Source organism: Aegilops tauschii, chromosome 2 (genome assembly GCF_002575655.3).
Source record: "Aegilops tauschii subsp. strangulata cultivar AL8/78 chromosome 2, Aet v6.0, whole genome shotgun sequence".
NCBI lineage: Eukaryota > Viridiplantae > Streptophyta > Magnoliopsida > Poales > Poaceae > Aegilops > Aegilops tauschii.
The window spans coordinates 157,293,386-157,365,474 of NC_053036.3; the positions used below are offsets into that span (position 1 = coordinate 157,293,386).

Consider the following 72,089-nt stretch of genomic DNA (forward strand, 5'->3'; position numbering starts at 1 on the left):
ACCGCCATCATCACCAACTCTTCCCCCCTCTATGCTGCGGTGTAACCTCTCTCTTACCCGCTATAATCTCTACTTAAACATGGTGCTCAACGCTATATATTATTTCCCAATGATGTATGGCTATCCTATGATGTTTGAGTAGATCCGTTTTGTCCTATGGGTTATTTGATGATCAAGAATTGGTTTGAGTTGCATGTTTTATTATTGGTGCTGTCCTATGGTGCTCCACGTGTCGCGCAAGCATGAGGGATTCCCGTTGTAGGGTGTTGCAATACGTTCATGATTCGCTTATAGTGGGTTGCTTGAGTGACAGAAGCATAAACCCGAGTAAGGGGGTTGTTGCGTATGGGATAAAGAGGACTTGATGCTTTAATGCTATGGTTGGGTTTTACCATAATGATCTTTGGTAGTTGCAGATGCTTGCTAGAGTTCCAATCATAAGTGCATATGATCCAAGTAGACAAAGTATGTTAGCTTATGCCTCTCCCTCAAATAAAATTGCAATAGTGATTACCGGTCTAGTTATCGATTGCCTAGGGACAAATAACTTTCTCGTGACAAAAAGCTCTTTAATAAAACTAATTTAGTTGTGTCTTTATCTAAACAGCCCCTACCTTTTATTTACGTGCTCTTCACTATCTTGCAAACCTATCCACAAACACCTACAAAGTACTTCTAGTTTCATACTTGTTCTAGGTAAAGCGAACGTCAAGCATGCGTAGAGTTGTATCGGTGGTCGATAGAACTTGAGGGAATATTTGCTCTACCTTTAGCTCCTCGTTGGGTTCGACACTCTTAGTTATGGAAAGAGGCTACAATTGATCCCCTATACTTGTGGGTTATCAAGACCTTTTTCTGGCGCCGTTGCCGGGGAGCAATAGCGTGGGGTGAATATTCTCGTGTGTGCTTGTTTGCTTTATCACTAAGTAATTTTTATTTGCTGTTCTTAGTTGTTCTCTATCTTTAGTTATGGATATGGAACACGAAATACCAAAACAATTAGGTGTACTTGCTGCTCATGGAGATGGGGAACCTCCTAAAACCCTCGATGCTCATTATGTGAAAGATATTATGTACTACTTCGATAATCCTGAGAAAACCCCATTCAATTATGTAATGGGAGACACATTGGATCAACGTGAATACTTTAGGGATTATTGCTTGACTCAAAAAGGGAAACTATTATGGGATCAAATTCATATGTTGAAGTGGTATGCTAGGCAACTATGCTTGAGATATGATTATACTTGTTGCTCTAGGATGAAGTCTCCACACCTTCCCTTTTCATGCGAATTTCATGATAATGAAACCTTGGCTTCTTACGCTAGAGGTATATATGATTACTATGATGTGGAACAAATAGAAGAATTTGTTGCTTTTATGGGTGCTTATGAAATTGAATCTATGTTCAAAGAATTTGAAAATCTTTATGATGTTGTTTATAGACCTGAAAATTTAGCTATCCTTAAATATTGCTATGCCAATTACAAATTCAATTCCGATATTGATGCATTTATTGAGAAAGTCTCCGCTGTCCAAGAAGAGACTAATATTTTGCAGGAGTCTATGGAAGAAGAAATTGATGAAATTGTGAGCTCATTGGATGAAAAAGATGATGATGAGAGCGAAGAACAAAAGGAGGAAGAGCGGATTAGCTACCCGTGCCCACCTTCTAATGAGAGTAACTCTTCAACTCATACATTGTTTAATTTCCCTTCGTGCTTACCGAAGGATGATTGCTATGATGACTATTATGATCCCGTTGATTCTCTTGAAATATCCCTTTTTGATGATGCTTTCTATGCTTATGGCCAAGATGCCAATATGAATTATGCTTATGGAGATGAACTTGCTATAGTTCCTTATGTTAAACATGAAATTGTTGCTATTGCACCCACGAATGATAGTCCTATTATCTTTTTGAATTCTCCCAACTACACTATATCGGAGAAGTTTGCCCTTAGTAAGGATTATATTGATGGGTTGCCTTATACCGTTGCACATGATGATTTCGATGAATATAATATGCATGTGCTTGCTGCTCCTACTTGCAAGAGAGGAACTATATCTCCACCTCTCTATGTTTCCAACACGATAAAATTGCAAGAAACTGTTTATACTATGCATTGGCCTTTACTATGTGTGCATGAATTGTTCTTTTATGACTTGCCGATGCATAGGAAGAGAGTTAGACTTCGTCATTGCTTGATATATGTTGCCGTGTTCTCACTACTAAATGCCAAATCATTGCTAATTAATTTGGCTTTGATATACCTTGGGATCCGGGTGGATCCATTACTTGAGCATTATATGCCTAGCTTAATGGCTTTAAAGAAAGCGCTGCCAGGGAGACAACCCGGAAGTTTTAGAGAGTCATTTATTTCTGTTGAGTGCTTTTATATAGTTTAAAAACAAAAAATAAACAAAGAGGGGAACCCGAAACTTTTCAAAAAGAAAAGCGAAAGTGAGAAAGACGAGCATTGTTGAAGTGGGAGCTAGCCTTGAACTTTGTTCATGCTCACAGAAACATTGTGAATCTTGATTACAGAAACTTTTCAAGAAAAATAATTATCCCCTTGTACAATTCCATTGTATTATAAAAATAATGTGCTAAGGTTTGCCTTTAGGATGTTTACAATGCTTGTTGGTTTGTACGGTGCATGACAGAAACTTTGGCTGTAGTGCTTGATTTTAAATTTTTTACTGGAATGTCAAATGGTTCTGATTATTTTTGCAGTGTCTTTCTATACAAATGTTTTATTTTTCCTAATTTTGGTAAAATATTTGGAGTACCAGAGGTATGGTGAATGTTCAGATTATTACAGACTGTTCTGTTTTAGACAGATTCTGTTTTTGATGCATAGTTTGCTTGTTTTGATGAAACTATCGATTTATATCAGTGGATTAGGCCATGAAAAAGTTGTAATACAGTAGACACAATGAAAAAAAAAAATATTAATTGGTTTGCAACAGTACTTAGAGTAGTGATTTGCTTTATTATACTAACGGATCTTACCGAGTTTTCTGTTGAAGTTTTGTGTGGATGAAGTGTTCGATGATCGAGAAGGGCTCGATGTGAGAAGAAGGAAGAGAGGCAAGAGCTCAAGCTTGGGGATGCCAAAGTCACCCCAAGTAAATATTCAAGGAGACTCAAGCGTCTAAGATTGGGGATGCCCCGGAAGGCATCCCCTCTTTCTTCAACAAGTATCGGTATGTTTTCGGATTCGTTTCGTTCATGCGATATGTGCAATCTTGGAGCGTCTTTTGCATTTAGTTTTCACTTTTCTTTTTTGCACCATGCTGGTATGAGATAGTCCTTGGTTTATTTATAGAATGCTCTTTGCACTTCACTTATATCTTTTGAGTATGGTTTATAGAATGCTTCATGTGCTTCACTTATATCATTTGAAGTTTGGATTGCCTGTTTCTCTTCACATAGAAAACCGCCATTTGTAGAATGCTCTTATGCTTCACTTATATTTGTTAGAGCGTGGGCATATCTTTTGTAGAAAGAATGAAACTCTCTTGCTTCACTTATATCTATTTAGAGAGATGACAGGAACTAGTCATTCACATGGTTAGTCATAAAATCCTACATAAAAACTTGTAGATCACTGAATATGATATGTTTGATTCCTTGCAATAGTTTTGCGATATAAAGATGGTGATATTAGATTCATGCTAGTTGGTAGTTGTGGATTAGTAGAAATGCTTGTGTTGAGGTTTGTGATTCCCCTAGCATGCACGTATGGTGAACCGTTATATGATGAAGTCGGAGCATGACTTATTTATTGATTGTCTTCCTTATGAGTGGCGGTCGGGGACGAGCGATGGTCTTTTCCTACCAATCTATCCCCCTAGGAGCATGCGCGTAGTACTTTGTTTCGATGACTAATAGATTTTTGCAATAAGTATGTGAGTTCTTTATGACTAATGTTGAGTCCATGGATTATATGCACTCTCACCCTTCCACCATTGCTAGCCTCTCTAGTACCGCGCAACTTTCGCCGGTACCATAAACCCACCATATACTTTCCTCGAAACAGCCACCATAGCTACCTATCATGGCATTTCCATAGCCATTCCGAGATATATTGCCATGCAACTTCCATCATCATCATATACATGACTCGAGCATTCATTATCATATTGCTTTGCATGATCGTAAGATAGCTAGCATGATATTTTCATGGCTTGTCCGTTTTTTGATGTCATTGCTACGCTAGATCATTGCACATCCCGGTACACCGCCAGAGGCATCCATATAGAGTCATACCTTTGTTCTAGTATCGAGTTGTAATATTGAGTTGTAAGTAAATAAAAAGTGTGATGATCATCATTATTAGAGCATTGCCCCAGTGAGGAAAGGATGATGGAGACTATGATTCCCCCACAAGTCGGGATGAGACTCCGGATTTTAAAAATAAATAAAAGAGGCCAAAGAAGCCCACCAAAAAAATAAAAAATAAAGAAAATAAAAAAAGATAGAAAAAGAGAGAAGGGGCAATGTTACTATCCTTTTACCACACTTGTGCTTCAGAGTAGCACCATGTTCTTCATATAGAGAGTCTCTTGAGTTATCACTTTCATATACTAGTGGGAATTTTCATTATAGAACTTTGCTTGTATATTCCGATGATGGGCTTCCTCAAACGCCCGAGGTCTTCATGAGCAAGCAAGTTAGATGCACACCCACTTAGTTTTAAGTCTGAGCTTTTATACATTTATAGCTCTTAGTGCATCCGTTGCATGGCAATCCCTACTCACTCACATTGATATCTATTGATGGGCATCTCCATAGCCCGTTGATACACCTAGTTGATGTGAGACTATCTTCTCCTTTTTGTCTTCTCCACAACCACCATTCTATTCCACCTATAGTGCTATGTCCATGGCTCACGCTCATGTATTGCGTGAAAGTTGAAAAGGTTTGAGAACGTCAAAAGTATGAAACAATTGCTTGGCTTGTCATCGGCGTTGTGCATGATTTGAATATTTTGTGTGGTGAAGATGGAGCATAGCCAGACCATATGATTTTGTAGGATAACTTTCTTTGGCCATGTTATTTTGAAAAGACATGATTGCTTTATTAGTAGGCTTGAAGTATTATTGTTTTTATGTCAAATGATAGACTATTGCTTTGAATCACTCGTATCTTAATATTCATGCCATGATTAGATACATGAACAAGATTATGCTAGGTAGCATTCCACATCAAAAATTATCCTTTTTATCATTTACCTACTCGAGGACGAGCAGGAATTAAGCTTGGGGATGCTGATACGTCTCCGTCGTATCTATAATTTTTTATTGTTCCATTCCAATATTCTACAACTTTCATATATTTTGACAACTTTTTATACTATTTTTGGGGACTAACATATTGATCCAGTGCCAGTGCCAGTTCCTGTTTGTTGCATGTTTTTGCTTCGCAGAATATCCATATCAAACGGAGTCCAAACGGGATAAAAACAGACGGAGATTATTTTTGGAATATTCGGAGAATATAGGAAGGAAAATCCACGTGAGACGGTGCCCGAGGGAGGCACGAGGCAGGGGGCACGCCCCTGACCCTCGTGGGCCCCCCGTAAGGCGGTTGATGCCCTTCTTCGGCCGCAAGAAAGCTAATTTTTAGGAAAAAATCACGGCGAAGATTTTAGTCCAATCGGAGTTACGGATCTCCATATATATATGAAACGGTGAAAGGGTAGCAGAACAGAACGCAGAAACAGAGAGAAACAGAGAGACGGATCCAATCTCGGAGGGGATCTCGCCCCTCCCATGCCATGGAGACCAAGGACCAGAGGGGAAACCCTTCTCCCATCTAGGGAGGAGGTCAAGGAAGAAGAAGAAGAAGAAGAAGGGGGCCCCTCTCCCCTTCTCTTCCAGTGGCGCCGGAACGCTACCGTGGCCATCATCATCACCGCAATCTTCACCAACAACTTCACTGCCATCATCACCAACTCTTCCCCCCTCTATGCAGCGGTGTAACCTCTCTCTTACCCGCTGTAATCTCTACTTAAACGTGGTGCTCAATGCTATATATTATTTCCCAATGATGTATGGCTATCCTATGATGTTTGAGTAGATCCGTTTTGTCCTATGGGTTATTTGATGATCAAGAATTGGTTTGAGTTGCATGTTTTATTATTGGTGTTGTCCTATGGTGCTCCCCGTGTCGCGCAAGCGTGAGGGATTCCTGCTGTAGGGTGCTGCAATACGTTCATGATTCGCTTATAGTGGGTTGCTTGAGTGACAGAAGCATAAACCCGAGTAAGGGGGTTGTTGCATATGGCATAAAGAGGACTTGATGCTTTAATGCTATGGTTGGGTTTTACCTTAATGATCTTTAGTAGTTGCGGATGCTTGCTAGAGTTCCAATCATAAGTGCATATGATCCAAGTAGAGAAAGTATGTTAGCTTATGCCTCTCCCTCAAATAAAACTGCAATAGTGATAACCGGTCTAGTTATCGATTGCCTAGGGACAAATAACTTTCTCGTGACAAAAAGCTCTTTACTAAAACTAATTTAGTTGTGTCTTTATCTAAACAGCCCCTACCTTTTATTTACGTGCTCTTTACTATCTTGCAAACCTATCCACAAACACCTACAAAGTACTTCTAGTTTCATACTTGTTCTAGGTAAAGCGAACGTCAAGCGTGCGTAGAGCTGTATCGGTGGTCGATAGAACTTGAGGGAATATTTGTTCTACCTTTAGCTCCTCATTGGGTTCGACACTCTTACTTATCTAAAGAGGCTACAATTGATCCCCTATACTTGTGGGTTATCAGATGCAGGGCACACGGTTAACCCGTTCGAACTGTTTGCGATGAAGTAGAACAACAGAGACGGGCAGCCATATCAATGTGTGTGCGATATACGGCATACAGTTCGCTCCGATGAACCATTTCCTATTAGGGAGTGCAACATAAACTGTTAGCCAGATCAAGGTGTGTGAGATATAGGGCATACGGTTCACTCAGACGAACTGTTTTCGATTAGCGACCGCAACAGAAATGGTTCAACTTAACGAGATGTGTGTGATATGTGGCAAACAACCAACTCGGATGAACTGTTTGCGATGAGAATTTACAACACAGACGGTTAATACAATTAGTTCGTGTGCGATTCTGTGTGTACAAAAAACTTTGAAAAATGCAAACTAGTTGCTTGCGGTGGCTAGGAGTATCGCACACGATGCGTCTGCGAATACTTGTGTGCGATGATTAGTAAGTTACACATTCATTTCCTTATGTTAACACTTGTGTGATAAATAACACGTGGCACCGGATACGGTATTCGGGTTGTGTGTGTGCTCCACTTAGTCTTCCCGCGCTCCACATGGGTGAATTGTAAAAGCCACGCCTATTCCCTCACCGGTTTCCCGCCACCGGCCAGCTAACGGCTTGCTGCATATAACCCAGGCGGCAACGCACCGCCGCGACACTGTGCGAAGATCTAGTCCTCACCCATCTACCATTAGTTATTCCAAGCATGCCAGGCAACGACCAAAGCTTCGACGTTGACACCTACCTGCGTTACATCTTCGGCGAAGAGAACAGGCCGGAGCAGGTCGGGGAGCAAGAGCTTCCTCGGCCGGTGCAGGCACGATGGCCCATCGGCAGCGATATCGGTGCCACAGTCCTTGGGAGCACAATCGACATATTGCAGAGGAGGTGTGATGAGCAGTTTGCCATCCACCGTGCAAAAGATCCAGAGCTGCTCGGCGGCATGATCGATGACCCACCCGAAGAACCGCCGTCACCAGTGCTCATCGAGAGCCTGATGCCCCACAAGGAATGGGCAAAGGACCTCTGCGATTCAGTCAAGATAAAGGCAGCCCGCGGCTTCATCATTGCCCGTGGCGGCCGTGTCAACCTCGACCCCGATGATGTGGTGGCCAGGCTCGAGCGCATTCTTGGCGGAGTTGATGTCCCCGACGAAGTACAACATTGGCAACGTGATATCTTGAGGATGCAGGTGATCGACGGAATTTGCTACCAGGCCAGAGACATGGAAATGGAGCGGTTCCGCGGAGTTGTCATGCGCAGGATTGCATGATGTCAAGCTCTTCTGGAAGAGGCCCAGCAGCCCCAAGAGCCTCCCAGCGCCAGCAGCTCCGTAGGCAGAGGCGGGTTGGGACACTCGGAGTGAACGGCCACAAGGGTGCTATGCTGATCTTGGAGTCCGAGAAGATCATCGTCGGAAGGCCGCGAGCTCACCCTTTTAGCTTATATTTTATTATAATTGTATGCATATGTAGGTCGTGAGTGTTCTAGGCCTTGCCACATTTGGCATTTTAAATTATCCTGAATATGTAAGAAAATTATTAAGAATTATTAACCGTTGCCATTGTAATTTTGCCTCAACGGCGAGCAGAGCGCGCGCAGGGACGCCAGAGTGGAGCGCCCCGCGGCCGCCTCAACGGCGAGCAACCACGTGGTCTACCTTCTACCATCAATAAATTTTGACCTTGTTTCTCGTCACATTGCTGATTACAATGCAATAAGTAATTGCAAATCTGTTCACACCTATCAAACTAATATGTGTTCACACTTAGCACCGGGCTATAAAAACTACCCACTCGAAAATTACTTCACAGTTCCTCTCCTCATCACCCACAAAACTGGTTTATTTTGTCAAAGCGTTCCGCCATGACCGGTAGGAGGAGTTTAGGGTGGACATATAACCAGGCAGCAAAGACCAAGGCCGCGGAAGCACTAGAGAGGTCCCGCCGCGAAGCCGCAGCCGCAGTAGAGATGTCCCGGGGCGCCGCGGAGCCCTCGAACGAGCTCTCACAGGCACGCGAGGGCTCTCACAAGCGCATTTGCGGCGTCGGCCATCGCGACGAGCCGGCGTTCTTGAAGTCCTTCGCCGGCGACGACGACATTCTCGCTAGCGTCACTACGCAGCAGGAGCTGGTCGACGACTAGATGAAGCTGCTCAAGATCAGCGATGCCTCGGTTGACAAGGCGACCGGCCTCGTCGAGCAACTCATGGGTGACAATGCGAAGCTCCTCAAGTTGGTCGCCGAGAAGGAGGAGGAGGCCGCCGGCTGGAAGATGCTGCATGAGCAGAGTAGTGCCTCGGAGATGACGCTGAAAGCGGTCGTCGAAGAGCTGATGGGTGGCTTGCGGAAGCTCTGGATCGAGCGCAAGCAGGAGATGGAGGAATCCGTGGCTGCTTTCAAGCAAAGTCGTGAGGAATTGAAGAAGGAGCTGGAGGATTTCGCCGCCCGGCGATCCATCGACAAGTAGATACAGTAGCGACCTAGATCGTTGTCTGCAATTTCCTTCTTCTCTTGCCCCCGTGTCTTCCGGGCTTTGCCACATGTGGCATTTTAAATTATCTGGAATATGTAAGACAATTATTATCTGCGCCATTGTAAATTTGTTGTCGTATTATCCGTTGCCATTTTATTTGTGGTCGTATTATCTGTTGCCTTATGTGGCAATTTAAATTAGGGCGGAATACGAGTTGAAAACACGAACAAAGCAAATGCTGCCATGGGATCATAAGCAAACACCCTCCGTCTAGGTGCTTTAATTAACCCATTAATGGAGAAGTTGTGACCGAGGCGGGCGCCGGCTGGTGCATGGAGGTCAAAGAGCTCGCTTCCCGGTGAGCATGGGCCTTGCTACTCGCATGTGTCCCGTCGATCCTGAGAGGTGGACAGGATGCACGCGTCCCGTCGAGCCTGCACGGCGGACTGCTCGCATGCGTCCCGTCGAGCCTGCATGGCGGACTTCTCGCGCTCGTCCTGTCTAATCAAACAGCTGCACGCACGCCACCGAGTATGGTTAAATTTTGACACGGTAAATATAATACAACCGTTTGCAATATTAACGTGTCAGCTTTTTGTTTCAAAAAGGACTTCGTTGGCTACTAATGTGTGCGCCTCTTCTCAAACTGGACGATTTCTTTTACCACGGCATATATGTGCCATGTCATGAAACCATGCCAAGTTTCATGTTTTTTGGGTGACTTTTTTATTTACTGGGATTTAAAAACCGAGATTCTCATTGTTTCGGGACGACGACAAGTTTGTAATTCATTCTCATTCCTTAAACGAGACCTAAACATGCACCCAATGACACATGTACAATTTCCCACCCATTTTGCTTCACTTGAGCATGTGGTTGTAGTTCAAATTTGAATTATGGACTACATTAAATGCATAGAAAACTTAGTAATTAGTAATATATATACAATGGCCAAACGAACCCTGAATAGTTTCAAATTTCAGCCCGACACTCTTGTTGTTCTATGTTGCTTGTAGAAAACAAAGTTCAAGGCAAGAAGAGGCAACGATTATCGTTTCGCCCACAAGAGGGGCATGTTTCCCTACCGGAACCACGAGGTTTGCGACAGGCTCCGGTTTGTGAAAGGCTTGTAATATAGCTTCGCCCAAATTGGACAATTATATGTACCATGTAGTGACACCATGCCAAGTTTCATGATTTCCTGGTGAGTTTTGGATTTACAGACATTTAAAAACCGAGATTCGCAATGTTTGTGGCCAAGCCAGGACGGCGAGACGGTTGAATTCATTCCCATTCGTTCCATGGGACCTAAACATGCACCCCAAGGAAACATGTACGTTTTTTCTAGCCATTTTGGTGCACTGGAGCATGTATTTGTAGTTCGGATTTGAATGATGGACATTAAATGCCTAGAAAACTCAATTAATGAATAAAGAAGGTCAAACGAACCCTGAATAATTTCAAATTCAGCGGGAATCTCCAGTTGTTCTGTGTCGCGTGTAGAAGAAAATACGAGGCTAGAAGAGGGAGTGATTATCGTTTGGTCCACAAGGGGACACGTTTCCCTATTGAAACCACGAGGGTTCTAGCGACAGGCTCCGGTTTGTAAGAGGTTTGTAATAAAGCTTGGCCCAAATTAGCAATGTTTTTACCACGAAATATATGTGCCATGACATGACACCATGCCACCTTTGATGACTTTCTGGTGAGTTTAGGATTTATGGGGACTTAAAAACTGAGTTTCGAAATGTTTGAGGACGAGCCAGGGCACCGGTACAGTTGTATTCGTTCCCATTCCACGCATGACACCTAAACATGCACCCAAGGACACATGTATAATTTTTATAGCCATTTTGCTGAACTGGAGCATGTATTTGTATTTCAGATTTGAATTATGGACATTAAATGCCTAGGAAACTCAATTAGTGTATAAAAAGGCCAAACGAACCATGAAAAAGTTTAAATTTCAGCATGAATATCCTGTCGTTCTTTCGGTGGGAACGACACCTATGGGATCACTGGGATCCCTTCTACGGTTGGCGGGCGCGGGGTTGTGCAAAGAGCGGGTCTGGCGGTAAGCACAAGGATCGTTTACCCAGGTTCAGGCTGCAAAGATGCGTAATACCCTAGTCCTGCTTTGTTTTATGTATTTGAGTGTTCTTGAGTTCTTGAGCTAGCTACGGTGTGTGTGTAGCCCAAAAGATCCGAATCCTTCTCATGGACGCCTCGGGCCTCCTTTTATAGACAAAAGGGGTCGCCACAGTGGCACACAGGAGGTGGAAAGGTGTACTGTGCGCAAGCTTATCACCTGTCATTACGGGACAAGACGCATTAAATGCGCCCCCTTAGGTGTCCCGTTGCTTTATTGGGGATGGCAACGAGGCCCGTCCCGTCCGTCGCCGCCCCGCCTTGCTCCAACACGCGTCCAGGCCAACGATGCTTGCAGCGCCATGTAGGCTGGCGGGTTGCTGAGATGGCGTGGTGGTAGGGTCTTCACGAAGATCTGCATGCCGCCACGCAGGTGATTGCTGAGTTGGCCTGGAAGCCGGACGTCGCCACGCAGGTGCCTGCCCAGCTGGTTGGGCTGGCAGTTGGATGGGAACGATGGTGGATTCTTGACAGATGTGGGCCTGGCTGCGGCCCCGTAGGTGTCCTCGGCAAGGGTCTTGCCAGGGCCCCGGCAAGTGGTCTTGCCGTGGCGCCGCGGTCGTCCCCGGCCAGGGTCTTCCGGGGTTCTCATGGATTTCCTCGGCAAGGATCTTGCCAAGGATCGTCATCTTCTGGTCAACATCTGATCTTGAGTGCTTATGATCTTGACAAAGATCTGCATGCCATCACGGAGGTGCCTCCCGAGCCTTGGTTCCAATGTGGTTGTTGGTGGTGTTGGAACACTTGGGCTCAAGGGTGGCACGCCCCGCTGGCGTCGGGCAAGTTGCCTCGGCGGGGCTCTTGCCGGGGCTGCGGAGGCCGCCCCGGCAAGGGTCTTGCCGGGGGAGTCCACCTCGTCCTCTTGCTCTTTGTGTTTCTTGGTCTTAGCGTTGCTTTGCCCGTCTCGTGCCTTTGGCCGGAGCACTTTCTGGTGTTCTTGCGCTTCTGCTCCTTCCCCTTGCCCTGCTAAGTGTGGCCGCAGGCATGGCTCTAACTGCCCGTGCACAAGTAGAGGGGTAAAAAAGGAGAGCCCCTACTTTTGTACACCGACAGGAGCCCCTGGGCCTGGGCCACACATAAGCACAATGCGTTGTTGGGCCAGGCCCAGAACGGTGCGCGGGCAGGTGGGGAGGGCCGTGCGTGACGTGGGGGTCGTGCGTGGGGCGGTTGCTGTGCTGTGCTTCCCCACGACCCACGTTGAATGCGCGACGTGGAGGGCCGTGCGTGACGTGGGGGTCGTGCATGGGGCAGTTGCTACCCTCATGCGTCACATCATGGTGAATGCTAACGAAGTGGCCCGCGCCTTCCCCATAAAAAAGGAGAAACCACAGGCGCGACGCCCATTTACCCTCCGTGCCTTCTTCAATCTCGGAACCGCCGTTCTTCCGCTCTTCCTTCTCAAGCCCTCGCTTTTGCTCGCCACCGCCGCTGCGCCCTTGCTATCCCTCATCCCTCGTCTCCCTCAGCCGCCATGGCACCCAAAACCAGCAAAGGCAAGGGAATGGCCAAGGACGTCGGGGGGGAGGCGCCAGAGAGCGAGTTGGCAGCGCGGCGGACGCAGCTCGCCTACTTCCCTTCGACGGTCGATACGGTCCACCTCCGAGACTACTTCAAGCCTCTGTGGGGGTGCAAGACGAAGGGCCACCTCGCCACGCGCATCATCCCCACCGGTTTCGCCGAGGCTGGCCCCCCCTTTCTTTGTTGACTACTTTTCCTGCGGGCTTTGCCCCCCTTTCTCTGATTTCTTCAATGACGTCATGCACACCTACGGCTTCCACCTTCTGGATTTCACTCCGAATGACGTGGCGTGCATGGCCCTTTTTCGCCCATCTCTATGAGGGCTTCGCCGTAGTGTATCCTAGCACGACGCTTTTCCGCCACTACTTCTATCCTCGTGTCCAAAAGGGAGGCGCGATTTCCGGTTGTGTCGCCTGGATCCCAAGGAGCCAGGGAAAGGGGACATATCCGGAGAGCGCTCAGAAGGAGAGGTGGGAGGAGTGGCGGGGCCGATGGTGCTGGATTGTGGAGGAGGACCCGTAGGAATTTTTCCGGGTTTGCCAGGCGCCGCTGGTTTGCAGACATGATTGGAGCAACGTCGATGCTAATGATGAGAAGCTCATGGTCGCCACCACCAGGATTCACCACCTCACCGTGGCCGGGCTCACCCTCGAGATGATTGGGGCGGATTTCATCCGCCGCCGAATCGCTCTACTACATAACAAGGGGAGGCCGGCCTGGCTTTTCAGGAACGTGGCTGACATCATGAGGCTTCGCCCTGGCTTGGACCACAACTTCACGGTGATGGGGCACGCTCACTTGTGCCAGAGGCTTTTTCAGCTCGACTTGTACCGCGACGGCAGGGCCGAGAGGTCCGGCAAGGCTGCGAAGGCCGGCAAGGTCGTCAAGGGGCCCCTGTTTGGCTTGCCGGCGGGGGTGGTCCCGCTGAGCAACAATTCTCGCCAAACCGACATCATTGCCATGATGCCGGACTTCAACGCGCACGGCCTTAACCCAAATTGGCCCGAGCTGGGGGCGGATCAGGTGCAGGAGTTCTTCGACAAGCTGTCGGAGAAGTACGTCCATGCCGAGCCGCTGCTCATCCGGGACTCCACCCAAGCGGAGCTAGACTACATCGCCGCCAGGGCAGCGGAGGCGGAGCTCGCCAAGGAGGCTAGCAGCGGCGGCCACGTGGAGGACGAGGCCAAGGCTTCCGTGGAGGAGAAGGAGTTTGCCGGGTGGGCGTAGTCCGCTGGGGAGGCCAGTAGCACCGACACCGGGGCCCCTCTCATTGAAGACGTGGTCGACGAATCGACTGAGGAGGAGGCCGAAGCCGACGACCCTCCGGCCTTGGTGAGAAAATGCGTCTTGCGGCGGGCTAGCTCTAGCGAGCCGGTCCAGCCCTACAGGACCGAGCAGTGGCAAGAGACCCAGCGGAGTCCGTGCGCCTAATGAGGGCCGCGGCAGCAAACAAAGCGGTGAAGGCCGCGATGGCGAATAGGAAAGTGTCCGCATCTTCTTCATCCAAGCGCCCTCGGACCCCACCCTCTTCCCCTCCTCCCGCGGATGTCGACACAGAGGTCGCCTTCGACCTTGGGTGTCTGAGCCCGAGGAGGAAGAGGAAGGCAGCGGAAGAGGAGGCGGAGGATGAGTAAGCATTCTGTCTTCTGTCATCTCCGTCCCCTCAGGTCGCGTCGCTTTTCTTAACTTGTTTTTATTTTTGCAGGGATGTCAAGACGCTGGCCCAGAGGGTGGCAAAGAGGGCCAGGGCCTCGATGGGCGGCCAGCTCCCGGCGGGTACCTCGGGCACGCCGCTGGTGGTGGAGAGCAACCACGATAGCAGCCCCTGGCACAACCCCCAGCGTGTGTTCATCATTCGCTCCCTATCAACGTGCGTTGGGGTATGATCTCTTGGCACTGACCTTGCCGTGGTTGCAGGAGGAGGACGACAGCAGGAGGAGACACTGAGGGCCACCCCCAACACGCCGCCCCCATCAACCACGGCACCCCGAGGGGCGTCCCCGGCAAGGGCGCCAAGCACCGAGCCCATGCATACGGAGGAGGAGGAGGCAAACCCGGGCGCCGGCAGCTCCGTCCCGGCACCGAATCTTGGTGGGGAGGGGGCCGCTTCTTTCGATCCTAGCATGGGTGAGTTATTTGCCTTCTGTCCCTGTTCGTTCTTTTTCTTTTTGAAATTTGATTCGGCTCTGCCTCATCCCCCTTCTTGGCATCTAGGCGCTCCCTCGGCGGACCAGGAGAACATCGATACTGTCATCGAGGAGGTTGCCAGAGATGCTGAGGCCGAGGCTAACAAGATTGCCGCCGAGGAGGCCACCAAGGATGCTGCTGAGGATGCCGCCAAGGAGCCGGCCGGGGAGACCGGCAAGGCCGCTGCCGAGGAGACCGGCAAGGGGCCTGCCGGGGAGGCCGGCAAGGCCGCTGCCGAGGAGGGGACGGTTGATGACCATCCTTCCTCCTTCGCTGCCTCTGGCTTGGGCCGGTACCTGAAGGTGAGCGACGACCTATTCGTCCACCTCCCAGGGACGGTGAGCACCGAGGCGCCCACCGAGGGGGAGGTGTTTGATGACAAGGTGCTCGCCGCCGCCGGGCTCGAGGTTGTCAACCAACCGAGCGCCAGTGGCGGCGGTTCCCAGGAAGAGTTGCTCCTCCATGCCATTAGCGCCAACTTCCAGAAGCTCCAGGCGCTTCACCGTGTCCGCCTGGACAAGGCCAAGTCCAGGATGGCGGGGGTGGACAAGGCGGAGGCGGACCTCAAGGAGCGCGTCGCCGAGGGGCGAGCTTGGTTCCGCCAGGCCCACAAGGACCTGAAGGCTGCCCAGGATGTGCTGGCTGAGCGCAAGCTGGAGCTTGTCATGAAGAAGGCCGACATCGAAAAGGCCCAGGAGGTGGCGAAGGAGCAGACTACCAAGGATGAGGCTGCTCGGCACCAGCACCAGGCCGCGCTAAACTCCCAGGAGGAGGACCTTGCCGCTCGTGAGGAGAAGCTCGCCGCAACACTCCGCGGAAATGATGAGGAGGTGGAGAAGCTCGTCGTGCAGCGGACCCAGGAGCTGGAGCAGAGGCACGAGGAGGCACTCAATGCCCAAGCTCTGGTCCATGCCGGCAAGGTGAAAGAGCTAGAGGTGGAGCGGGACGGGCTGAAGGATTGAGCCCTGAAGTTGGCAAAGGAGAAAGACACGCTCAACAGTGCTCTGGTGGAGGCGCAGGGCACGGTCCTCGGCAAGGCTGAGCAGCTCTCCAAGGCCAACGACTCATCAAAGACCTAAAGCTGAAGCTGGAGGGTCTTGAGGGGACGCTGTCGGAGGTCAGGGCCCGGAAGGAGACCTTGACCAAGAATCTGGAGAAGGAGAGGCAGCTGGGGAAGAACAAAGCCGCCAACCACGAGGATTTTCTGAAGGGCGAGAACCTCTGAATTAGCCGCCTCGCCGGTGTCGCCGGCAGGATCAGCACGCAGCTGGCCACCATGGGGATGCCAAACGTGAGGTACGTCCCGGAGCCGAGCGTGAGTCCCAATGCCAAGCTGACCCTGTTCTTCGAGGGTGTTCTCGGGGCCCTGGAGCAGTTCCGCTCCAACAGGGCGGCCTCTCTTGCCGATGAGGAACGGAGGCTTTGCCGGGGTGCCATGACCAAGGTCCTCACCAAGGTGGCATACTGGAACCCCGACCTCGACTTCGACGCGCCGCTGGAGAGCTTGCCGGAGGACGTGGACCTCGCGACGCTCGAGGAGCGTATCAAGCCCGTCATCAGCCGCATCGATGGAGTTCGGAGGATAGAAGGCCAGCGCCGGGACTAGGCACCACGTTTCTTATCGCCGCTGCAGGTTCACGACCAAGACAATTTTTATCTTTAGTTAGAACCGCAACAACAATTGATGTAATATAACTCTGCAGTAATTCGAACCGATGCATGTTATTTTCCCGTTTGATCCCCCTTTGTATGTTCACCCTACGTTAATCGGGTAGGCTTGCCGACGCGTAAACCCAGGCCGCGGCGCCTTGAGGACGGATCCCCAATAGCCTGCCGGGTGTGCTTGCTGCTAGGTAAACCACCTCGTTGCTCTTAACGCGGCCGCTCGAACCGTCGAGCGGACTCGAGACAGAACAAGAGCGTTGCCAATTGCAGAAGGTCACGCTGCCGTTCTCGACGCGGCCACTCGAAATGCTGAGCGGACTCGAAACACAGCAAGGGCGTTGCCAATAGTGGTAGGGCCCCATTGCGTGCAGGTTTTCCATACACAGGGCAAGATCTTCGAGGATGATAACCATATATATAAAAAGGCATTGCTCAAAGTCTTGCATGACTTAGCTTTTCTGTCGTTGCACGGGTGTCCACCACATCCGCAGACGACGCCGCCCATTTGGTCGTCTTCTTCCTTGGAGTGACGACCATGATGAAATCGCTGCTTCAACCAGATCGGATTTTCACAACTGCGCCCCCTACCTGGCGTGCCAAAGATGTCGGTGGGAACGACACCTATGGGATCACTGGGATCCCTTCCACGGTTGGCAGGCACGGGGTTGTGCAAAGAGCGGGTCTGGCGGTCAGCACAAGGATCGTTTACCCAGGTTCGGGCCGCTAAGATGCGTAATACCCTAGTCCTGCTTTGGTGTATGTATTTGAGTGTTCTTGAGTTCTTGAGCTAGCTACGGTGCGTGTGTAGCCCAAAAGATCCGAATCCTTGTCCTGGACGCCTCAGGCCTCCTTTTATAGACAAAAGGGGTCGCCACAGTGGCACATAGGAGGTGGAAAGGTGTATAGTGCGCAAGCTTATCGCCTGTCATTACGGGACAAGACGCATTAAATGCGCCCCCTTAGGTGTCCCGTTGCTTTATTGGGGATGGCAACGAGGCCCGTCCCGTCCGTCGCCGCCCCGCCTTGCTCCAACACGCGTCCAGGCCACCGATGCATGCAGCGCCATGTAGGCTGGCGGGCTGCTGAGATGGCGTGGTGGTAGGGTCTTCACGAAGATCTTCATGCCGCGACGCAGGTGCTTGCTGAGTTGGCCTGGAAGCCGCACGTCGCCACGCAGGTGCCTGCCCAGCTGGTTGGGCTGGCAGCTGGATGGGAACGTCGGTGGAGTCTTGGCAGATGTGGGCCTGGCTATGTCCCTGCAGGTGTCCTTGGCAAGGGTCTTGCCAGGGCCCTGCCATGTGGTCTTGCCGTGGCGCCGCGGTCGTCCCCGGCAAGGGTCTTGCCGGGGGTCTCATGGATTTCCGCGGCAAGGATCTTGCTGAGGATCATCGTCTTCTGGTCCTCATCTGATCTTGAGTGCTTATGATCTTGTCAAAGATCTGCATGCCATCACGGAGGTGCCTCCCGAGCCTTGGTTCCAATGTGGTTGTTGGTGGTGTTGGAACCCTTGGGCTCAAGGGTGGCACGCCCCGCTGGCGTCGGGCAAGTTTCCCCGGCAGGGCTCTTGCCGGGGCTACGGAGGCCGGCTCGGCAAGGGTCTTGCCGGGGGAGTCCACCTCGTCCTCTTTCTCTTTGTGTTTCTTGGTCTTGGCGTTGCTTTGCCTGTCTCGTGCCTTTGGGCGGAGCGCTTTCCGGTGTTCTTGCGCTTCTGCTCCCTCCCCTTGCCCTGCTAAGTTGGCCGCAGGCGTGGCTCTGACTGCCCGTGCACAAGTAGAGGGGTAAAAAAGGGGAGCCCCTACTTTTGTACACCGACATGTTCCATGTTGCTCGTGCAAGAAAATACAAGGCGAAAAGAGACTGTCATTACGTTTCGCCCACAAGGGGAGCACGTTTCCCTATCAGAACCACGAGGCTTCTTTGAGAGAAGCTCCAGTTTTTGTAAGAGGTTTGTAATAAAGCTTGGCCCAAATTGGACAATGTTTTTACCACGACGTATATGTGCCATGACGTGACATCATGCCACCTTTGATGACTTTCTGGTGAGTTTAGGATTTATCGAGACTTCAAAACCGAGATTTGAAATGTTTGAGGATGAGCCATGACACCGGTACGGTTGTAATTCGTTCCCATTCCTGGCATGGGACCTAAACATGCACCCAAGGACACATGTATAATTTTTCTAGCCATTTTGGTGAACTAGAGCATGTATTTGTAGTTTAGATTTGAATTATGGACATTAAATACCTAGGAAACTCAATTAGTGTATAAAAAGGCCAAACGAACCCTGAATAAGTTTAAATTTCAGCACGGATATCCTGTCGTTCCATGTTGCCCGTAGAAGAAAATATAAGGCGAAAAGAGGCAGCGATTACGTTTCGCCCACAAGGGGGACACGTTTCCCTATCGGAACCACGAGGCTTCTTTGAGAGAAGCTCCGGTTTGTAAGAGGCTTGTAATAAAACTTGCGCCACAATGGACGAAAAAAATTCCTTGACATATAAGTGCGATGTCGTGACACCATGGCAGGTTTCACGATTTTCAGCTTAGTTTTGGATTTGGATTTACGGGGATTTAAAAACCGAGATTCTTCTCACGAAATGTTTTCAAATAGCACAAGGTTCACTCAGGAAAGCCAATATTCAATGAAAACTTCGTGGAAACCATATTCTAAAGTTTCATAAAAATATGAAAAAATGTGGGAGGTTAAGAAGGTGATGTTTTTGCGACACAAAATTTCAAGTTGAAAAACATTACGAGATGTGAGATATGAAAAAGACAAATTCCGCCCTGAATAGTGACATTACTATTCGGCACTATTCAACACTGATTTTGTCTTTTTCATAGCTAACATCTCGTAATGTGTTTCAACTTGAAATTTTGTGTGGCAATAAAACACCATCCTCTTAACATCCCGCATTTTTTTGAAACTTCAAAACATCTTTTTCTCGTGGTTTTCACCGGTTTCCACTGAATGTTGGTTTCCGTATGATATCCCCCCCCCCCCCCGCTGCACGCGCGATCCGAGCCATGCTTTCTGACTGGCCAGAACCCAAACCCCACGGATCGTACGTGTGCACTGTTGGATGCTCCTAGATCGAATGGCAACCTTGATCCCTTTCGACAGCACATGCAGTACATGGGTAAGCATTGTGCGCATGCATCGTGTAGCTCATGCTTCCTTCTCTACTAGGTTTTCATTCAAAACAGGGTACCGTTTCTCGCCACTCCTCTCATCGGTTTCCCGCCTCTTCTCCCAGATATGCATGATGTAGATTTTCGTTTAATTCTTATAGTTAATCTCATCCAAAATCAATTAGTTTTATAAAAAAACTATTTTAAGATTCATGGAATTGTGCATTGTGAAGGTAAAAACAAAAAGTGACAATTCATTTAGAAAAAAAGGTTTGGGCAATTAAGATATGGAAGATTCTAGAGAACAAATGAGAAGTGCTTGTGTTTTGAGGTTTGTGCATTATGCTTAAGTTCAACCATGGAGTCTTCTAGATTGTACATGTGGCAGAATCTGGTGGAATGTAGATGATATCCAACGACCAGTAGTGCTCGGATTTGCCATCTCTGTACCGTCGGATTGGCTTCATCCAACGAGCAAGTTTCAAAGTTATTCGCACACTATATAGGTGTATAGATGTATAGATATATATAGATGTGTCCCATGCTAGACAAAATAAAGCTTGAGCGCATGCATGGGACGACCTCCCCCCCCCCCCCCCCGCTGCCTCTGACATCATAGGTATTGAACCAGGCTTGGAGTCGGGTACGGTGTTCGGTTTGTAATGTAGTTGGTGCGGCCCATCGAAGTTGTGCATTTGGGATTTAAACACATCATACACCATCGTGTTAGGGCCGATAATGAGGGGTATGTGTTGGCCATGAATGGATTCCTCCTAGTTCGTGTTAGGTCCGGTCACCGTCAAATGTCGTTCAACCAAAGCTCGAGCTCATGCATTGTCAGGATTCCCTCACTGATGCTCGGGTTGTTGGGTTCGACCTACATCAAACCCTGCGTTTGTATCTCGTCCTTAACTACCTTGCCTTCATGGTTGTTGTCTGTATCGAGAGGTAGGCACCACATCAAAATTGTACATTATTCTATATTGAAAACACACATCACCCCTTCCCAACGTACATCATTTTTGGCCGCATGCAAGAGGTGCTGGTTTTGTGGTCCCTCTCGTGCGATTTTTATGATGGTTCAATCTATTGGCCCAAGCGGTTTATCGACAACAACAACTGCCATTTGACCAAACAAAAGATTCATTGGTCCGTCTTATGGTAGGTCATGGCGACATGCATGTATGACCAAAGTATCGATCATTACGTGCATCCGCCCCACTGACACGAAGTGGGAGGTGGTGGGCCAAGCATCCTAGCTAGGTACGACATTATGTCATTATATATATCCTAGCTAGGTGGTTGTTAGGGTGCTTTCGGGTTTGCGAGGCAGGTGCCACCAAAGTTATGCATTGTGTATTTAAAGTTTTAAACATCCCCAATATTCGTACATATATTTGGCCACCTCCAGGTGGTTCTTGACTTCTGGCCCCTCTCATCGATCTTCAACGACGCACCCATGCATGGGCCCGTGGGGTCAAAGTTGTGCATTGGAATTTTGAACATCATAGACCACCCTTTTCACTCATATATATTTGGGCCACATGCTGGTGTGGCTGTCTTTTGTCCCTCTCTAACATTATTTTTTGCTGCAAAGACTCTGATCACCCTCAACGAACATGGGTATAATATCTTAACCGTGTGTGATACAAGTGCGATGTGAATCACCACGACCGCGCAAGAGCGAGCAAATTAAGGTGGAGGTACTGGCTCAACCGTGTGCGATGCAAGTGTGTTGAAATCACCACGACCGCGCAAGCGCGAGCAAATTAAGGTGGAGGTACTGGCTCAACCGTGTGCGATGCAAGTGCGCTGAAATCACCATGACCGCGCAAGCGCGAGAAAATTAAGGTGGAGGTACTGGCTCAACCGTGTGCGAGGCAAGTGCGCTGAAATCACCACGACCGCGCAAGTGCGAGCAAAGGGTGGAGGTACTGGCTCAACCATGTGTGATGTAAGTGAGCTGAAATCACCATGACCGCGCAAGTGTGAGTAAATTAAGGTGGAGGTAATGGCTCAACCGTGTGCGATGCAAGTGCGCTGAAATCACCACGACCACGCAAGCGCGAGCAAAGGGTGGAGGTACTGGCTTAACCCTGTGCGATGCAAGTGCGCTGTAAAACCACCACCTGTGCAAGCTAAAGGCAGGTAATTTTATTTGGAAATTAGGATGAACCGTGTGCGATAGACCAGCTAGCTAGAAATATAAAAAACAAAGTACCTGCCTTGAGCGTTGCAAAAATCAGCGGATCCGCGCCACTTTTCCTTATTATCATACACGCATATTGTTATTGGACTGTGTGCAATCTTGGACACTCCCGCCCCGCATCAATTACTTTAACCAAATTTTAGTAGCCGCCGTACTTCAACCGTCGCCCACACTCCTCTAGCACCGACCTTATAGTAAAATTGCAGTACCCGAGGCATTTGAACCGTCGCCCTCCCTCGTCCACCACCATCTCCACCCACCATTACTAAAATTTTCAGTAGCCGCAGCGTATCCTCAAACACCACCCCCCTCCATAGTCCCCCACCCGCCTCCCTCCCCCCTCGAACCCTAGCTCGCGGCCGCCGCCAACCCTGCCGGTCTGCCCGTTCCTCCTAGCTTAGATAATAAAGTTCAGGTTACCCAGCGATTGCCATACCGTCGCCCCACTCCCCTGAGTTTTTGATGAGGCCTGCGGTGTCCCTCCCTGCCAGATCCACATCCCCTGCTCCAGAATGTCGCAGCCTAAGCTCGACCACGTATCCCGGGTAGCCCGATGAGCGTTCGGCCAAGAAGAGGTTTATCATGGCCTCTCCGGCGGACGTTGGCGAGGTGGCCGCCGTTCACCCCGACCTATCGATCCCGGAGCAACACGTCGCCGCGGAAGCCGGTGAAGACGTTGACTACGTTGCCATGCCGAAGGCTTCATGTCAGCGGGCTAGCGTATTACTGTATCTCGGGAAAGCTGGCTACGACATCAAGCTCGTCCACACCGACGGCTTCATGCGGGCCATGTCACAGGTTAAGTGGTCCATCCCAACCCCTCTGGTTAAACCGCCGTCGATCTATTCGATGACCCTGCCGCTGATCTCCTCCGCCAAGCGGTCAAGGATTTGCGAGCTTTATACGGCATCGAGCCCATTTTGTCACTTCTGAAGGACACGTTCTACGGCGGCGGATGGGATCCTCAATTGCCAAGTCATATCTCATCGACCACGACCATGACCACGAGGAGGGCACCCACGAAGGTTCTTCCAAGGTGAAACAGCCCATTTGTGACATCAGACAGCGCACCATGGGTCTGTGCTCTTCCAACTGGAAGGATCCCGTCCATGAAATGTGAGGCAACATTCTATCAGCAAATCTTACATTTTCTAACTTGCCAACCCATACCCTTTGTTGTAATAGCATTTGTCGTGCGGTGATTTAACTGTGTCATGTTTAATTGTTTCAGTTATGCAAAAATGTATTGTTCAATAGGTCTATGTGATGTTTAAGTATGAATTGTCCACTTTAGTTTCACGAATGGCTATATTTGGTTGTTTATAGTGAGTAGATGCCTTGTTTATCTGTATTTGGTTGTTAGGTTGGTTGGAGTGAGCATTTTTTCAGTTATCGAGCAGATGCCTTGTTTATCTGTATTTGGTTCTTAGTTTGGTTGCAGTGAGTATTTGTCCAGTTATCAAGTAGATGCCTTGTTTATCTGTATTTGGTTGTTAGGTTGCTTTTTTTAGCATGTGTCCAGTTATCAAGCAGATGCCTTGTTTATCTGTATTGTGTTGTTAGGTTGCTTTTCTTTTAGCATTTGTCCAGTTATCAAGCAGATGCCTTGTTTATCTTTATCTGCTTGTTAGGTTGGTTGCAGTGAGCATTTGTCTAGTTTTCCAGCATATGCCCTATTTATATTTATTTGCTTGTTAGGTTGGTTGCAGTGAGACTCTGTCCAGTTTTCAATGGCTATATTTGGTTGTTATACTGTTCATTTATGCCTTGTTTATTTCAGTCATTCACAATGTGTTGTTCATTATGTGCAAGTCAGAACTGTGCCGCTCGACTACATCAATACCAGTTTGAACGGCTCTATTTGGTTCCAATTATTCCTGGGTTAGTTAACACATGCCCTTTATTTCAATATTACACATTTATCCAGTGTGATTTTTAAGCATTACCTACGTTCTATTCATTTTCGACAATACCAGTTTGAATTGCAATATTTGATGGCTGTTAAGTCTGTTGTCGATAACATTGCCTTCCATTTTATATCTGCTTTAACAGCATGTTGAAACCAACACATTCAAGCTATCATTTGGAGATGATGTTTTTTACCTTTGCTATATTTGTTTGATGTTAAGATTGCTCTACTTATCATGCCTTTCCACTACTTATGCAGGACAACAATGGGAGTGTCCACCATTTTCCGCCGAGGTCAGCTTCATCCCTCGGCTTGTACTCCCCCCGTCGTTCCATAATGTGGTGCATATAGATCCAGGCCTGGACACTAGTTAGCTTCTAATATTGACTTGTTGCTTGTAGGTACATAGCCCTTGGCAAGGATCCATGCATCGACCCTTTTTGCATATGGGGCAATGAGATATTGATGAAGAAGCATCAAGTGAGGAAACTGATAAGGATTATTAGCAAAAAGATACGGATGGTGGCAAGCAAATTATTTGTTTATGCTCTATCCAACACATCAGTGAGCTGTAGGATGGTAACTACAAACTCTGCAGCCTTCTCTTTTTACTGCCCATAATGAGTTGTTAGACAACAATGTCTGAATCTTTTTCGTTCCCAGTGGTTCCCGAAGCAGTTCACTCAAGATTACCTCGCAAAGTACATGATTGGTGGACACGCAATGAAGGTTAAAGTATTTCATCCAGACTACAATGAGCATTGAGAAGTCCTAATGAAGACAGTGCAGGATGGACGGGCAGCCATCACAAGGGGTTGGCCTAGAGTCGTGCACGCATTACGCATGGAGGAGGGCACAATATGGGCATTCCGATTCACCTTCTCCAGCAACTAGAAGTCTTTCGCCTCTATCTTTACAGTCTTTAGTACAACTGTGGTTCATCATTCTTTACTTGGTGCTTCTGTAGTTCTTCCGTATATGTACCGGTGCATCAAATTATGGATTCGTGGTTGAACCTATATTTGTAATAAACATGGTTGGATATGAAATAAGTGATTGCCTACTTTCAAATTCAAAACATGTGATTTTTAAATTAGGGATTAATTGGATTAATTAGGGATTAATTGGGGATTAATTAGGGATTACACTGCACATGGTTTGCGAAAGCGAAACGTCTGCGATATATGTGGAGATCAGAAATGTTTCTAGGATCCACTATGTGTGCGATCAATCTCCACTGCACACACGACTTTCTCTTGAAAACTGTCCGCATTAGGCTACCTTGCGCAAACGTTTACCACATAAAAAGTGTGTGTGATGGACAGCCTTTGCCACACAGTTTCTTCTACCCACCGTGTGTGATTCCTTCAATAACGCAAACGATAAAATTATTAATATCATGTGCAATGGTAACGCTATCACAAACGATTTAACTGGAAAAATTATGTGTGATGTACCTATGAACGGAAACATTTTCCTTGGAGCGACTGTGTGGGATGTACATACGAACGGAAACGTTTAGCGGGGACTAACTGTGTGGGATGTATATGCGACCGGAAACAATTTTGCCGTATAATTGTATTTTTTTAGCTCTACTGTACGTATTTCCGTATTTGTGCGCTCGCCAGTCGCACACGACCTCATTTTGCCGAGCATGTGTGCCAGGAGGGCATATCCCCGATGGTTTATGGGTCGTGTGGGAAGGACCCCCCTATCGCCCACACTCACTTGGCGACGGTTCCAAATGCCGTTGCGGAAAGGGGTTAAAAACCATTTGTTTAGGACCGACGCATACCAGTGTTAACTGCTTGGTTCAATTCTGCAATGCGATGTCCAATTGTCGTGGGTAGAATTTTGTATTGTTGTGCATGTGAGGAATAAATTGAATTTGGCTGCACTTAATACACGCGAAACATATACAAGTGCTATATTTCCTAATTCTTAATCATGCTTGGTTTGGATAAATGGGTTTTCCATGTGGCTTGAATTAATCTGATGAATCTGCAATGTGCTTATCTTTCATCAACATATTTTACTGATAGCAAGCGAACCCTTACTTAACCTGATGACTAACTACCTTATATGTGTTGCAGGGAAACAATGGGAAGCACTGAGGTTTACAATCGAGGTTAGCGTGTGCAGGGTCCGTTGTCTAATAGCACATTATTGTGCAATTGCAGGAACCATTCTAATATTTAGGTTTTTAACAATTTGGTCTTGCACATGTAGGTCCTGCTGTCAGAGATTTTGACCCACTGTTCGACCCTTTTTGCATATGGGGAAATGAGTTGTCCATGAATATCAGTCAAGTCAAGAAACTTAGAAAGATTGTTAGGATAAAGAAATTAGCGACAAAAAACAACAAGATCTTTGTCTGCACAATGAATAAGACATCAGTTCACTACAAGATGGTACTAACTATTATACCTTGCCTTTTTTATTCCTTTCCCCCATTTCCAATATAGAGAAGATATTTATGCACATCCTTGTTTTCAGGCCATTCCAAAGCAGTTCACTGATGATTACCTCTCAAACCACCACTATGGTCAGGAGGCGAGGAAGGTTTTCATACAACACCAACAGTTCAATATTGATGTTTTCCTGAAGAGGACGAAGGACGGACGATCAATCATCCACATGCACTGGCCTAAAGTTGCAAAGACCTTCAACATGAATTAAGGCTCAATATTCGCCTTTCGCTTCAACATGATGCTAATTTCGAAAGGTTCTACATGTTGCATGTGAAACTTGGTGCTGGTGCAGTTGTGTAATGGGGTAGCTGAGTGCTGAAGCTATATCGTGTTGTACTCTGATGTATTTCAATTATGAAATCCTGCTTCCTTAATATGGAAATGAAAAATATTATGTGCTTAATATGAATGTCAATTAGATTAATAAATGGATATTAATAATAGGGCAATTAGCCTGCTAATGGCAAATTAGCCTGCTAATTGGGTTTTGCTATTTCAAACGGTTATTCAGAAAATACCGTGGGCGATGACCTCAGGCAACGCACACAGTTTCTAGGAATAAACCGTGCTGGATCAATGAACAATCACACACGACCTTCTCTTGAAAACTGTTTGCGTTAGGCCACCTTGCGCAAACGTTTACCACATAAAAACTGTGTGTGATGGACAACCTTTGCCACACAGTTTCTTCTATGCACCGTGTGTGATGCATTCAATAACGCAAACGATAAAATTGTTAATATCGTGTGCAATGGCAACGCTATGACAAACGATTTAACGGCGAAAATTATGTGTGATGTACCTGCGAACGGAAACGTTTTCCTGGGAGCGACTGTGTGGGATGTACATACGAATGGAAACATTTAGCGGGGACTGACTGTGTGGGATGTAATTGCGACCGGAAACAATTTCACCTGTATAATTGTATTTTCTAGCTCTGCTGTACGTATTTCCGTATTTGAGCGCTCGCCGGTCGCACACGACCTCATTTTGTCGAGCGTGTGTGCAAGGAGGGCATATCCCCGATGGTTTCTGGGTCATGTGGGAAGGACCCCCAATCACTGTCACTCACTAGGCGACGGTTCCAAATGCCATCGCGAAAAGGGGTTAAAAACCGTTTGTATAGCACCGACGCGTACCAGGTTGGAATGTTGGGCTTGCGCGTGAACTATACCATGTCCAATGCTTCGTCTGTTATTGTTTTGGAAAGTAGTTACTGTTATACATGACCCAAAAAAATTTATTTTGTGCCACATCAGTAGATGCATGGACATCAGAACAGGCATGCTCACTGGATAAACATTTGAACCTAGCTATTATGAAGGAAAATTTGTATTGACAATAGTTTTAGATAGCAGGAGACGCCTAGCCTGCTCTGCCTCTGCTAGCTTCTTTCTGGCTTCTTCCATCTCTTCTTTGGCTTGGGTGAAGAGAGCATCTGATTGCTCTTTTCGCTTCTTCAGGAACTCAGCTACATCCTCAAGGGATGCTGCACGCTTTCTTTCAGCCTTTACTAGAGCCATGAGCACACAAACAGATGACGGCTCCACCTGGCTTGTGTGTAATCTAGCATCATCTGGGAATTTGCACCTTGTGTCTAATCCAGCGTCATTAGGGAACGGGCACCTTGTGTGTAATCCAGCCTCATTTTAGAAACATGGTCTCGAGGTTGACCATACTTCCCTCCTCGCACAAACTGCATCCTGACATGAAGTTACTTCTTTTTTAGATCAATACTCAGAGCAACCCAGATCCATTTAGTAGAAGCCAGATAAACATGACTCGGAGAAGTGAATTCAAAAGGAAAAATATAAAAACAGACTCCAAGGTGAGAACACTCACTTCCTACATCAAGCTAAAAACAAAAGCATCAGGACGATTAAGACTCTTTTATTACACATCGAAGAACACGAGCTAAGAGAAACAGAAACTACAACATATACACATCGAAGAACACGATGCTAAACGAAAGTAATTGAAAGGGTGTTACTTACCAAAGCTTGCTTTACAGGTTCGGTGCAGCTCCTCTTTAACTTGCCACACTCCTTGAAGATGTCCCCAATATCCCGTGTTTGGCCTTCATTGCTCCCCTGCATGTTCGCACTCGTGGTTTTAAAATCTCAACATGGCAAGAAAAATATAGTAATACTCACGCATCTTGTGGGCAACATTAAAGCACTCATCTGCCATGTTACAACATCTCCAACAGAAGCGCAACACGCGACGCGTTAAAAAAGCATTTACAACGCCGGAATAGCCAGTTTTTGCGGGCCCGGAGTGCTGAGATAGAGAAGTAGAGATAGAGAGTAGAGAGTAGAGACATAGATAGTTCTCAGCATAGATATAGCATAGATAGGTAAAAAAGATAGTTTAACTACACCTCTTCGTCGGACTCCTCCTCGGTGATGTCCTCCTCCGACGTCTCAATGTAGGCGTCAAGATACCGATCGTCTTCAGAGTCCCAGGGCGACGCTTCTCCTAGCTTCATGTTGAATCGAGCGGCCGCTTTCCGCGTACGCTTGTCCTCGCGATAGGCGGCCGCTCCGCCCTCCTCTTCTCCCTCTTCGCCCTCCTTTGCGCTTAGAACTCACGCTCATTGATGATATCCTGCGCGAAGCATTGGCGCAACAACGCCATGGCTTCCTCTTCCATCTCGGCATTGCCGAGATGGTGCTCCCGCCTCCGGTTGTCGCGATGATCCTCGTCGGTGATAAACCACGGCGGAGGCGCGAGCTCCTGCGCCCGCTCCCGCGTTGGCTCGTTGGGGAAGCTCAATGTTCTATGAGGCCACCGGAGGCGCCATGCTGCCGCGTCGTATGCGCGGGTGGCCTCGTGGGGGGTGTCGAAAGTGCTGAGGCTGAGGCGCATCCCGCGGAGCCAGATCTAGGCGGAGAAGCTGCCGGAAGGGCGCGCGCGGACGCCGCAGTATCCCCAAGTTTCCCGGTGACGCGGCAGCATGGTGGTGCGGCGGCGGCAAGGCGAGAAAGAGCGGTGGGAAGGCATAGAGCAGTGGGAGGGCGTTTGATTTTATAAAGCCCGCCGGACGCCGCACACCAAAACTAGCGCGCGCCCGGCCGCTTTTTCCCGCGCGCATGCGATCCTTTCCCGACGTCCCTGCTATCTCTACTCTCTTCTCTGCTCTTATATTTATTTTATATTTATATTTATCTCTACTTCTTATAAAAAAAACAGAGTTGGTGATGATGGTGTGCCTGCCATCCTGAAATATAGGCCGTCCGATTTATATCTGACGGATAGGAAGGAAACTATGGCAATTTTGCAAAAAGATACCCACAGCCCTCTCCACATTTGCAAAAAAGGCCTTCCCTCGTTCATCCTTTTCTCCCACAAGATAAAATACTCATACAAATGCATCTTGATGTTCCGTGCAATGCATGGGCATCTTTCTAGTTCTAAAAAACTTTTCATCATTTGGCACACTACTGGCTGCAGATGAAGAACCTACCCAAGCATAGCGCGATACAGGAGCGACGCACAATTACAAGGTGATATTTTGTTGGACAATGGAGGCTATAACCAATTACTTTTACGGGAACAATAGCAACTAGGAAATTTGAAGGGTAGGTATGAACAAAATTGGAACTGCACATGTACTGCTAAGAGATTCAATACACACATTACCAATCGAGGTGGAGTACGATGGTCGCGGCGGCCTCTGTGCTTCATGGTCGGCAACGGGAGCCAGTTCATTGTCCACGATGGTGGTGCTTCTGAGCTTGGCGTCGGCTTCCGGGAAGCAGACCCGAGACCGTGGAAGACCGTGCCGGGGAAGAGGCTTCGTGTACGACGACAACGGTGGACCGGCTCCAGTGCGGTGTACGACGTCGTTGATGAGGCAGATGCGCTGCGGTGGATGAGTGCCGATGTAGAAGGGAAGGAGCATGAAGGCTGCGGTGCCGTGGAGAAGTCTATTTTGCTGTGGGGATAAAAAATGGGGAGTATTCAGGTGTACTACTCTGGGTGCCGGGGTGGGGTTGGCTGGGTAGGGTGAACCTGAAGTTACCCAAACAGCCGCCTACCAAGCGTCATCCGTAGGCCTGTTCCAAAGGGTATGATGGTAACTTCGCACTGCTCGAATCAGGGTCACAGGAGATTTTCCCGCCGACCTCAAAATTTTGTGACACTGAACTCCCCATGTGGCGTGTTGGGTGATTGGGCTAAGCAACTAGCGAGTAGTACTACTAACTACTAGTACTCCCTCCTTTTTTATTAACTCTTCATATTCGGTTTGACTGAAGTCAAACTTCCTAAAGTTTGACCAAGTATATAGAAAAATATAAACATCTACCATAACAAATATGTATGATGTGAAAGTACATTCAATAATGAATCTAATGGTATTTATTTGTTATTGTATATGTTAATATTTTTTGTTATAAACTTTGTGAGTGTTTACAAAACTTGACTTTGACCAATGCTAATACGCGTACTTAAATAAAAATGGAGGGAGTAGACATTTGTTTTCATAGTTTGTAGTGAATTAATCATTTGTTGTAATCGTGAAATAAATATATTAGGCTACTGACTTCGAATGTAATGGTCTATACAATTCAATAGTTAGAATCATTGTTGAATTCCAAGATGTATACGAGGTCTATAGTACTTCACAATATGCTCAAACTCACATAATCCCAGTCAAATGAAAATCTAAATGCATTTTATAGTTATTACTTTGTAGGATGCAACAAAACCGACCATAACTCTACATCATCCATTATAAAAGCAACATTTTGAACATATCACAATATGTGAATGAAACATGTAGAGAGAGCTTGCGAAGATGGAGCAAATAGGGCGGGAAAAATTGTATGTATGTGGGCGAGAGAGTAGGAGACAAACCTAACAAGACAGAGAGAGATAGAGAGAGAAAGAGAGAGGAAGAAGTTCGGTCTGTGAGAAAGATGAAGACATTTAATATACGTGAGATGCGTGTGCATCCGGATTTTGTACACGTGGAAGGAGAAGAGACAACAGGTTTGATGAGAGAGCTGGAAAAACATGGACGAGAGGGGAAGGATCTCGTGGGTTGAGGGATTGATAATTTTGTGCGGGTGAGAGAGGGATTGGTAATTCTGTGTGGGAGAGAGAGTTGGGGGGGAGGGAGTCAGTCAGCCGTCGTCACATCATCCTGCTTCCAAATGGCCCCACACTCTCTAGTGTAGTGTGGTCACCGTCTTCGATCTCCTTGATGCCCTCTTTGAAGATTGAGGTGGTGTGGATGCTGGGGTGCAGACAAGCACAAGCGAGAGTGGTCGCCATATAACCTTGGATGGGGATGAATTGTGTGCTCGGGGGAGGGGTGAGTGTGTGTGCAGTGTGTGTGTGTGTGTGTGTGTGTGTGTGTGTGTGTGTGTGTGTGTGTGTCAGATATTGAGAGAAATCAAACCTCTGGAGAGAATGTGTGTGTATGTGACGGAAAGCTACATGCAAAATAGGGTTTTCACGAAGGGATTGTGCGTGCGAGATAGAGAGCGATGTGCGGGCCTTGAGGTGGGCAGGTGTCGGGTGAGGGTGTCAAAATGTGTGCGTTGATGCATGTGTTACATGCGATCGTACGAGGGACGGACGAATCGAGAGAGATGGTTGTTCTGTTACGGATGCTCCTCTCTCTCGCACACACAAGAACGTTCTCTCATGTATACACAACGTATCGGCATCTTTCTATGTCTCACTCATGCATGATCATTTGCACATTCACATCTCTCTATGTCTCTATCACACGCACACCGTCTCCACATTGCCCTTCCGCAACAACACACATATAGACACATACACACGTTCTCTCTCAGTCACACACACAAAATCAGTATTAAAAAAACTAGGGCGCACCTAAAACTTCCAAATCCAAATAAACACGAACTGAAGCTAAATTCAAATATATGGAAATATTGTAGCGTGAAGAAACTTTCCAGGAAAAAAAGTTGAGTAATATTCGGGGATTGTTTTCACACACACAAAAAGGTTCGGTGGATGTCCTTCGAGCGTGACATGGTGATACACCGTTCGATCGCCCGCGCGGCCGCGGTGAACGCGCTTGCACAGGATTCCGTATCATTGTTGTGGTAAAAAATATAAGCGCCGCCTTAGTCTAATGTTTACGTGTACTAGTACGGTGTTCTTCTAAGTTTGACCAACCCTATATAAAACTAAACTAAGCTCCCATACGCGCACTCATCAATATGCCGCCACCGCCGTTGCGCATGCCGGCGCCCGCCTGCTCCGGCCAACCATTTCTCGCCCATCACCGCCGTGTCGCCGCCATCGCTGTGCTATGAAGCCGAAGGCTCGCCCGCTCACATCGTCTGCAGTCCCTCCTCATGATGCCGCTGTGCTGCCAAGCACACGAGCAGATGGTGGAGTCGCGTCTATGCAAGTAGCGTACGAAGAGGAGGACGAGCGCGTGCTCCAGCACGCGGCGAGGAGGAGCTAGCATGTCATTGTCATCTCCGCTTGCGCGGAGGAGGCGCGCATGGTGGCTGTCGCGGCGGAAGCCGGTCACGCCCTCACTGAGCCCGCAAATCGGGTGCGGACGCATAATCTACCTTCGACACTTTGAATGCCATGTGGATCCTGCAATCTGAAGGAGCAATTTGGGTCAGTCGACTCTTGTGAGCCGTTGGATGCAACATGGATGGCCAGAAGGGCTTCTTCAACCTCCGAAATTGATGCACTGTTCATCTTCTCTCTCAAGCATCGAGCCGCCAGCCGGCCACACGCTTAACCGCCTGCCGCCGCTGCCCCGCCCTCCCCCGAACCGCCTGCCACCGCCATGCTCCCCCCACCCCCGCTATCTGTTAAGCCCGGGCATGATCCATTTTTTCTAGCAAACTGCATTCCACACCCAACACTCATAAGGTAGATCATGGGCACCCTGCCACCCTAATATAGATACTGGGGGTAGCTTCTCTGTCGTCTTCCTCCTTCGCTCCGTCGAACTTCTTCCACAAATCGACTGACCAAAATTATACTACTAGTACGTACGTATAAGTACAGTAGGAACACGAAGATATGAGCAGTAGTACCAACTACAAGAAGAACAGTAGTAAGACATACTAGTACTGTTGTACGTACTAAAGAGTTCAAATAACGAGAAAGAACATAAACATAGTTTTGCTGGGGGCTCAGCACAACACACCCCTGAAATAAAACTAAGCAACTAGTCTGTGACACTGCAGTAGAACCAGCATGAGCGAGGGCCCTGCCACCTTACTCGGAGTCCGAGTCCACATCCTCGACTTCGTCCTCGTCCCTCTTCCTCTTCCTCTTCACCGGCGCTTCTTTGCTTGAAACGGAGACAAGGCTCTTCTTCTTCATCCAACCCTTGTAGATATTTAAACAAAGGTAGGCATCCATTGCTGCGTACAAGATGCGATCTTCATCTATTGTCTTCGACTCCCATGCATGATGAAACTCGTGGTGAGGTTTCTTCAATTGAGCGTACGAAGGATCAATCATGGCTGCTGCCAGGGTCAGCAATGAAGGCTGAGAGGAGGACACCAGGCTTGCCTTTTGGAGATCGAAGGGCTAGCCTACAACGAGGCCTATCCGACACAGGACACTCCTGTCGTTCCTAAAGTCTACAGTAACGAATTTCACTCTTTCGTCCTTGAGGAAGTTCTTAAAATCCTGGCACTCAACGCCGACATGGCATATGTGGTAGACCAAGCACACGTTATGTACGCAAACCTGGATCACGTTGGGCTTCTTCTTCTCTGCCTCCTTTAGAATCTTCTCGCTTTCCACTCATCCTTTGAACATGCATAGAAGCGATCAAGGCATGCTTCCACCCTTGCAGATCTACGGGTGTAGATGACGATGAACTCATCGCTGGTGATGGATCTAACCTGGTACTCAGCGGCGAACATGGAGATTTGGGAGGCCAAGGATTTTGGAGGCGGGTTAGGAGAAGTTGAAGTGGTGTAATGTGAAAGGACGGGACGACTGGGAGTGAACGGTTGTAAGGTAGAAGACGGGGACGAGTAGGGCATGCGAACGACATGGGGTTGTTGGCTTGCCCGGTGGATAAACGGCTGCATGCCCCCAAAGAGTTCTCGAGTACTATGCGGGACCCACTAGATGTCATGTCTACTAGACCCATATCATAGGCTTGACGGTATAGCTTCTGCATGTTCGCATGCCATGCCGGCGCGTGGATGCAACTTCACTTAATTCCGTCAACCGTCGCGCCTCCCACGATCTTCGCCTCCCTCGCGCGGTTGCGCCCTTTGAGGCTTCGGACGACTATAAATAAGCATTTTTTGCCTACTCCGCATGCATGATACTCCCTCTGGTCCTTTTTACTCCACGTAAGATTTGTGTCAAGTCAAAGTTTGCAAAGTATTTGACCAAATTTATACTAAAAATATCAATATCTACAATACCAAATATATATTTTATGAAACTACGTTTTATAATGAGTATAAAAATATTGATTTGACATTGTGAATGTTGATACATTTTTCTATAAGTTTGGTCAAAGTAGAGGTACATTGACTTCGGACAAAACTTATATGCACAATGCACACTAGTTCCTCCGTTCAGGTGCGTGCCATGTCCTATCTAGTCATCACAACAAGGTTTGCTATTCCCATGTGCATGATACCAGCTACTATGGCCAGCCTTAATCATCGCATGCAATAATTTAGTGCACCTTGAAATCTGAACACCTGGTTGACTCTCCTTCTCCCCCCCGGCAGTCCCACCACTCCACCCCGTGTGGAAAAAATCTGCATGCTTGACTCTCCTCCCCCCGCGCTCGTTGAATTCGTTGTGACCAGCAATATTCCCCCCTTCCCTCCCCCGTAATTTACTCCAACAAATATTCCCATGTAGTTGTTACGTTAATCACACACCATATCTTATGGGACGCTGCTTCACTTACTTAACTGCAGGTGCATTGGGTCACTGACATGTGAGCCCAACATGCATCTGCCCGGCATGTCAGTGACGCAACTGCACCTGCAATTAAGTCACTGAAGCTCAGTCCATATCTTACGTAGGTGTGCCATTGCTCTCTATAAATAATGTGCCTCCCATGACAATTCGGAAGAACGCTCACGTTCATCGCTATCTCCTCCCCCTCCCTCTCATGTCGACCACTATGGCATCGCCCCTCCCAAGCTCTAGGCGCCCCTCGCTACACCGCGTGGATGGTCACGCATCGCCGTTCCATTCCTCGCCACCACTAGTCGAGGAGGATGCGTCGATGTTCCGCTCCTTGCCACGACGCGTCGAGGTGGACGCGTCGGTGTTCCCAATCTCGCCAGCACATGCGTCAGAGGATGTGTCGGCTTCCCGCTACGAGGAGAATGCCGTGCAGCCCGCCGAGCCCCCCCAGCCTTGAGGAGCTTTGGAAAGAAATGGATGTCGCCTTGTGGGAGGCTTTGCCTTTGGCAGAGCACGCCAAAATAGAGGCGGAGAAGAAGGCCGAGGAAGAGAAGCGCGCCATGAGGCATGCTGCCTGGCAGGCCTATGTCGCATCCGAGAGAGTCAGGCAATTGGCTCTTTGACAGAAGGCTCATGCGAGGGCCGTAAGGGTGGCGGAGGATGCCCGTGCCAAAGCCCTGAGTGCAGTCGGGCCCAAGCACCTCATCTACGCTTGGCGGTACGTGGACCGGGTGCATGCTTCCAGCGAGGAGGAGTACCTGTTGGTGCCGGATCACCACACTGGTGAGATCGCGCTCGCCCGCCGACAAGCCGCCAATCAGCACCTCGCGAGTTGCGAGGCTGAGGAAGAGGCGTTGTGTCGGCACGCTGGGAAATGGCCGCGCACCACGGCACTCGTGGCGGGCCGCAAGCGCTCCTGCGAGCGCCGTGGATTTTATTAGGAATAATTTAGTTTCCTAAGGCGATCTCATTAGTTTTGGGATGCAAATGATAAATCCAGAATGTTCAGGAATTATTAGCGTCCTTAATTAAGTATGTGAAAGGAAAAGTTTGGAAACCTTGGGTATCCGTACGCATTTTGTAGGTACATGCATATAGTACAAACTTTACTATATACTATCACACTACATTTCTCTCTCTATATATGCTTGCAGACTATGCTACTACTATTACTTATGTATGTGCAAATGCACGTTTTAACATTACGATGTGGTTTTTGTAAAAGTAGAAAAACAACACTAGTCGAGCTTGTGACACGATTCAATGCAAAACAAATGCAAAAATGCTCATTTGATTGTTTACTTTTAGCTTCCTTCTCTGTGGTTATTTCTCTATTGTACTTTGTACGGAGTATCTCACTGGTCGGGAAGGCATGCAAATTACCAAACCGCTTCCTACACCCTGTATTGAATTTTTTGCCTAACAAGTTGTGCCTTGCAATTGGAATTCCAACTTGAGTACTACTACTAGGAGTACCTAGGGGCAAGTTCTTTTAGTCCTCTAGATTAGTAATCCCATAACTACTACCTCCGTCCTGGTTTATGGGTCCCCATTGTAATCTGTGTCAAATTTTGACCATAAATTTAACTAATGAAATGTTTATGCATGTCACATGCACTAACATTTTATTAGTTAAATCTTTGGTCAAAATTTACCACAAATTATAATGGTGACGAATAAACCAGGACGGATGTACTAGTAGTTTAGAAGCCCAAATAAATGAGTGAGGCACCTTATGTTACTCTCCACTGTGACTAGTCTTATGGGAAAAGTTGGGGAAGAGACGGCTTATTTTTTAAGCTGCCAAAAGAACTGGCCCTAGGAGTAGTAGCTAGGGATACTAGGAGTAGTAGCTAGTGATCGAGTGTGCGAGATGAACTGGAGAAAGTAAATGCAGAGAGATGAAACGCAAAAAAGACGGAGGGATGTGATGGTTGCTTGTCCGTTTATTTTACCAGGCCACTTATTACTGGGAGTGGTGGGGTTTTGTGATATGACAGCTTTACTACCGCGCCACGAGTGGGGTGAGACTCCCATGCAGCGCCGCCCTCTACACTAGTACTACCTCGGTCGTGGTTTATTAGTCCCCCATTGAATTTGACCAAAGATTTAACTGACAAAATGTTAGTGCATGTCAACAAAAACTATATCCTTGGATTCATATTTGAACATAGTTTTCAATTATATAATTTTTGGTGACATGCATGAGCATTTATCATACTATATATAATGTTAGATAAATTTATGGTCATACTAATATATAGTAAGGTGCCCATGCATTGCACGAAACAGTGAATGCATTGATCGGGGAGTTGTTTATTTTGACAAAGGATGTGGGGGTCATCTCATGTGTAACGAGTATCGATAGGTTTCTTCGGATATTATTTCTTCTCTAGAGCTCACAAACATCCGGGTGAAACAGATAAAAAAGTATCTTTTGCAAACAAAAGTGTTCAACTGTTCAACCTGCATCCAAAACTTGTGAAGAAATAACACTTATTGTGCTTTGCAAGAAATGATCTTTAAGAATTAGTTTTTGAGTATCGATTGTTATACATGTTGGCTACAGATGACATGGCACTTGCTTATAGTCAATAGTTGGCTATACTATTAAGTATTAACCATGCTCTTATACACCTAGACGGAGGGATTAAATCAGGATGACTTGGAAGGGGGCAGAGGAGATGTAAGAAATGGTTCATCATAAGTCTTTCACCAGTACTGTAGAAAAAATTCTCAGTTATTCTCATAAATGGCAAGCGAGAACTCTAATGGAGCAAAAGCATACGTGGAAGATTCTAGACTAAACCATAAATGGATACACTTTTATTCAAGCGTGATACTCTAATAGAGAAAGATCATGCATGAAAGGTTCTATACTATATAAATAAGAAGTCTCCACATGCTTAGACAGCAGATTACATTGAGAGAAGACTAATGATCAACATTTAACTTGGTAATGCATATGTCCAAGTGAACCTCCTTGGAGTCCCCGTGCACCATCTTGGGGGGGGGGGTCATACAATGCGTCTTCCATGTCCACATCGGCGGGAACGGAGCAGCTCGGCACAGTCCCAGTCAGTGTGATGGAGGCGGTGTGGGCGCCCACGTACCTCTGAGGGGCAGTAACAGTGAGCACGCACCCGTACATCGGCCTCGTGTCAGTGTCAGCGTCAACGGCGTTGCCCCTGATGCACACTACAGAGACGGGGCGGCAGCCTGCGCGAGCCTCGCCGGTGCCCACGATCAAGAGGAAGACGCTGCCTTCCTCCTCCGAGACTAGCAGGCGGTGGTGATCCTCTAACGACTTCGGCACGGCGAACGGGTAGAACGTCTCATACTTGATGTTCACCACCGTGGGCCAGTAGTGATCGATGGATGGCTGCAAGAGGTGATGCACAAGGCTCGTCGACGAGCCCCAAAACGGCGACGTGCACTCATAGCAATAGACGCAGGGCACCTTGGAGGCATCGACCAGGCCGTCCATGAAACGGGAGTGGCTGTAGGGGACGTTGCGCCAGTTGAATATATGAGCAAGTTACTACGAGATTTAATCCGAATAAGCACAAAATAAATCATGACGGCTATAACAGAGATTAAACTAATCATGTTGACTAGCATAGTATTTGAACAGGTCGAATCTAGGACACAGACTAGAAACATGAATTCTACCACATTTCGAACATGAAGGATAGAAACACATACGGTGCAACAGGAGCAGCATCATTGGTGTTGAGGTTGTCGCCCATGTCGTTGAGGAAGAGGTTGCCGAGGTCGGGGAAGAAGTCATCGTCGGTGAAGTCATCGCTGCCAGCAGTCGCGCGAGTGCGCTTCCCAAATTCCAACAGCGCCCGCCGAATGGAGTGCAGGAGGGAGTGGCTATAGGGGACGTTGCGGCCGCAGAATGGAGCATAGGAGCAGCACACGAAGCAGTAGATGGTGCTCCTCGCTAGTCTCTATCTCTGCTCTTATCTCTACTCTCAACTCTTATAAAAAAACTGAGCTGGTGACGATGGTGTGCCTGCCATCTTGTAATATAGACCGTCCGATCTATATCTGACGGATAGAAAGCAAACTATGATAATTTTACAAAAGATACCCGCACCTCTCTCCACATTTATAGATAAGGCCTTGCCTCGTTCATCCTTATCTCCCACAACCTCATTGCTGAGCAATTAAAAAAGGAAGTCTCTGGAGCAATATGGCATGGTGGCCGCTGCCGGCGCCGTCCATCCCCATGCCTCCGCCGAGTCCGACCACCAGTCACCACCACGCCCCACTCCTCCTCACCTTACCTCTCATCTTTCTCGAGATATCATTTTTTTGATGAAATTCTCGAGATACCATTTTTTCGATAAAATTCTCGAGATATCATTAGTTTTTACACATGGGATTACTCCTGCATGGGTCAATCACAACAGGTGTTTTGTAAAAAAAAAATGCATCTTGATGTTCCACGCAATGCAACGGGCATATTCCTAGTTTTTTTGCATATAAGTCCAAACACCACGTAGACATGGTCTTTGACCAATTTACAACTATGTTAGTATCATTGTTAGTGGTCAGTAGGTGCAAGTTATAACCCTGGGTGTTTTAACCTTTTTTTAGTAATGATATCTGGCGATTGTTCGCCACGAGCTCAATCCTGGTGAATCCCACGTAACCGTCAGATTTCCATCCGACGGTGGCCTGTTTTTAAGCCATAGTATTTGACAAAACCGCCACCCTTACACACGTACTGTAACTGCGTCGCAGGCGTTTGCAACTGCCATGTCTCCCAGCGAACGTTTGCTGGGAATTGGAGTTAGCACCAATGGCGGTTCGTAGTCGTTCCACGCTCGGGCATTGAAGTTTGTAACTATTTTAGATTAGAATATACTACTCCTCCGGTGCTAGTAGTAGAGCAGAGTCCTACTCCACTACTCTATATGCAAACTAGGGCATAGTAGTAGGTATTGTAGGGAGTACTAGTACTGTGATCACTCAAGCAAGTTGTCTGACATCGATATGACCCTACACTGCTGGTATGTGTCTCGTAAGTCCAGCGGCGTGCTGTAGTCATCATCACCTGTCCACTTCCCGCAGCACATATTCGCTTCTCCATCTTTGTCCGCACATAATCGTCCAATCTGCCATCCCCGCTAAGGCACCTCCCCCCTCTTCCGAAACCCAAGCACTAACAATGGTAGAACCGAGCAGCGTCCGCCGAAAGAGTGGCTAGAATTCGCTCTCCACAGAGGTAATCAAGCTCATTGTTTCACGTGTGGACAATCTCAGTACCATGCCGCTCGCCGCGTGCTCGTCGGGGCTGTACCGTTTACTCAAAGCCCTCAGGCCGGAGCTTTTTAAGCCAGCTCCTTGCTTGCTGATGCCGCCTGATCTTCAAAAATAGCGTGTCACGCAGCATAACAATCGTAGGGTGGCAAGCATCAACCCCCTTGACTGCGATCCAATCCCCATCACCCTCAACTACATTAATGGTATGTACTGGGCCGGCATGAAGACGTCTAGGATGGTGCTCGTCAACGGTCGCGGCAGCTGGATGCTCGTGGAGGTCTACACCCGACGATTGATCCCCCTTCATTCGATTAACACTACACTGCTTTGGCACCGCGGCCCAGAATACTCGGAATCTTACAGTAGCCAACATGATACCAAGTTTGATTTGCTCAAGGTTGTAATCTGCCAAGTGCCCACAAGATCTATGAATTATGAAGACTTCAGTCTAATTGCGTTCTTCAACCGCGGTCTCGCCTATCTGACGGGTCACTGCGGTAAGTGGATAAATCTACACGTCCATCGCAGGATCATACATCCTCCATGGTTCTCTGATGCCATTGAACACAAGGGCTTCATTTACGCTGTCGACTCCTTCTATGGCTGGACGTATTGCTGGCCTACTCCAGTCATCGCTACAAACAGTTGTTAGAGTAGTATATTACTTTCCTATGATATCATGAAGGCTTGCTTATATTACTGTCAACATTTACTGAAAAAATATTCATGCTCATAACACGCTATTCTTAAGATTGACTACGGTAAGAGCCCTTTTTTACTTGACTCCAACTTGATATGATGTTGTAGGCCGCCTGGTGTCCCTACCCTTCCTAATCCCAGAACCTTTCAAAGAAAAGAGGCATGGCAGTTGCAGGTGGTTCCTGGCTCGATCGGACGACGGCGAACGATTGATGATCGTTCGCATGTACCGGACGTGTTGTTTCGCAGAATACAATCACAGTCACTGCAAGGTCTTTGAGCAGGATCCCAACTTCTTTGGGCCGTCAGAAATTTTTGACTGGAGGCTGGTAAGTAGCCCTGGCACACGCTCTCTGTTTCTCGGACTGACTTATCTAATTAACCAGGAGATAACCGACGGCAAGGATCATGATGGCAACGCGGTTTCGTTCATCAGGAAAAACTGTGTGCACACAGCGTACCATGCGTCTCTGCATGCACCATACCCTGATATGTGCCGCCACGCTCTACAGCCCAAAGTAGGAGAGAGGGTCGCAAGTATCAGACTTCGACCTGCTGGCTGGAGTTTCCCCCGTCAGGCACCCATCTAGTTCAAGCCGTCAGCCAATCTCCACAGCTTAATAAATAGTAACGTCTAACTGAGCCAGTTAGTTAGATGCGTACACTTGGTGTAGTAGGATCTTTATTTAGTTTGATGCATACACTTGTTCTTTGGTTGATGTTTGGTTTGAAAGAGAGAGCTGTGTCTTTACTCTTCTGGCCTGCTTACTACTTCTGTTGCACCCCCAGCCCTGGTTGCTGCTGTTGTTGTTTTCAATGTACAATCAGTATATATTTCGTCTGTTGGTTGAATAAATGTGTTGTTGGAACGACAAACACAATGTTTTGGAAGTCGTTGCACGGTCCAATCCTTTAGTGCCCCGTACCGTACGTAGCGCATACTATTTTTGGTACGGAACACATTTTCCACTTGTCGATAACATGCAGCCCACTGATGAAGGCCCAATAGAGGAGCCCATAATTAACTGGAAGGGAGGCTCTCACATGAATCCGGCCCAAGTACATGCTCATGGTCCCCTAAACATAAGTAAATAAATAAATTAAGCTAAATGCTCATGCACCAGTTCTTTAAATTCACAATTTGAAAAGTCAAATTTTAATAGGAGGATATTATTTCGTATGATAGTGTCGTTGCATTCAGCCGATATTATTCTTAGGCAAAGATAGCGACGAGTCTTCTTTCTCCCACCATTTTCTTCCTACAACCAGGGAACCCATGCAAATTGTAGTCAACGTCGTAAATAGTTCCGGTCCATTTTTATTTTTTGATAAGAATGGCCAACCCAGCCCAACACATTGGTGACAACACTTTATCCTCCGCCTTGGTGTGCTTGCTGCGGCGCCGCCATCCGGCCATGTCAACATAGTGAATTGGGTGAGGACTGTAGTTGTGAGTATGACAGTACGGACCCACCAGGTCCACTCCCGAACACAAGCAAGCGCCTCTTTTACTACTCAGATGCACCCCTCTTTTTTTACTCTAATCCACCCTCTTGATATCTGGGACCCACATCATTGTCAACGTATAGTCAATAAACGACAGAATTGCACAACTTTTTTTGAGGATTTATTCGGAGGAGCATGCTATAAACTGGGATGTGCGGTCCCTGTGGCCCGTCTAACAACATGACCAGCCCAGCAATTTTTTCTTTAGGAAAATAGGTAGCCCACTATTTCTTTTTGAAGAATACACAAGCTAGGCCTATTTGTTTTCTCCGACTTACTGGGCTGCTAATATTTCAAGACGAGGAGGGATGCATTCCGGCTTGGCCAAAGAGTATGGTCAGTATATCTTAAAACTAATATGAAAGGGGTTGCAAATTCCAAAAAAATATAGCAAATGGGCAATTAGTTTATTTTTTAGTTTTTGTTCTTCACTGATATTTTATATTTCGTTGGATTTTAACATGACATAGTACTAATTTATTTTTAAATTTGTTTTAGTATGGCTACTAATTTTTGGATTAATAATATTTCGTTCCCCAGCAAAAATATGCGAATTTTTAAAATTTCGCAAATTTTTTAGTTCAATTTTTTAACCCTGGCACTGACCAGAAAATGGGTAGCAATGCTAAAAATGGAAAATGGGCTGCAATAAATTCCATATGAATTAGCAAATGAGTAAAAAATTATAAAAATAATAGCAAATGGGCTATACACGCCACAAATTTTGAGGCTGACTTGTTTACGCAAGGCTTTGTCAGTCAACACACGATTCTAGCAGCAGTGACTGTTGGATGTCCATCCAACGGCCGACGTGCTTCTTCAATCTTTGATCTTCCTGCTCCAGCCGCCTAAACCAGCGCCGCGGGACTGCCTGCTCCCTCCTATTGTGGCCCGCTGTGATGCCGCGCAGGCTTCACCGACCCACCCTACTCCCTCCGCTGGCCTGGCCGCACACAATCAACTGCCTCCTTATTACGCGAAAAAAAGATTCCTCCCATTGACATCTGGGGCGCACCGGTTCAGAGGCTGACCTGTGGGCCTACTAAGTTGACGCGTACGTAGGGCTTTGTCAACTTAGTCAACAAACAATTCTAGAAGCAGTGACCGTTGGATTTGAATCGAATGGTCCTGCTGCTTCTTCAATCGTTGCTCTTCTTGCACCAGCCGTCCAAACCAGCGCCGACGAGACCGCCTGCTCCTGCCTCTAGTGGTCGGTTGTGCTGCCACGCAGGCCTCACCGCCCCACCCTACTCCCACCGCTGGCCATGCCATCCCTCTACTGTCTACTCACCCACAACCCGAGTTATTCTGCGGCGACGGCAGCCTCACAGCGCAGCCAAACCAGTGAACCCTCATACTCCTCTCCGCCTGGGCATCCACTCCTGCGTCTTCCCCGGCTCCACGTCGTCCCCTTCCAGGCCTTGCCGTCGTCCACTGTCTTGTTGCTCTCGGTGCGGCGTGGTCAACGTGGTCAAGGGAGGACTTCCATCGGAAGAGGACTGAACGTGGAGAGGCTGATAGCTGGGTCCATGGCCGCAGCAAGGAAGTGCAACCTTATTATGTGTAAAATAATTATTCCTTCACCTCACAGCTGAGACCCATCGAAAGGGCCTCTATATTTCGCGAAAAAATGTTCCCCCGCTGTCAGCTCGGACCCACCAGCTATATCTTCGCACGCAAGGAAGTGCCTCCTTATTACGCAAAAAATTGAATACCCCCCTGCTAGCTGGGACCCACAATAATGGGAGGCTAACTTGTGGGCCTACTAAGTTGACGGGGACGAAGGGCTTTGTCAACTTAGTCAATATGAATTGTTCTAGCTCCAGTGACCGTACGATGTCCATCCAACGGCCGTAGTGCTTCTTCAACCTCTGGTTTTCTTGCTCCAGCCGCCCAAACCAGCACCGGTCGTGCCTCGTGCTCCTGCCTCTTGTGGCCGACTGTGCTGCCGCGGAGGCCTCTCCGCCACCTACTACTCCCACCGCTGGCCAGGCCATCCCTCTACTCACCCACACCCCCTGTTATTCTGCGGCGACGGCAGCCTCACACCGCAGCCGAACCAGTGAACCCCCGTACTCCTCTCCGCGTGGGCATCCACTGCCCCGTCTTCCCCAGCTCTGCGTCGTCCCCTTCCTAGGCCTCGTCGTCATCCACCGCCTTGGTGCTCTCGGCGCGGCGTGGTTAATGTGGTCAAGGAACGACTTCCATCGGAAGAGTACTTTACGTGGAGAGGCTGACAGCTGGGTCCACGGCCGCAGCAAGGAAGTGCAACCTTATTATGCGCAAAATAATGATTCCTCCACCTGACAGCAGGGACCCACCGGACGGGCCACCGTATTTTGCAAAAAAAATTCCCCTGACTGCTGGGACCCACCAACTACATCTTCGCACGCAAGGAGGTGCTCCTTATCCTCCTTGACAGTCGGGACCCACCTGGTCAAAGTGTACGTAGCGTTGTCATTCTGGTTGCGAACGTGTACATACATACTGGTCGATCGGTCTGTCTGCAGGCTGCAGCGATGAACCGTGGCCGAGTAAGCAAGGACACATGTCGTAGTAGAGGTGCGCACGTAGCATGGACTCATACGTATAGCCAGGGTGTGATAACCCACAAGTATAGGGGATCAATTGTAGCCTCTTTCGATAAGTAAGAGTGTCGAACCCAACGAGGAGCTAAAGGTAGAACAAATATCCCCTCAAGTTCTATCGACCACCGATACAACTCTACGCACGCTTGACGTTCGCTTTACCGAACAAGTATGAAACTATAAGTACTTTGTAGGGATTTTTGGATAGGTTTGCAAGATAATAAAGAGTGCATAAATAAAATCTAGGGGCTGTTTAGATAAAGACACAATAAAGTAAATATAGCGAGTGTGGAAAAGTGGTGGTAGGAGTTGCGAAATTGTCCCTAAGGAATTGACTACTTTACTAGACCGATAGCAAGTTTTATGTGGGAGAGGCCACTACTAGCATGTCATCCCTGACTTGGAATTCTATGCACTTATGATTGGAACTATTAGCAAGCGTCCGCAACTACTAACGTTAATTAAGGTAAAACCCAACCATAGCATTAAGATATATTGGTCCCCCTTCAATCCCGTATGCATCAATTTCTATGCTAGGTTGAAGCTTCTGTCACTCTTGCCCTCCAATACATAGTCCTATCAACATACAACTAACCCTATGGTGTGATCCACGCGCGCGCTCATATGATGGGCACCAAAGGACAGCAACATAACCACAAGCAAATTAAATCAATCATAGCAATTCATCAACCACCGATAGGACAACGAAAATCTACTCAGACATCATAGGATGGCAACACATCATTGGATAATAATATGAAGCATAAAGCACCATGTTCAAGTCATGGACATACGCAATACATGAGCACAAGCCATGGACATAGCACTATAGGTGGAATAGAATATGATGATGGGGGTTATGTGGAGAAGACAAAAAAGGAGAAAGTCTCACATCGACGCGGCTAATCAACGGGCTATGGAGATGCCCATCAATTGATGTCAATGTGAGGAGTAGGGATTGCCATGCAACGGATGCACTAGAGCTATAAGTGTATGAAAGCTCAAACTGAAACTAAGTGGGTGTGCATCCAACTTGCTTGCTCATGAAGACCTAGGGCATTTGAGGAAGCCCATCGTTGGAATATACAAGCCAAGTTCTATAATGAAAATTCCCACTAGTATATGAAAGTGATAACTCAAGAGACTCTCTATATGAAGAACATGGTGCTACTTTGAAGCACAAGTGTGGTAGAAGGATAGTAACATTGCCCCTTCTCTCTTTTTCTCTCATTTTTTTCTTTTTTTTGGGCCTTCTCTTTTTTTGGCCTTTCTCTTTTTTTCGTCCGGAGTCTCATCCCGACTTGTGGGGGAATCATAGTCTCCATCATCCTTTCCACACTGGGGCAATGCTCTAATAATGATGATCATCACACTTTTATTTACTTACAACTCAATATTACAACTCGATACTAGAACAAAGATATGATTCTATATGAATGCCTCTGGCGGTGTACCGGGATGTGCAACGATCTAGCGTAGCAATGACATCAAAAAACGGACAAGCCATGAAAACATCATGCTAGCTATCTTACGATCATGCAAAGCAATATGACAATAAATGCTCAAGTCATGTATATGATGATGATGGAAGTTGCATGGCAATATATCTCGGAATGGCTATGGAAATGCCATGATAGGTAGGTACGGTGGCAGTTTTGAGGAAGATATAATGAGGCTTATATGTGATAGAGCGTATCATATCACGGGGTTTGGATGCACCGGCGAAGTTTGCACCAACTCTCGAGGTGAGAAAGGGCAATGCACGGTACCGAAGAGGCACAAAGGGAAATTAAACAATGTATGAGTTGGAGGGTTACTCTCATTAGAAGGTGGGCACTGGTAGCTAATCCGCTCTTCCTCCTTTTGTTCTTCGCTCTCCTCCTCATCTTTTTCATCCAATGAGCTCACAGTTTCATCAATTTCTTCTTCCATAGATTCCTGCAAAATATTAGTCTCTTCTTGGACAGCGGAGACTTTCTCAATAAGTGCATTAATATCGGAATTGTATTCATTATTCTCATAACAATATTTAAGGATAGCTAAATTTTTAGGTCTATAAACAACATCATCAAAATCTTCAAACTCTTTAAACATAGATTCAATTTCATAAGCACCCATAAAAGCAACAAATTCTTCTATTTGTTCCACATCATAGTAATCATATATACCATTAGCATAAGAAGCTAAGGTTTTATTATCATTAAATTTGCATGAAAAGGGAAGGTGTGGAGCCTTCATCCTAGAGCAACAAGTATAATCATAACTCAAGCATACTTGCCGAGCATACCACTTCAATATATAAATTTGATCCCATAATAGTTTCCCTTTTGTGTCAAGCGATAATCCCTAAAGTATTCACGTTGATCCAACGTTACTCCCATTACCAAATTGAATGAGGTTTTCTCAGGATTATCAAAGTGGTACATAATATTTTTCACATATTGAGCATCGAAGGTTTTAGGAGGTTCCCCATCTCCATGAGCAGCAAGTACACCTAATTTTTTTGGTATTTAGTGTTCCATATCCATAACTAAAGATAGAAAACAACTAAGAACACCAAATAAAAACTACTTAGTGATAAAGCAAACAAGCACACACGAGAATATTCACCCCACGCTATTGCTCCCAGGGAACGGCGCTAGAAAAAGGTCTTGATAACCCACAAGTATAGGGGATCAATTGTAGCCTCTTTCGTTAAGTAAGAGTGTCGAACCCAACGAGGAGCTAAAGGTAGAACAAATATTCCCTCAAGTTCTATCGACCACCGATACAGCTCTACGCATGCTTGACGTTCGCTTTACCTAGAACAAGTATGAAACTAGAAGTACTTTGTAGGTGTTTTTGGATAGGTTTGCAAGATAATAAAGAGCGCGTAAATAAAACCTAGGGGCTGTTTAGATAAAGACACAATAAAGTAAATATAGCGAGTGTGGAAAAGTGGTGGTAGGAGTTGCGAAATTATCCCTAAGCAATTGACTACTTTACTAGACCGATAGCAAGTTTTATGTGGGAGAGGCCAATGCTAGCATGTCATCCCTGACTTGGAATTCTATGCACTTATGATTGGAACTATTAGCAAGCGTCCGCAAGTACTAACGTTCATTAAGGTAAAACCCAACCATAGCATTAAGATATATTGGTCCCCCTTCAATCCCGTATGCATCAATTTCTATGCTAGGTTGAAGCTTCTGTCACTCTTGTCCTCCAATACATAGTCCATTAAACATACAACTAACCCTATGGTGTGATCCACGCGCGCGCTCATATAATGGGCACCAAAGGAAAGCAACATAACCACAAGCAAGTTAAATCAATCATAGCAATTCATCAACCACCGATAGGACAACGAAAATCTACTCAGACATCATAGGATGGCAACACATCGTTGGATAATAATATGAAGCATAAAGCACCATGTTCAAGTAGAGGGTACAGTGGGTTGCGGGAGAGTGGACCGCTGTAGATAGAGGGGGGAAGGTGATGGAGATGTTGGTGGAGATGGCGGAGGTGTTGGTGTAGATCACGGTGATGATGATGGCCCCCGGCGGCGTTCCGGCGCCACCGGAAGCGAGGGGGAGAGAGCCCCCCTCCTTCTTCTTCTTCCTTGACCTTCTCCCTAGATGGTCGAAGGGTTTCCCCTCTGGTCCATGGTCTCCATGGCATGGGAGGGGCGAGAGCCCTTCCGAGATTGGATCTGTCTCTCTGTCTCTCTCTGTTTCTGCGTCTATGATTCTGCACTGGCACCGTTTCTTTTATATCTGAAGATCCGTAACTCCGATTGGCGTGAATCTTTCACCCAGATCTTTCTCATAAAATTAGCTTTCTTGCGGCAAAAGAAGAGCGTCAACCGCCTTACGGGGTGCCCACGAGGGTCCAGGGTGCGCCTGCCCCCTGGGGCGCGCTCCCCTGCCTCGTGGTCCCCTCGGGCACCGTCTGGCGTTGATTTTACTTCCCAAAAATCATAAATATTCCAAAATAATTCTCCGTCCATTTTTATCCCGTTTGGACTCCGTTTGATATTGGGTTTCTGTGAAACATAAAACCTGCAACAAACAGGAACTGGCACTGGGCACTGGATCAATATGTTAGTCCCAAAAATAGTATAAAAGGTTGCTAAAAAGTATATGAAAGTTGTATAATATTGGCATGGAACAATCAAAAATTATAGATACGGCGGAGACGTATCAGGGTGCAAGAAAGTAAGTACGACCACGTACGTACATACGGGCGGGGTGTCGAACGCCTACTCGCGCATACGTACGGCCATGGCTCGTGTACATGGCTGGGTCAGAACGGAAAACTGCGTCGTCGTGCTCATCGGGAGGCAACGGAATGTGTCGTGTTCATCGGGAACCAACCGGCTTGGAGGGGAACAACCGATCGAAACGAGGCATGGCGTACCGTAGAACGGAGGAAACGGCCATGTGTTCGACCGCCTGCGGTCGAAACAGGATCCTGTTCATCGGGAGGGGTGTGGCGTACCGCAAAATGGAGGAAACAGACTTCTCTTCGACCTCCTATAGTCGAAACGGGGTCCTGTTGATCGAGAGGGGTGTGGCGTACCGCAAAATGGAGGAAACAGACTTGTGTTGGAGCGCTACGGTCGAAACAGGGGTCCTATTCATCGAAAGGGGTGTGGCGTACCGCAAAAACAGACTCCACGGGCTACTGTTCATCTCCACCATCGACCTCCTCCAGCCTCCACGGGCTACTGTTCATCCACCGTCAACCTCCTCCAGTCTCCACCTATGACTGTTCATCCATGGGCTCCTATTCATCCAACCTCCACCGCTCCTCCACCGGCTACTGTTCAACCAGCCCTCTCCACGGGGTCCTCTTCAACCACCCCTCCACGGGCTACTGTTCATCCAGCCCTCCACCAGCTACTGTTCAACCAGCCCAACACGGGGTCGTCCTGTTCATCCAGCCCTCCACGGGGTCCTGTTGATCCACCCCCAACCGGCTCGATCGATCGGGGCCCTGTTCATCCAGCGGCAACGGCCTCTACTACCACGGGGTCCTGCTCATCCAACCCCACCGGGAACTGTTCATCCACCCCCCAACAACGCTCACTATTCATCAAGAGGCAGCAGGTTCGATCGGCTTCAGTTAGCAGCAGTAGCGAAGGAATCACACGATCGGGTTCAGTTAATAGGCAGATCGATCAATCGCTCGGGTTCAGTAACACTTAGCCTGCAGTGCAATCGCTCGGGTTCAGTAGGCGAACGCCTTGCTCGGGTTCAGTTAGAGCCCAACACCTCGCACCCACGCGCGTACGTGTACGAGAGAAACGCACATCGCTCGGCCCCGACCACCCACCGTAACCAGGAACTCCCCGATATTTTCCTCATCCTCACTTCTACCACGGTTTTTTCTGTCATGGACGGCCCAAAGAATGTCATGCAGCTGCGTCTCCGGCCTGCCCAGGATGAAAAGCCCATTTTCTTTCATGATTTTTTATCATAGAAGTAGGAGCCCACAACATCTATGATAATACCGGGTTTTGTCACAATTACCGTCATAGAAGTGTCATAAGCATGACAAAAAAAATTTCGTTCGGCCCAAAATGTCACGGATGTGTCTTTTTTGTAGTGAATGCTTAAACTTGTGCTGAAATTCCACCTCAACTTGAAGAACTTAAAAATTGTCACTTTTACTCGTTGAGGGTCTAATCACACCCTCTAGACCCCTCTTCTCCAAGCTTAGACCTCGCTTGTCCTTAAGCGAAAGCTGAAATCAAAAAATATGTCCACATGTTTAGAGATAGAGGTGTTGATAAAATAAAATACGGACATGAGGGCATCATGATCATCTTTAGAACAGCAACATATATTGTCATATAATTTCTTATGCCAAAGTAACAATTCGTTCACAAGGTAAAGTATGAATCAAAAGCTTCATTGAAAACTAACAAACTATGATCTCAGTCATTGGAGCAATTGCAATTTATCATTACATCGGAAAGAGTCAATCAAAAGCTTCATTGAAAACTAACAAACTAACAAACTATCATTTAATCTTTCACAATTGCTAACACTCATGCGGTACTGTAGCGACCAGACCTCAGACAGTCTGATCTCTGTGCATAAGTGTCATCCCTGGATCGGTAATGCTGACACACACGGTACTTGAAGGATTTATAACAGAGTAGCAATCACACACTTATTACATCGAATGTCTCAAAAGAGAACTTATTACAATAAATATGGCTTAAGGCCATCTAAAACGTTAACAGCGGAAGGCTTGGAAGATAAAGTGAGTCCATCAACTCCAACGGCATCACTGAGTGAAAGACCACGACCTAAGGCTCCTTACTCGTCGTCTGAAAAGTCTGCAACATGATACGTTGCAGCCCGAAAATGGGTCAGCACATGGAATATGCTTGCAATGTAACACGAGAGAGTAATGAACAGAATAATGCTAACACTACATGTATATATGGCTGGTGGAGGCTGTAGGATTAATATGTTTTGCGAAAAGCCAATTTTTCCCAACTGCAAAGGAATATAGTTTTTTTACTACAAGGTTTGTTGAAAACATTGAGAAGGTAAACCCCCTCTCAATCCCAATTAATAGTAATCATTAACAACCCATCAAATTAAATTAAGTAGTGATGAGATCAACATGATAATCCAAGAACCAGATACTCAAGATGTCCATAACCGGGGACACGCCTAACCATGATTAGTTTGTACACTCTACAGAGGTTTGCGCACTTTTCCCCACGAGACTCGATCTCCTCCGTTGGATTTATCGCACTACATGATGTTTGAGAAACGGATGACCGAGACACGGTCTTTCAGAAGCGTTAGCACCTTACGATGGGTAGACAGTACCACCTACATCACCTACATCTGCTAGTCTACCACTGTAAGAGTTCACACGACTTAATCAACTATGCTAGAGCCCATAATAGCTTGTGGCTGCACACAGAAGTTTCTAGTATGAATAATCTCATGATCCCTTTGAGCCTGGGTGGCGGTCCATAGGAGAATCACACGGTACCCCGGGATTTCCAAAAAATATAGGCAATCACTGGATACCCCAGGTGCCTCAATCCACTCAGATGTGTATTTAAGTTGCCACCTTAAGTTTAACCATTAATTAACAATCTCACATCGGTCATGAATACTCTCAAACCCAAACCCACATCTACGAGCATAGCATAGCAATATAAGCATAACGTAGAAGTAACTCCCAGGGTTTGATAATAAACAGGTGAATAGGTACTACCTCAGCTACTTCCCAACCCACAATTCAATTCAGATCCTAACCATGCAATTGTTTGAGGATTGATCTAATGCAATAAAACTGGGTAGTAAAGAGGTATGATCAAAGTGTTACTTGCCTTGCTGATGATCCGTGAAACCTAGAGACTCGTAGAAGCACGCTTCGCACTCCGGGTACTCTATCGCAAACAAACAAGCATACAATAAGCAATCAAGCAAGGACACGGGTAAAACCCAAATAAGAGATCTAACCAGAAAGTTCAAATTAAGAACTCCGATTTGCAAAAGAATCAAATCAAACGAAGCAACAAAACTCAAACGGCGAAAGAAACAAGCTTCGTTTACTAATCTAGACTAAAGTCAAATTTTACAGTAGCAAAAACTTGTTTAAGTTGGTTAAACATAAAGAGGGTTTCGAGACGAAACTCTAGGCGCTTGAATCGCCTGATTCCGATAAACAAGCGAAAAGTTATACTAGAACGAAAATCGGATCAGAAATCGCAATCGAAAATAATCGCGGAAAATCCGAGAAAAAGAAAAACTGACGAACAGGCTAACGAACGAACGTTCGTTATCTGTGACTAAACGGTCAAAACCGTTCGTTAAAACAAACGTACGGACGAACGTTCGCTAAATAACTAAACCTATAAAATAAATCAAACCAATCTAAATAAAAGCGAAACTAGGGTTTACGAAATAAAACCGATCGGTTTAAAAAAACCGGCGGCTACCTCGAACTCCGGCAGGCGGCGGCGCGGTGGCTCCGGCGGCGGTGGTCGGCGGTGATGGGCGGCGGGCGGCGCGGCACGCGAGGCGAGGCGGCGGCGGCGGCTCGTGGCGGCGACGGCGGATCGGGCGGCGGTGGGACTGGTTGGGCTGCGGGGTGCGGGCGGTGGCTTATAAAGGGGGCGGCCCAAGGTCTCCTGGCCGGGTACGGCCCGAAGTCGGTTTGACTTTTTTTTAAATAATTCCGACGTGCAGAAAAAGAAAGAAAAGAAATACTAAACGGACTCCAAAAATCCCGAAATAAATTTTCCCCGTCCTCTAAAAACAGGACGGACAAGGTGAACATTTATTTGGGCCTAAATGCAATTTTGAAAACTCATATTTTTCCTAATTCAAATAAAATAGCGATAAAACTCCGAATAAAAATCTTATTTGATTTTAATATTAAATCTCTGATATTTCTTTATTTTGAGGAAGTCATTTTATCCTCTCTCTTTTATTTTTAATAAAAGAAATATTTTAGAGAAAAATAATTAAAATCAAAGATCCTCTTTTCCAAAATTCGAGAAAAACTCGAATATGAAAATAACGAAATCCCCAACTCTCTCCGTGGGTCCTTGAGTTGCGTAGAATTTATAGGATCAACCAAAATGCAATAAAATATGATATGCAATGATCATCTAATGCATAACATTCCAAATTGAAAATTTGGGATGTTACAAACCTACCCCCTTAAGTTGAATCTCGCCCTCGAGATTCGGGTTGGCTAGAAAATAGGTGAGAGTGATCCTTCCGTAGGTCTTCCTCTCGTTCCCAGGTGGCTTCATCTTCGGAATGGTGACTCCACTGAACTTTGCAGAACTTGATTACTTTGTTGCGTGTAACTCGGCTGGCAAACTCGAGTATCTTGACTGGTTTCTCCTCATATGTCAAGTCACTATCCAACCGTATCGCTTCCACCGGCACTGTATCTCTCAGAGGAATATCAGCCATCTCTGCGTGGCACTTCTTTAACTGAGAAACGTGGAACACATCGTGAACTCCGGACAATCCTTCGGGTAATTCCAACTTGTAAGCAACTTCTCCCATACGTTCCATAACTTTGTATGGTCCCACAAAACGTGGTGCTAACTTTCCCTTAACTCCAAAGCGCTTCACTCCTCGAAGTGGGGATACACGAAGATACACTCTGTCTCCGACTTCGTAAACTGTCTCCTTGCGTTTAGAATCCGTGTAACTCTTCTGCCTGGACTGGGCTACCTTGAGTCTATCGCGAATCAGCTTAACCTTCTCTTCAGACTTTTTAATCAAATCTGGTCCAAACAACTATCGGTCTCCAACTTCATCCCACAACAACGGTGTTCTGCTCCTTCCGTACAGTGCTTCGAAAGGGGCCATCTTCAAACTGGCTTGATAGTTGTTGTTGTAAGAGAACTCTGCATACGGCAAATTATCGTCCCAACTAGATCCATAGTCTAGCGCACAAGCTCTCAACATGTCCTCCAGAATCTGATTGACTCTTTCAGTCTGTCCATCCGTCTGCGGGTGAAAAGCTGTACTGAACTCTAGCCTGGTTCCCAAAGTTTCATGCAACTGATTCCAAAACTTTGAGGTAAACTGGGTTCCTCTATCTGATACAATGGTCCTCGGAACTCCATGCAGACATACGATCCTGGTCATGTATATCTTTGCCAACTTAGCACTGGTGTAAGTGGTCTTCACTGGGAAGAAATGGGCTACCTTCGTCAATCGATCGACTACAACCCATATCGAGTCATAGCCTGAACGAGTCCTGGGTAATCCTGTGATAAACTCCATGCCTAGTTTATCCCATTTCCATTCGGGTATCAGCAATGGTTGTAGCAATCCGGCTGGCTTCTGATGCTCTGCCTTCCCTCTCTGACATACATCACAAACTGCTACATACTCCGCAATATCCTTCTTCATTTTGGTCCACCAGAAACTATCCTTCAAATCCAGATACATCTTGGTATTTCCTAGGTGAATCGAATATGGCGAATCATGGGCCTCTTACAGAATCAACTTCCTGATCTCCTGATCATTTGGCACATATACGCGGTCTTCAAACCATAAGGTATCGTGCTCATCCTCACGAAATCTTTTAGCCTTTCCTTTTCTCATCCTTTCCTTTATCTCGGCAATTTCCTTCTCCGTCTTCTGAGCTTCTCTGATGTTATCCATCAAAGTAGACTGAATCTCCAATGCTGCTACGTAGCCTTTCGGAACTATCTCCAAACATAGCTCACGAAGGTCATCTGCCAACTCCTTGGGTAACTCTCCGGTCATGAGTGTATTGACATGACTTTTGCGGCTCAACGCATTGGCTACTACGTTAGCCTTTCCGGGATGATAATGCAATCTCATATCATAATCCTTAATGAGCTCTAAGCATCTCCTCTTCCTGAGATTCAACTCCTTCTACGTGAAGATATAATTTAAACTCTTGTGATCCGTGTATACCTCACAATGGTTTCCGATGAGAAAAGGTCTCCATGTCTTCAACGCATGCACTACGGCTGCTAACTCCAAATCATGCGTAGCATAATTTAACTCATGGGGTTTAAGCTGTCGTGAGGCATATGAAACAACTCTTCCCTCCTGCATAAGTACGGCTCCAAGTCCTCGACGAGAAGCGTTGCAATACACTTCATAATCTTTGCGTTGATCTGGCAGAATCAACACTGGTGATGTAACCAAGCATCTCTTCAACTCCTGAAAACTGGCCTCACATGCCTCAGTCCAATTGAACTTGGTGTCCTTCTTCAACAACTCAGTCATGGGCTTTGCAATCTTTGAGAAATTCTCAATGAACCTCCGGTAATATCCTGCACGTCCAAGAAAACTCCGAATCTCTCCAACTGGCGTGGGTGACTCCCAATTTGTCACAGTGAAAACTTTGGTGGGGTCTACTGCTATTCCTTCCCCGGATATAACATGTCCAAGAAATCCAACTTCCTTCAGCCAAAACTCGCACTTGCTGAACTTGGCGTATAACTGATGTTCTCTGAGCTTACCAAGTACCAAACGCAAATGCTCTTTATGTTCCTCTTCGTTCTTAGAGTAGACCAGAATGTCACCAATGAATACCACAATGAACTTATCCAAAAACTCCATAAACACTTTGTTCATCATGTTCATAAAATAGGCAGGTGCGTTAGTCAGACCAAATGACATAACGGTATACTCATACAGCCCGTACCTCGTTGTAAAAGCTGTCTTAGGTATGTCCTGCTTTCGAATCCTCAGCTGGTGATACCCTGATCGCAAATCGATCTTGGAAAACACCTTTGCTCCTTGCAGCTGGTCAAACAAATCATTGATCATCGGCAGTGGGTACTTGTTCTTGATCGTCACTTCATTCAATCCATGATAGTCAACAACCATCCTTAACGATCCATCCTTCTTCTCCACTAGCAGTACTGGTGATCCCCAAGGTGACGAACTTGGGCGAATATAACCTTTATCCAGTAACTCCTTAATCTGCTTCTTAATTTCCTCCAAATCCTTTGCGGGCATTCTGTACGGTCTCTTAGATATTGGCCCTGTGCCTGGCAAAAGCTCAGTCAAAAACTCAATGTCTCTATCCGGTGGCATGCCTGGCAACTCTTCTGGAAATACATCCGGAAAATCCTTCACCACTGGTACTTCCTCCTGTACAACTCCTGATAAGGAATTTACTTGAGTCCTATTCGGCACATGCCGAGATACATACTTGATCCTTCTTCCTTCTAGGGTGGTGAGTAAAATCGACTTACTGGCACAGTCAATGTTCCCTCCATACTTCGATAACCAGTCCATGCCTAATATCACATCCAATCCGTGTGACTCCAATACTATTAGGTCTGAGGGGAACAAGTAGTTACCAATCCTTAATGGTAACCGATCACACCATAGGCTAGCCATATATTCTGCTCCTGGCGAGGTTACTAACATGGATGACCTAAGGGCTTAGGTTGGCAGTTTAAACTTATCCACGAATCCCCTTGATATGTATGAATGCGATGCACCAGTATCAAAAAGTACGACTGCAGTAAATGACTTAACCAAAAACTTACCTATTACTGCATCTGGCTGGGCTTCAACCTCCTCCACGTTAACGTGGTTCACTTGTCCCCTGGTGAAAGGGTTGAGCTTCTTCCTAGAGCTTCCATTGCCGTTTCCATTCTTAGCTTCAGGATACTCATTGGCGTAATGCCCAGTCTTCTGGCATTTGTAGCAAGTCACGTGGCTTAGATCCTTCTTCGCGGGTGTTGCCGGGTTGGAACGGTTTTGTCCGCTACTTCCTCCATTACCATTACCATTCTTGGGGCCACTATGATTGTGCAAACTTCCTCCATTATGAGTGTGGCCTCCATGGTTATGAACAAGTCCTCCTGAATTCCGGGTGTAACGGGGTCTCTGCTGGGCTCCAGAATTGTACTTCCCTTGTCCATACTTCCTTTTGCGGCTGTCAATCTGCTACTGCTTCCCTTCAAGCATGAGAGCTCTATCTACTAACTCCTGATAATTATTGAAATTTGCCACCATCAACTGCATGCTCAGCTCATCATTCAATCCTTCCAAAAACTTCTCCTTCTTAGCTGCATCCGTAGCGACGTCATCTGGGCATAACATGCCAACTTACTAAACTCATCCACATATTGGCCAACAGTGCGCCCTCCTTGGCGCAAGTTGCGAAACTCACACTTCTTCATGGCCATAGCTCCTGCTGAAACATGGGCAGTGCGAAAAGCCTGCTGGAACTGGTCCCATGTCACAGTGTCAATAGGATAAGTGACTATGAAATTCTCCCACCAAGATGCTGCGGGTCCATCAAGCTGATGTGCGGCAAAACGCACTCTCTCCGCATCTGTGCATCCTGCAATGGTCAACCCCCTTTCAATCTTGCGAAGCCAATCATCTCCAACAATCGGCTCGGTGCTAATGGAGAACACCGGCGGATTTAGCCTAAGAAAACGGGCTAAGTGGTCAACTGGTGGGGGTGGTGGTGGGTTGTTGTTGTTGTTGTTCCCCTGGTTCTAATTCTGGACTAGTATCTGCATCAATGCATTCTGCTGCTAGATCAACTGGGTGAGCTCCGGTGGGAAAGCAAATCCATTGACGCATCTCGAAGGCATCTGCTGGGTTTAGAAAAGATGAGAAAACAGAATAGAATGAGGTCTAGAGGGAAAACACTACCCATATGCACATGAGACAAACACAAACATATCACTCAATCAAATCAAACAAGGGCATACAATCGGTCTAGAACTATCGTTACAAAAGTGCTTGGACTATACTATATACGTGGTGGAATACTACTACTGATTTGGTGGTCTACTAGAAAAATTGCTCGGTCGAAGACTCCATGATATCTGCTCCAGCTTCATCAACATAATCATCATCGCTATTGTCGGGGTCTGAGTCAGTGTCGTCGATGATGATGTAGTTCTCCGGGCAAGTGGAATCGTCATCTCCTCCTCCTGGCGCAGGGTCTCCCATGAAAACTTCTAGCTTCTTTGTCAGGTCGCCATTCTTCTCCACTAGTGCGACGATTTCCTCCATATAATCCTCGCGTGTAGCCTTGAGTTCTTACTCCAGTTCCGTGATCCTTGTCATTGCTTTCTTCAAATCTGCCATGCCTGCGCACATCTGGTTCTCCTGGCGTCGAATGTGCTGGTTTAACTCCTGGATGAAAGAGGCAATCGATCTATCCTTCCTGGTGCTGATCATCTCCCATTCCTCATCTCGGCGCCCACAAATCTGGTAGATAGTGTCCTTGAGATCATTGTGGTAAACTTCTCCAATGCGTCCCATGGTAATGTGAGCTGCCATACTCTTTCCTAGACTCCAGGTTGGTGCATCGAAGGAAAACTCTATGGGCTCAGTGACTGGCGTGAACGTCCTTCCTGGAACTTGAACTTGAATCATCCAGCGCTCCTCTTCTGGTAAAGTGGCGTTGTAGGTCCCGGTGAAGCTTGGTATTCCAATGTTCAGGTATCTAGTGACTTCCTTCAAGTGGCGTCCAAATGGGGTGTCTTCATCCGGTTGCATGAACTTGATCCTTGCATCCGCCATCCTAAAGAGTAGAAAATGGAGAGGAGTCAGAAATGAGAAGAGAGTAGTGATCTAGGGCTTTAGCTTAGTAGTCGTGTCCTACAGTCAGCATGTGCTCTGATACCATCTTTGTAGCGACCAGACCTCAAACAGTCTAATCTCTGTGCATAAGTGTCATCCCTGGATCAGTAATACTGACACACACAGTACTTGAAGGATTTATAACAGAGTAGCAATCACACACTTATTACATTGAATGTCTCAAAAGAGAACTTATTACAATAAATATGGCTTAAGGACATCTAAAACGTTAACAGCGGAAGGCTTGGAAGATAAAGTGAGTCCATCAACTCCAACGGCATCACTGAGTGAAAGACCACGACCTAAGGCTCCTTAATCGTGGTCTGAAAAGTCTGCAACATGATACCCTGCAGCCCGAAAATGGGTCAGCACATGGAATATGCTGGCAATGTAACACAAGAGAGTAATGAATAGAATAATGCTAAAACTACATACATATATGGCTGGTGGAGGCTGTACGTTTAATATGTTTTGTGAAAAGCCAATTTTTCCCTACTGCAAAGGAATATACTTTTTTTACTACAAGGTTTGTTGAAAACATTGAGAAGGTAAACCCCCTCTAAATCCCAATTAAAAGTAATCATTAACAACCCATCAAATTAAATTAAGTAGTGATGAGATCAACATGATAATCCAAGAACCAGATACTCAAGATGTCCATAACCGGGGACACGGCTAACCATGATTAGTTTGTACACTCTGCAGAGGTTTGCGCACTTTTCCCCACAAGACTCGATCTCCTCCGTTGGATTTCTTGCACTACATGATGTTTGAGAAACGGATGACCGAGACACAGTCTTTCAGAAGCGTTAGCACCTTACGATGGGTAGACAGTACCACCTACATGCCCTACATCTGCTAGTCTACCACTGTAAGAGTTCACACGACTTAATCAACTATGCTAGAGCCCATAATAGCTTGTGGCTGCACACGGAAGTTTCTAGTATGAATAATCTCATGATCCCTTTGAGCCTGGGTGGCGGTCCATAGGAGAATCACACGGTACCCCGGGATTTCCAAAAAATACAGGCAATCACTGGATACCCCAGGTGCCTCAATCCACCCAGATGTGTATTTAAGTTGCCACCTTAAGTTTAACCATTAATTAACAATCTCACATCGGTCATGAATACTCTCAAACCCAAACCCACGTCTACGAGCATAGCATAGCAATATAAGCATAACGTAGAAGTAACTCCCAAGGTTTGATAATAAACATGTGAATAGGTACTACCTCAGCTACTTCCCAACCCACAATTTAATTCAGATCCTAACCATGCAATTGTTTGAGGATTGATCTAATGCCATAAAAATGGGTAGTAAAGAGGTATGATCAAAGTGTTACTTGCCTTGCTGATGATCCGCGAAACCTAGAGACTCGTAGAAGCACGCTTCGCACTCCGGGTACTCTATCGCAAACAAACAAGCATACAATAAGCAATCAAGCAAGGGCACGGGTAAAACCCAAATAAGAGATCTAACCAGAAAGTTCAACTTAAGAACTCTGGTTTGCAAAAAGAATCAAATCAAACGAAGCAACAAAACTCAAACGGCGAAAGAAACAAGCTTCGTTTACTAATCTGGACTAAAGTCAAATTTTACAATACCAAAAACTTGTTTAAGTTTGTTAAATAGAAAGAGGGTTTCGAGACGAAACTCTAGGCGCTTGAATCGCTTGATTCCGATAAACGAGCGAAAAGTTATACTAGAACAAAAATCGGATCAAAAATCACGATCGAAAATAATCGCGGAAAATCCGAGAAAAAGAAAAACGGACGAACAGGCTAACGAACGCACGTTCGTTATCTGCGACTAAACGGTGAAAACCGTTCGTTAAAACAAACGTACGGATGAACATTCGCTAAATAACTAAACCGATAAAATAAACTGAACCGATCTAAATAAAAACAAAACTAGGGTTTACGAAATAAAACCGATCGGTTAAAAAAACCGGCGGCTACCTCAAACTCCGGCGGGCGGCGGCGCCGCAGCTCCGGCGGCGGTGGTCGGCGGCGACGGGCGGCGGGGCGGAGCGGGTGGCGGCGCGGGCGGCGGCGGCGCTTCGCGCGAGGCGAGGCGGCGGCGGCTCGCGGCGGCGGCGGCGGATCGGGCGGCTAGGGTTTCGGGCAGCGGCGGGGCTGGTTGGGCTGCGGGGTGCGGGCGGCAGCTTATAAAGGGGCCGGCCCGAGGTCTCCTGGCCGGGTACGGCCCGAAGTCGGTTTGACTTTTTTTAAAATAATTCTAACGTGCAGAAAAAGAAAGATAAGAAATACTAAGCGGACTCCAAAAATCCCGAAATAAATTTTCCCCTTCTTCGAAAAATAGGCCGGACAAGGTGAACATTTATTTGGGCCTCAAATGCAATTTTGAAAAACGCATATTTTTGCTAATTCAAATAAAATAGCGATAAAACTCCGAATAAAAATCTTATTTTATTTTAATATTAAATCTCTGATATTTATTTATTTTGAGTAAGTCATTTTATCCTCTCTCTTTTATTTTTAATAAAAGAAATATTTCAGAGAAAAATAATTAAAATCAAAGATCCTCTTTTTCAAAATTCGAGAAAAACTCGAATATGAAAATAACGAAATCCCCAACTCTCTCCGTGGGTCCTTGAGTTGCGTAGAATTTCTAGGATCAACCAAAATGCAATAAAAATATGATATGCAATGATGATCTAATGTATAACATTCCAAATTGAAAATGTGGGATGTTACAGGTATTTATGGGTTTAAAGTTTCAGTCGGACATAGAGAAATACAGGGGCTTATAGTTTCGCCTCCCAACCTTTTACCTCAAGCGTAATGTCAACAATAATACTTTATGATAACCTACATCCGAGTGGATATATATATCTGGATCTCTCCAACACATAGTGCTTGCCAAAAGAAAAAGTGTAAAAATGAAAGGTGAAGATCACCATGACTCTTGTATAAGGGTAGAAGATAAAAGTAAAAGATAGGCCCTTCGCAGAGGGAAGCAGAGGTTGTCATGCGCTTTTATGGTTAGATGCACAAAATCTTAATGCAAAAGAACATCACTTTATATTGCCGCTTGTGATAAAGAATTTTATTATGCAGTCTGTCGCTTTTATTTCTTCCATATCATAAGTTCGTATAAAGCTTATTTTCTTCACACTAATTGATCATACATATTTAGAGAGCAATTTTTATTACTTGCACCGATGACAACTTACTTGAAGGATCTTACTCAATCCATAGGTAGGTATGGTGGACTCTCATGGCAAAACTAGGTTTAGGGATGTTCGGAAGCACAAGTAGTATCTCGACTTGGTGCGAAGAATTTAGCTAGCATAAGATGGAAAATCAAGCTCAACATGTTGGAGGATCCACGACAATATAACTTCTATTCGGATATAAGAAAACATAACCCATTATTTTGTCTTCCTTGTCCAACATCAACCTTTAGCATGTCATATTTTAATGAGTGCTCACAATTACAAAAGATGTCCAAGATAGTATATTTATATGTTGAACCTCTCTTTCTTTATTACTTCCTATTAATTGCAACAATGACCAAAACTATGTTTGTCAACTCTCAACAACTTTTATTCATCATAATCTTTATAAGTGAAGTCATTAGTCTCCACAAGATCATTATATGATCTTTTTATTTCTTTTTATTCCCTTCTTTTCTTTAATTCCCTCAAGATCATGGCAGGAAAGCAAAGCCCTCAACTCAAAACTACTCTTTATTATATAGCTCACGCACTCGATTCGATACATAGAGATCAAAACAAAACTCAAAGCTAGATCATACTAAAAACTTTATTCTACTAGATCAAGATATAACCAAAAGGATCAAACTAAGAAAAATGATAAAGTTAAAGGTGTGATGGTGATACGATACCGGGGCACCTCCCCCAAGCTTGGCAGTTGCCAAGGGGAGTGCCCATACCCATGTATTTAGATCTCTTTCTTTGGAGGTGGTGATGATGGAGTTGTTGATGTAGTAGGCTTGCCATCCATCTTCCAAGGCATATGCTCACCATCATAGAAAGATGAACGAGTCTCCGATACTCAAATCTGCAGCCAAACTCATCCTCTTAAATTTGTATTCATACTCACAGTTTTGGTTTTGCAGGTCAAGGATCTGGGCTTGGAGATGCTCGATTTTCTCATGGAGCTTGAAGATGGTCTCCCCGATGTTCTTGGCATCCATCTTGTGATTGTTAGTGAACTCCGCGATCATCAAGTGATTGGCGTTGAGTCCATGTTCCACCATCCCTTGACACTGGAAAACTTGCTGCTCCATTGCTTCGAGTCTTGTCTCCACGCTTCTGGTCTTCTTCGGCCCCTCAACATCGCGGATGTGCATCACCCCCTCACTCATCTCAATGGTTTGAGGGTGTCGCAGCACCTCTGCAAGGTAGGGGTTGATGACCTTCTTGAAAAACTTGTCCTTGGGGCGCTTGGAGATGTCATGGCGATCTAGATCTGTCAGAAAAACAACTCGAAACAAGAACAGAGGATTTTTTCGTGGTATGGTGGTCAAAACCTTCTGGAGATTATATATTTACCGACCAAAAGAAGTGTTGTGCAAGAAAACGGAGTCCGGAGGGCACATGAGGTGGCCACAAGGCAGGGGCGCGCCCTCCACCCTTGTGGCTTCCTTGTGTCTCTTTCAGACTACTTCTAATTTTCCTAATTTTTTAAATATTCCAAAACAGAGAAAAATTGCTATTAGAACAGTTTTGGAGTTGGTTTACTTACTGTACCACATACCGATTCCTTTTCGGAGTCTGAAACATTCTGGAAAGTATCCCTTATGTACTCCTTCGGTGTTATGGTATTAATTATATTGGTCTCGACATTTATGGGAGTACCTAAGATATAATGTTTGATTCTTTGACCGTTTACCGCCTCCGGATTTGTGCCTTTGGCGTTGTTGATTTTAATGGCACCGGAACAATAGACCTCCTCGATAATGTAAGGACCTTCCCATTTAGAGAGAAGCTTTCCTGCAAAAAATCTTAAACGAGAGTTGTATAGCAAAACATGATCACCTACATTAAACTCACGCTTTCGTATCCTTTTGTAATGTCACCTTTTAACCTTTTCTTTGAACAACTTGGCATTCTCATAGGCTTGGGTTCTCCATCCATCAAGTGAGCTAATGTCAAATAACCTCTTTTCACCAGCAAGTTTGAAATCATAGTTGAGCTCTTTAATAGCCCAATAAGCTTTATGTTCTAGTTCGAGAGGTAAGTGACATGCCTTTCCATAAACCATTTTATACGGGGACATACCCATAGGATTCTTATAAGAAGTTCTATAAGCCCATAATGCATCATCAAGTTTCTTAGACCATTTCTTTCTAGATCTATTAACAGTCTTTTGCAAAATCAATTTAATATCTCTATTGCTCAATTCTACTTGACCACTAGACTCAGGATGATAAGGAGATGCAATTCTATGGTTGACATCATACTTAGCAAGCAATTTACGGAAAGCACCATGAATAAAATGTGAACCACAATCAGTCATTAAATATCTAGGGACTCCAAACCTCGGAAAAATAACTTCTTTAAGCATCTTAATAGAAGTGTTATGATCGGCACTACTAGTTGGAATAGCTTCTACCCACTTAGTAACGTAATCAACATCAACTAAAATATGTGTATACCCATTAGAGGAAGGAAAATGTCCCATATATTCAAAGCCCCAAACATCAAATGGTTCAATAACAAGTGAATAATTCATGGGCATTTCCTGATGTCTACTAATATTACCAATTCTCTGGCATTCATCACAAGACAAGACAAACTTACGAGCATCCTTGAAGAGAGTAGGCCAATAAAAACCAGATTGCAATACCTTATGTGTAGTTCTATCTCCAGCATGCTGCCCTCCGTAGGCTTCGGAGTTGCACTTGCGTAGAATTTGTTCTTGTTCATGCTCAGGTACACAATGTCTAATAACACCATCTACGCCTTCTATATAAAAGGTGTGGGTCATCCCAAAGTAATGTGTTAAATCATAGAAAAACTTTTTCTTTTGCTGGTACATGAAACTTAGTGGTATAAACTTAGCAACAGTCTAATTAGCATAATCAGCATACCATGGAGCATTACGAGAAGCATTTATGACAGCTAATTGCTCATCAGGAAAACTATCATCAATAGGCAGTGGGTCATCAAGAACAATTTCTAACCTAGACAAGTTGTCTGCAACGGGGTTCTCAACTCCCTTTCTATCAATAATATGCAAATCAAATTCTTGCAGCAAGAGAACCCATCTAATAAGTCTAGGTTTAGCATCTTTCTTTTCCATAAGGATTTAATAGCAGCATGATCAGTGTGAACAGTTACTTTGGAATAAAAAATATAGGATCTGAACTTATCACACGCAAAAACAACTGCTAGAAATTCTTTTTCAGTAGTAGCATAATTTCTCTGGGCACTGTCTAGAGTTTTACTAGCATAATGAATAACATTCAATTTCTTATCAACTCTTTGTCCTAGAACAGCACCAACAGCATAATCACTAGAACAACACATAATTTCAAAGGGTAAATTCCAATCAGGTGGCTGAACAATAGGTTCAGAAATCAAGGCTTTCTTAAGTATTTCAAATGCTTCTACACAATCATCATCAAAAACCAAAAGGAACATCTTTTTGCAAGAGATTAGTGAGAGGCCTAGAAATTTTAGAGAAGTCTTTAATAAACCTCCTATGGAAACTAGCATGACCAAGGAAACTTCGTATACCTTTGATATCTTTAGGACACGACATCTTTTCAATAGCATCTACTTTAGCTTTATCAACTTCAGTAACTCTTTCAGAAATGTTATGCCCCAAGACAATACCTTCATTAACCATAAAGTGGCACTTCTCCCAATTCAGGACAAGATTAGTTTCTTCACATCTCTGCAAAACTCGATCAAGGTTGCTTAAGCAATCATCAAAAGAAGTTCCATAAACGGAGAAATCATCCATGAAAACCTCAACAATCTTTTCACAAAAGTCAGAGAATATAGCAGTCATACATCTTTGAAAGGTAGCAGATGCATTGCATAAACCAAAAGGCATACGTCTATAAGAAAAAAGTACCGAAAGGGCAAGTAAAAGTGGTCTTTTCTTAGTCCTCTTTTGACACAGGTATTTGAGAGAAACCAGAATAACCATCTAGAAAGAAAAAAATGTGTATGTTTGGATAGTCTTTCAAGCATTTGATCAATAAAAGGTAGAGCGTAATGATCTTTTCTAGTAGTTTTGTTTAATTTGCGAAAATCAATTACCATTCTATAACCTGTAACAATTCTTTGTGGGGTCAATTCATTCTTATCATTAGGAACAACAGTAATACCTCCCTTCTTAGGGACATAATGAACATGACTTACCATCTACTATCAGCAATAGGATAAATTATACCTGCCTCCAGAAGCTTTAGTATTTCATTTCTTACCACTTCTTTCATCTTAGGATTTAACCATCATTGATGATCAACAACTGGTTTACCATCGGGCTCCAAATTAATTTTGTGCTGGCATAGAGTGGGACTAATGCCCTTAAGATCATCAAGAGTATATCCAATAGTGGTACAATGCTTATTCAGAGTTTTCAATAATTTCTTTTCTTCATGCTCTGAAAGGTTAGCATTAATAATAACAAGATATATCTTCTTTTCATCAAGATAAGCATATTTCAAAGTATCAGGTAAATTATTGAAACACGGATCACCCTTGGGTGGAGGAGGGTCCCCAAGGATTTCAACATGCAAATTATGTTTCAAAACAGGCCCTTGATTGAAGAATATTTCATCTAATTCTTTTCTTTCATTAATAAACATATCATTTTCATGGTGTAGCAAATATGGTTCTAAAGGATCATTAGGAGGCACGGCAATAGAAGCAAGACCAATAATTTCATCCTTACTAGGCAGTTCTTTATCATGGGGTTGTCTACGAAATTTAGAGAAATTAAAATCATGAGACATATCACCTAAACCGACAGTAACAATATCTTTCTCACTGTCTATCTTAGCATTAACAGTATTCAAGAAGGGTCTACAAAATATAATGGGGCAAAAATCATCTTGTGGGGAAGAAAGAACAAGAAAATCAGTAGGGTATTTTATTTTCCCACACAAGACTTCAACATCTCTAACAATCCCAATTGGTGATTGATACGTCTCCAACGTATCTATAATTTATGAAGTATTCATGCTGTTATATTATCATTCTTGGATGTTTTACAATCATTTATAGCAACTTTATATCATTTTTTGGGACTAACCTATTGACCCAGTGCCCAGTGCCAGTTGCTGTTTTTTGCTTGTTTTTTACATCGCAGGAAATCAATATCAAACGGAGTCCAAACACCGTGAAACTTTTTGTGTATTTCTGCTGGACCAGAAGACCACCAGTGGGCCAAAGCAGACCCACCAGGGCGCGCCTGGGGGCCCAGGCGCGCCCAGGTGGGTTGTGCCCACCTCGGTGACCTCCGGCACCCCGTCTTTACCATATAAATTCCCAAATATTCCGAAAATCCTCGGGGTTAACCTAGATCAGAAGTTCCGCCACTGCAGGGCTCTATAGCCACTGAAAACCAATCTAGACCCCGTTCTGGCACCCTGCCGGAGGGGGGAATCATCACCGGTGGCCATCTTCATCATCCCGATGGCCACCACTATGAGGAGGGAGTAGTCCATCCTCGGGGCTGAGGGTTTGTACCAGTAGATATGTGTTTAATCTCTCTCTCTCTCGTGTTCTTGAGATGTCACGATCTTGATGTATCGCGGGCTTTGTTAATATAGTCGGATCATATGGTGTTTTCCCCTCTCTATCTTGTTCTGATGAATTGAGTTTTCCCTTTGAGATTTCATTTTATCGGATTGAATACTTTCATGGATTTGAGAGCACTTGATATATGTCTTGCATATGAATACTCGTGGTAACAATGGGGTATCATATTGATTCACTTGATATGTGTTTTGTCACTCAAATCGCGGATTCCCAAGGTGACATTCAGGTAATTTATGCATAGGGGTTAATGCACGTTCTCGTCTTTAGTTTCTCCGGTAGAAATCTTGGGGCACTCTTTGAAGTTCTTTGTGTTGGATTGAGTATTATGAATCTGAAATTATTTGGTGTTATTTTAGTACGAACTCTTGGATTAATCAATCGGAAAGAATAGCTTCGAGGTGGTTTCGTACCCTACAAAAGATTTCTTCTTATGTTCTCTGCTAGATAGGAAATTTGGAGTGATTCTTCGGAGGGATGGTTATATGATCCAATTATATTTGCATTGTTGAGAGATTGCACTAGTGAAAGTACGGACCCTAGGACTCATTTTCAAGCATTGCAATACCGTTTTTGTGCCCGTTTACTATTTGCTACCTTGCTGTTTTTATTTATTCAGATTATAAAAATATATTTCTACCATCAATATTACACTTTTATCACCATCTCTTCGCCGAACTAGTGCACCTATACAATTTTCCATTGTATTGGGTGTGTTGGGGACACAAGGGATTTCTTGTATTTGGTTGCATGGTTGTTTGAGAGAGACCATCTTCATCCTACACCTCCCACGGATTGATAAACCTTAGGTCATCCACTTGAGGGGAAATTGCTACTGTCCTACAAAACTCTACGCTTGGAGGCCCAACACGAGTTTACAAGAATAAAGTTGCGTAGTAGACATCAAGCTCTTTTCTGGAGCCGTTGCCGGGGAGGTGAGTGCTTTAAGGTATATCTTTATATCTTGCAATCAAATCTATTAGTTTCTTGTTTTATCACTAGTTTGGTTTATAAAACAAAACTACCAAAAATGGAATTGAGGTTGCATCATATTATTCATCTTTATAATGTCTTTCGTGAAAATGAGGGAAAGGAAAATTGTGCTCAGTTGATAGAAGAAGAATTCAATAGAATGTTTGGTATAAATGATGAGCATGATTGCAATATTGTTAGTATGAATTCTTTGAATATCCATGATGCTAATGATATGCAAAGCAATAAGCTTGGGGATGCTATCTTTGATGAAGATGATATTTTTAGTCCCCCAAGATTTGATGTGCAAATTTTTTATAATGATTGCATGCCTCCTATTTATGATGATTATAATGATGAAAGTGGATTTGGAGAGGTCATGACTTTATTTAGTGACGAATCCACCATTTTGGATGAGGCTTCAATTGACTATGATAACAAAGTTGCTATTTATCCTGATTATGGTGATGACATGTATGCAATAAAGAAAAATGATAACCATGAAACTTGTCATCACGATTTTAATTTTCACTCTCATGATAGTTATTTTGTTGAGTTTGCTCCCACTACTATTGATGAGAAGAAATTTGCTTATGTGGAGAGTAATAAGTTTTCTATGCTTTTGTGTCATGAAAAGAATGCTTTATGTGATGGTTATATTGTTGAATTTCTTCATGATGCTACTGAAAACTATTATGAGGGAGGAACTTATTCTTGTAGGAGTTGTAGTAATATCAAGTTTCCTCTCTATGTGTTGAAAATCTTAAAGTTGTGCTTGTTTTGCCTTCCTATGCTAGTTGATTCTTGTTCCCATAAATTGTTTGATAAAAAAATCCCTATGCATAGGAAGTGGGTTAGAATTAAGTGTGCTTGCCATGTGCTTCATGATGCTCTATTTGTGTTTCAATTCTTATCTTTTATGCGAGCATCATTGAACTCATCACGCCTAGCTAAAAGGCATTAAAGAAAAGTGCTTGTTGGGAGACAACCCAACACTTTTACCTACTGTTTTTGTATGTTCACATGATTAGGCTACTGTAGTAATCATTTATATTGCTTTTGTTTCAATAAAGTGCCAAGTAAAGCCTTTGGGATAGTGTGGATGATACTTGACTTGAATCTGTGCAAAAACTAAAACTTTTGCGCCCAGTCCAGGAATTTCTAAAATTCACTGGAACGTGCTTTTGATCTGAGTTTTTTACAGGTGATAGATAGAAAAATTCCCTACGTTGTCCTAATTTTTTAGAATTTTTGGAGTAGGAGAAGTATGGTTGGAGTACAGATTACTTCAAACTGTTCTGTTTTTGACAGATTCTGTTTTCAATGCATAGTTTGCTAGTTTTCTAGTTTCTATGGCTTATATTGCTCAATATAAATTGTGTAAATGATATTCTACAGTGGGCATTGTGTGGAAACAATTATGAATCTTGTCTTTGACAGTACCAAAGTGAAATGGTTTGCTCTTTATCATACTAACCTATCTCACGAAGTTCCATTAAGTTTTGTGTGATTGAAGTTTTCATGTTTTGGGTGAGATATCGATATGAGGAGAATAAGGAGTGACAAGACGCTAAGCTTGGGGATGCCCAAGGCACCCCAAGGTAATATTCAACGAAGATCCAAGTAACTAAGCTTGGGGATGCCCCGGAAGGCATCCCCTCTTTCGTCGCCAACATTATCGGTAACCTCACTTGGAGCTACATTTTTATTCGTCACATGATATGTGTTTTTGCTTGGATCGTCATTTTCTTTTGTTAGGATTTTCTTTCTGTTAATAATATTTTGCATCTTTCTTTTCAATAAAAAATGTCAAGTATAGCCTTTGCCATGTTTATTTTGCAAGTATACATGTTGCTGTTTCAAAATAGAAAATTTATCGCTATTGCAAAAATTCCCTAGAAAAGTCAGAACGTGATAAAATGCTGAATTTTTTTGCAAAATAAGCTCTGATAATTTTTTTACAATGTGGTAAATTTTCATAAATTTTGGAGTTACAGAAATATTGATACTATTGCATTCTTTACAGACTGTACTGTTTTGGCGGATTGCTGTTATGTTTGCTTGTTTAATGGCTCTATTTGAGGATAGGAGTATTAAATATGCAGAGGCATTTAGTATGCAATGTTGAATAATAATTTTAGTGAGTTTCTACAGTAGAGAATGATAAGGTTTTTGCATTGGTTTATAGTAACTTATCTCACGAGTTCTTGTTGAGTTTTGTGTGGATGAAGTTTTTAAGATTTAGGGAAACCGCGATATAAAAGGAGTTAAGGAGACACAAAAGCTCAATCTTGGGGATGCCCAAGGCACCCCAAGATAATATTTCAAGAAGTCTCAAGCATCTAAGCTTGGGGATGCCCCGGTAGGCATCCCACCTTTCTTCTCCAACAATTATCGGTTAATATCGGTTGAGCCTAAGTTTTTGCTTCTTCACATGATGTGTGCTATTCTTAGATTGTCATTTTATTTGTTTTGCTTGTTGTTTTAATAAAATTCTTAGATCTAAAAGTTTTGAAATAAGAGAGAGTCCTCAAATAGCTACCCATTTACATAACTACTCGCTTGATCTTCACTTATATCTTTTTGGAGTAGCTTGTCATTTACTCTTGTGCTTCACTTATATCCTATGAGTAAACTGTTGAATGAATTGAATATCATGAAGTTGAAATTATATCATGCCTAGTGGTAGCTTCACATTGGGTTTAGAAAGTGAAATCTTTTGAAGCTTGACAATCACAATATTGGTCATACAAGCAATTCATGAATAATTAGTATAA

The 72,089-nt window shown here is 45.5% G+C and overlaps 1 pseudogene; it reads right to left on the bottom strand.

The window, feature by feature from the left end:
- Positions 1-28,877: 28,877 nt before the first annotated feature.
- Positions 28,878-29,461, bottom strand: LOC141040846 (uncharacterized; annotated as a pseudogene).
- Between the last annotated feature and the right edge of the window lie 42,628 nt (positions 29,462-72,089).